Source organism: Macrotis lagotis, chromosome 5, assembly GCF_037893015.1.
Source record: "Macrotis lagotis isolate mMagLag1 chromosome 5, bilby.v1.9.chrom.fasta, whole genome shotgun sequence".
In the NCBI taxonomy this organism is placed as follows: Eukaryota; Metazoa; Chordata; class Mammalia; order Peramelemorphia; family Peramelidae; genus Macrotis; species Macrotis lagotis.
In genome coordinates this window covers 68897960-68970048 of record NC_133662.1, presented here as the reverse complement: position 1 = coordinate 68970048, position 72089 = coordinate 68897960, and the positions used below count along the sequence as shown (strand labels likewise).

Genomic DNA, 72089 nt, shown 5'->3' with positions numbered 1-72089 from the left:
AATTTTAAAAGATTCTTGACCTTCAGAATTTTAAAAACTTCTACAGTATTTTCCTCCTCCATTAACATTGTCGTTCAGTTTCATTCATATCCAACTCTTCCTGACCCCTTGTGGAGTTTTCTTGGCCAAAGATATTGAAATGGTTTTCCATTTCCTCCAACTCATTTTACAGATGAGGAAACTGAGACAAACAGTTAAGAAACTTGCCCGAGGTCACACAACTGATGTGTTTGAGGCCATATTTGAACTTTGAAAGACAAATCTTGACTCCAGGACTGGCCTCTATTGACCATGCCACCCAGTTGTCTATATGTACATATGTCTTTTCTGTTTCTAAAGAAACGGTAGAATTGCCACAGGAGTTGTGATGGGACCCACAGTAAAACTATTTTTTTTCCTTCAGTGGAAACTAGTTTTATGATTGGGTTCGAGTTTGCTGATTCCATGCACATACTGAATGGAGTTCTGCCTTCCAATAGGAAGCATTCTATTGCCTACATACTCTTCAGTAACTGCTATAACTTCACCACAGCTCTGCCCATCTTTGTATATCTGGCTATCACTGTTTCCATCTTCTATGCCAGTAGAGATATAGGAAATTCTTTAAGTCTGTAAGACTGTGTTATACTTGCAGAACTACTCAGTTTCTGAAATCTTTGAATTTTAATTCAGAAATTGAATAATGTGAATCATCATCAAGAAATAATTCATGAAGAATCTTTCCTTCTATAGAGATAAGATCTCTAAGCTTTGCAAGCAAGCTTTATTAGAATGACCAGGAAGATGATCTGATTCCAGTATTCTCCTTAGATAATTTCATCCTAAAATTATGCATTCAGCAATTGAATATCCGAGCTTAATCCTGAAGCCTGAAAATAGTTAGGGATGCATTTTATGTTGCTTTTCATGATTTTCTTAAATAAGCTAACTTTTAAATCAAATGTATATTTATATTAGATTGCTTGTATCCTTATAATAAATGAGTCTGCATCTTTTTCATTCCAGGAACTGGTATAATGAAGGTGAAGAAAATATCCATGCTTACTTTGCAGGTATTGGGCCAGTCAGAAAAGAAATTCTCTATTTCCTTTCTTCATGATCAACAGGAAATTAAATATATTTCAATCCTTACTGCAGTACAAAATGCTTTGAACAGTTGGTGCTTAAATTGAGCATGAACTGAAAAATTTTTTTTCACTTGATTACATTGTATTTATTTGAACTGGGGTTATTTATTTTGGATTGTTGCCTCAATTTTTCTCGAGATTATAATAGATGTGATTCACCCATCAAAGCAAAAAATATCTGAAAGCCATCTTTGCAAGACTCTAAAACTCATTACTTAGCATATTTTAAAAGTAGGATTTGAAAAATGAACACATGTATTAAAACATTAATTTTTAAACAGTATCCTAGTATGTTAGTTGAATTTTTCAGGAAACAGATGACCACAACAAAAACTGAAGAACAGTCTTTTAGTGCAAAGTGTGAAATAGTTTGTATCAGGAAACTGTGGAACAGAGAATAACTAATATCAATAGTGACAAAAAACATGAGAATTATATATTTATTTTTTTCACACACTTTATCTACTAAAAATATTTGAGTGAGGTAACAAATTACTGTACATTGTCCCTTAACAGTACTGTCCTTAATTTTAAACACTTTAGTTGGGATGTAAGAAAGGTTAAGTTATGGTTTATAAACATAATGTTTCAGTATACTATGAAAAATTAACCCTTCTTGGTCCATAAGTCCCTACAAACTCTGCAAATGACCTCCTTCTAGGGTTACAAACTCCATTCCTGTCTTCTTGAACAAATAAGCTCAGGCCTCTAATAATAACTAAAACCGACCTTTTAAAACTTCATTTTCTTTAATCATCATCAACAACCCTTCTTGTTACTCTTCTAACTCAAAGAACTGTGGACGAAGAAGATGGTGAGGGTAATAACAATTTGAAGGTGAGACATCTTTGAATTGAAGCATCTTTAAAAAACATCAATAATGGCAAAAAAAACCCCATCAGAAGAGAATAAGGAATTTTTTTTAGGAATAGGGAAAAAGGGAGTAGAATACCAAGATGAGAAAAGGCAGGGACTATTCTGGACTCTCTCAAATTCCCCTTCCTTTATTAAAATGATGCCTTTAAACAAATTTTGAAGCAGCAGAACTCACAAAAAGATAAAGTGAAACAATTTTCCAGCCTAAGACAATTAAGAAGATTAGCAGAAAAGGTCTGATGCATGTGGATGAGAGTGGAGCACAGACCAGGCTTGTGAACCACTGATTCAGTAGTAGCTGCCTCTGGAGCTCTAAGCCCAGAGATGGCTAGAGGGTTGAACAACTGGTCAGAAGAGGACCAGTTGTTGGAGTTTGTGTTCACATTTCCAGGGCATAAAGGTGTGCTTGTTGTCATTTGGAGATCAGAGCCCAGGACAGCAGAGTAAGAAACGCCCTCTCCTTAGTTATCATAACACCTTGGAAGAACTGAAGGCTTATAGACTCTCCCCACACTGGAAGTAGAGTCCCACTCTAGTATAGAGTTAAAAGCCAAGAAATAGGCTTGAAAAATGAATAACAGAAAAAATTTCTGACTAGTTGTTTCTTTCACATTCCATGAACTGAAAAAATCCACGTAAAATTTTTTGACCCTCTATACCAAAGAAGTTATCTGAATTTTTTCTTTTTCTTTTATGGGGTATTTACAGTACCTGTAAAATTTGGGTCAAGTATGTGGGCCTTTACTTTTCATCTGTAATTTCTGCAAAATTCACTAAAAATTTCCATTCAAAGGGGCAGCTGGGTGGCACAGTGGATAGAGCACCAGCCCTGAAGTCAGGGGCACCTGAATTCAAATCTGGCCTCAGACACTTAATAATTACCTAGCTGTGTGACCTTGGGCAAGTCACTTATCCCCACTGCCTTTCACCACCCCCCCCCTCCCCCCCCTAAAAAAATTCCCATTCAATTTATACCTTCAATATATTGAAACTAATGGGAAAAGTTGAGACAGCTGAATAGAATGTTACTATGGTGACAAAGAAGCTCAAAACATGCATCCAAAGAAAGAAATGTGAATCGATCTCAGGCCTTGGAAGGGCTCAAAAAGAATTGTAAAAATCAAGTAGGAGAAGTAGAGGAAGAATTGGGTTGTGAAGAATGAAAGGGAAGCAAGAAAATTATTAAATAAGAGTCAATGCTTGGTAAAGGAGACAAGAAAAATATTGAAGAAAATAACAATAAAAATCAAAATAAGGCCAAATGGGGAAAAGGGCACAAAATTCTAATGAGAATAAATGCCTTAAAAAGCAGAACTGACCAAATGGAAAAAGATATACAAAAATATACAGAAGAAAAAGATTCAAAAAGTATAATTGATCAAATGCAAAAGGAGATATAAGAGCTTACTGAATAAACTAATTCCTTAAAAATTAGAATTGAGCAAATGGAAGTTAATGACTTTATGAGAAATCAAGAAACAAACAAAACCAAAAAAAAATAGAACAAGATGAAATATCTCATTAGAAAAACAACTGGAAAATAGATCCAGGAGAGGCAATTTAAAAGTTATTGGACCACCCTAAGCCATGATTTAAAAAAAAAAAGGAGCTAAGACTTCATCTTTCAAGAAATTATCAAAGAAAATTGATCTGGTATTTTAGAATCAGAGGGAAAAATTGAAATCAAAAGAATTCACTGATCCACATGTGAAAGGGATCCCAAAATGAAAACTTCAGAAATATCATAGCCAAATTCCAGAGCTCCCAAGTCAAGGAGAAAATATTGAAACCATCCAGAAAGGAAAAATTCAAATACTGTGGAGCCACAATAATGCAAGATTTTTGTAATTTCTACATTAAAGGATTGGAAGGTTTGGAATATTGATATTCCAAAAGGCAAAGGAACTAGGGTTACAACTCAGCAAAACAGTATAATTCTTCAGGGGGAAAAAATGGAAATTCAATGAAATAGAAGACTTTCAAGGATTCCTCATGGAAAGACAAGAGCTAAATAGAAATCTTACTTTAAAATATACAACTCAAGAGAAGCATAAAAAAGGTAAATAGGAAAGATAAATCATTTCTATATGGGAAAATGATACTTTTAACTTCTAAAAACTCATTATTAGAACAGTTAGGAGGAGTATACATAGAAGACATGGTTGTGAATTGAATATGATGGAATGATTATAGAAACAAATGAAGTGGTGAGAAAGGAATATACTGAGAGAAGGGGAAAGGAAGTGGTAGAATGGGATAAATTATTTTACAAAAAAAGAGGTGCAGTTGTACATTGGAGGGTAAGATGGAGAATGTGTGTGGGAGCAGGTGAATCTTACTCATCAGATCAGCTCAAAGAAGGAATACCCTACACACTTGGTTAAATATAGACATCTATCTTCTTACCCTATAGTTAAGTGGGAGGGGGAGGGTAATAGATGAGATGGTGGATTGGGTAGATAAAAGAAGCAAAACACTTTTGAGGATGGATGGGGTTAAAGGATAGGATAAATTGGGCAGGAAAGGGAGGGTGAAATAAGGTGGAAGAAAATACATAGTAAAATTTTATAATAAATTTTTTTAATAAAGACTTCATTTTTTAAACCACATAGCTAAGGGAGTCAAATTTGTAAAAATAAGAGCCATTCCTCAACTGATAAATGGTCAAGGGATTTGAACAATTTTCAGACAAAGTAATCAAAGAAAATTATTTTAGAGTGGATGTGGAAAATTGAGACACTAATGCATTATTGCTGATGTTGTATACTGATCCAACCATTATGTAGGGCAATTTGGAAGCATGCCCAAAGGGCAATAAAACTATACTATTATTTTGTCTCAACCCTTCACATACCTTTTTTAAAAAAACTCAGGAGTAAATGACTCTGTTTGTGTTAGACTAGTAATTCTATTATCAGGACTTTTCAACATTATTGGTACCACTAGAGAGGGATATTAAGAAATTTTAAATGAGTCTAAAAGGCTTAGTGGTCTATTAGAAGCTACAGTCTGTCATTTATATTTTACTTTTTCCATTTCAACATAAGTAGCTAAATTATCCTTTTTAGTTTGGAGTCCTTTAATTAGACTGCTTTTTTTGTGATGGTAAATACTTGATACATAGATAAATCTTGACACTGCTGTACTTTATTTTCTTGGCTTAATATTCTTATTATTGCTGTGATAGAACCAACTCGAATCCGGAGTCCAAGGCCAAAATATGTTCAATTTAAAGTGGGAATGGTGATAATGCACAAACAACTTGGCTTTTCAGGAGTAATTATTGGTTGGGATGTAGAAGCCAGAGGTCCAGAAGAATGGCTAAAACAGAAATATCCTCCTGAGAAACAGGTTAGAAAATATTCAATTTTTTTTAAAAAAAAGATTAATATAGATAATTCACTTGGATTCTGAGGTATTTTATTTTGGTTTTTTTGTTTTTTTAGTTTTTACAGGGCAATGGGGTTAAGTGGCTTGCCCAAGGCCACACAGCTAGGTAATTATTAAGTGTCTGAGGTCACATTTGAACTCAGGTACTCCTGACTCCGGGGCCAATGCTCTATCCACTGTGCAACCTAGCTGCCCCCAGAGGTATTTTATTATCCAGGTATGTAGCAATTAGTCAAAAATGAGTTTAGTTTTAAAGATTTAAATATGCAATAAAACGTAGACCATTTTATTAGAGACTCATAGTTTATTAGATCTAGAAGAGACTTTTAATAATCTTGTCTAACCTCTATATTCTACAAATGAGAAGTTAAAGATCAAGAGGTGGTTGGTTAATAAATTGGAAGATCTGGGTTTTGAACTCAGGTTTTCTGACTCCCAAATCCATGATTTTCCACCATTGGTTTTTTTAATTAAAATTATTTATGAAACTATATAGGAGAGAGGCTTTGTAATATGTTTTAAACACTACCAACAAATTTGCCTTGGTAACATCTGAAACAGGTTATTTCTATATCCTAGATAGTCACAGATTCACATTCTTTATCTTGACAATGAATGAATGAAAAGCAATGACAGGTGATTTATATGTTTTTAAGAAATGTAAAGATTGAGTAATTGTTTTTATTACTTTTATATCTTAAAGAAACTATTCAAAGAATAAAACTATAGTTTTATGGATTTTTTTATTATTTATTTATTTTGCAAGGCAAATGGGGTTAAGTGGCTTGCCCAAGGCCACACAGCTAGGTAATTATTAAGTGTCTGAGACCAGATTTGAACCCAGGTACTCCTGACTCCAAGGCCGGTGCTTTATCCATTATGGCCACCTAGTGACAATTGTTAAAGTTCAATTGTTTTGTATCCAACTCTTTGTGACCCAATTTGGGGTTTTCTTGGCAAAGATTCTGGAGTGATTTGTCATTTCCTTGTTCAGCTCCAATTACAAATGAGGAAATTGAGGTAAATAGAGTTAAGTGACTCATTGTGCCACCTAGCTACCCCCTGATAAATAATTAAGCCTTATTAGACCCTAAATGATCCAAAGTAAGGTTGGAATTTTTATTTCTCAGTGCTTCACCATGGGTTCACTTTCCTGACTTCTAGCACATCTACCCAAGTGAAGTGCGTCTCAGATTAAGAAATATAAACTTTTTTGTTATAGCTATTATCTTTGTGTTCTTAAAGTCATTTAATTTTGCTGTAGAAGTATACTACAAGCTAAGCCTTACTAAATCAGAAGCAACCTGGTATGGGAAACTCATATAATTTGTATAGTAGCAAATATTCATGTGTTATTTGAATTTTTAAAATTATTTTTTGTTTAGGCATTTTTCTAAAATTAGCAACATATTTTCATACTGATTTCATACTTAATACTTATTATTCCTTTTCTCTCTTTGTAGTATTTAAGAAAGTCTCCTCATTATCGAATTCTAGTCAGCAAGTCTAACAGAATTGGAATATCTACAGCCTATATTCCAGAGGAGAACCTAAAAGTTATTACAGGATTTGAGGTAAAGTATCTTAAATTATTTCTATATTTCTCTAGGGCTTATTTATTGGGAAGTTAAAGCAAGCATTGGTATATATATATATATATATATATATATATATATATATATGACTCAAGTCACTCAGCATGGAGTATTAAGTTTCAGTAATAATAACTGCATATTACTACGTACTATTGCTTCATGCTATATGTGTTAAATCTCTCATTTTAAGAACTTTTCTGAAAAGAGGAATGATAGTGGTGTATGATGCTTTCTGAAAAATGAAAACAACAAAATCTCTAGAAGTTTACGCTTCAGAGCTTCACCTTGCAACACAATCTGGTTTGCTCAGCTATAATTCTTTTGAGCACCATGAAGTCTCTAGAACTATTATCTAATGGGGCTCCATCAGTGATACATATCCTGAGTTCAGTTGTTATATCACATCTGACATCCTTAAATGAGGATGACATAGTTCTATTTTTGTTCATCTTTAATTTCTTCTTTGTCTCTTGTGGAAAAAAATGTTTTCTAAAATTGTGCTTATGAACTAACATGGAAAATGATTTTTAGGTGTTTCATCCAGACTTGAAAATCTACTTCAGCAAGTATGATGGAGCCAAATACATTATGCAGCCATGGCTAAAACAAATCTATCCTCATGATTAAATCTGTTTTAATCAATAACTGAATTTTTTCCTTTTATAAGTGTTACAGCTTATTTTTCTGAAATAAATGAACATTTTTAAAACATGACATCACCCTAAGTATTATCTTCTTAAAATGGTCAATTCTTATTCATGTTAATGAAGCAAAGAAGTTTCTTGCATAATTAAATCTCATGAGATAAGCATAAAGAGCTACCATTTCTATAGTGTTTTAAGGTTTGCAAAGCATTTTACATGTACAATCTATTTTGATCCTCATAATAACCTTGTGAGATAGGTGCTATTATCATTTCCATTACATAGCTGAGGAACTTCTGAGACCAGATTTGAATTCCAGTCTTCATATTCCCAAATCCAGTATCCTACTCATGAATGGGGGCTCGTAGTATCTCTGGACCAGAAATACCTGAAAGCAAGGAATAATTAAAAAAATAAAAGAGGTAGGCAATATGCACCCCCCCTTCATATATTCAGATAATCAGTATTGTCCTGTAACTCTTAAAACAAGCTCATGGAATATTGCCACATCCTGTGCTAAGCAAGGACAGTCTCTGACATCAAGGGAGTAACCTTCAATTGTGGTGGGGGAGGGAACACTGGGTGTGCATGTGCGTGCACATACACACACACACACAAACACACACAAACACACCCGCTTTCTGCCCCTTTCCCCCCTATGGATTGATGATCAAGGATGGATGCTGGTTCAGAATGTTAAAGTAGGAGAGGTGAAAGAAGCAACCAAGAAGTAGAAGAAATGTGCAGCTCCCAGGAACAGAGGCATTGGATTACTTTGGATTGGATTACAGTTCCATAATTGGGGGAGGTGGAGAAATATCTCTTATTTTTTTAATCCTTGTCATTTTATAATTTCTCATTCATTCATGAATATATAAGTATGTATGCATTTATATGCTGTAGCCAAGATGAATTGGCCCTAAGGACAAGGGTGTAAAGTGAAGAATAGATAAGGCTTTCCTAAATAATGGATCAAAATGATAGGGTAACCAAAGTAAATGACTCTTGGAACAGTGATTTTCAAAGTATCCTGCTTAGGATATTTTCATATCTAACATTATTCATGTTTATAGTATCAATGTTTTTATTTCTGGCAAAAGTTACATTGTGTTTTTCCTACATCCTTCAGGGTCATCCCTTCTTAGGGCAGCATTATCATTAATCATATTAATTTGGGGCCACTAGGTGGAGCACCTGCCCTGGAGTCAAAAGTATCTAAATTGAAATCCCGTCTCAGACATTTAATAATTACCTAGCTGTGTGGCCTTGGGGAAGTCACTTAACCCCATTTGCTTTGCAAAAAAACCTAAAACAAAAAAAAAACACATTAATTCAAATGAGGAACTTTTATGTGTATGGCAATTGGATAGGGAAACTGATCAGAAAGCTCTTTTATTGTATTCTTTCCCCTCAACTTTCTAAACTTTCTAGCTTTTTTTTTTTTTTTTTTTTTTTTTAGTTTTTGCAAGGCGATGGGGTTAAGTGGCTTGCCCAAGGCCACATGGCTAGGTAATTATTAAGAATTATTAAGTGTCTGAGGCCAGATTTGAACTCAGGTACTCCTGACTCCAAGGCCAGTGCTCTATCCACTGTGCCACCTAGCTGCCCCCACTTTCTAGCCTTCTTCCTTATTCTTATGGAAAATTTTACTATCCTGCCTCTAGGCTTCCCTAATTTTTGTCCTTTTTTGGTTAGTTACTTAATGCAGCTGTTTGCAGACCCAAATCCCTAGTCCCAGACATTTTTCTTGCAATCATTACTTTTTTTTCATTTAATACCCATAGTATTGAAAAAGGAGAGCAGAGTAAGAATCTGGGTATTCAACATCTAATTTGGACTCTGAAGGTTCAAGCAAAAAATCTCCTGGGGGGGGGCTTAGTGTTTTTTTTTATAAGAAAAGTGACTGAATTGGCCTAGATGGTTTTCCATGGAGAAAAGAAGGCCCATAGAACTAAATAAGGGCCAATGTTGTCCTGATTTTCAAAAGAGAGAACAGAACAAAATCTGAAAACCATAGATTCACAAAACTCAATTCCTTTCTGTTGTTCACTTAAATCATTTCTTGACTTTTTTTCTGATGCCATATGGGGTCCTCTTGGCAAGATATGGAGCGGTTTGCCATTTCTTTCTCTAGCCTTAAATTCCAAGGAAAAGTCTAAAACATTTCCTCAAATAAATGGTTAAAAATCATGAACAAGTCAGAGAATTCTGTAGATACAGTAGTAACACTCTTAAGTACCTCATACAATTTTTGAGAAGATGGAGAGATGAAGATTGTGTTTCCTACATCCTTCACGGTCATCCCTTCTTAGGGCAGCATTATCAACAGTGTCAGTAAAAGGATTTGGAATTGGTAGATGACCAAAATCGGATTTCAGTGTAAACTTGACAGGAAGTCTTCAGTGGAATGCTTTAAGGATTTCTGCTTGGACCTATGGTGTTTAATATATTCATCAAATTTGCTGATGACACAAAACCAGGAGATATATTAGGTGATAAATTCAAAATCCAAAAAGATCTTAATCTAAAATATTGGGTTGAATCAAGTAAGATGAAACTCAGGAGGGATAAATATGAAAAGTCTTATATTTGGTTTCAAAAACTTTTAACTTCACAGATATCAAGATTCTACAGCAACTGGTCTCAGAAAGATCTGGGGTATATAAGTACACTTCATGCTTAACATGAGTTAGCAGTGTAATGAAGCAGTTAAAATGCTAATTCAGTCTCTGTCTGCATTAAGAAATGCAGTTTCCCAGAATAAGGTGACAGTCCTCCTATACCATTGCTAAGAAGAATATTAATAAGCTGGAGAGTCAATAACCATGTATATATGCCTGGCATATTAAGATCTGGGAATACAAGAGCAGGCATAAAATTGTTCTTAGTCTCAAATATTAATGGGACAGAAAATAATAATGTCCCATATTAATGGGACAAAAACCATCTAAGAAACAGTACCTACAAGAAATATACAGAGTTGTCATAAAGAATTTGAACAAGGAAGGAATTAGGAACTAAGAACAGTAAAGATCTCCTGAAGGAGGTAGGTTTTAAGATAAACCTTGAAAAAAGCCCAAGAGGCTGAGGTGAGAGAGGCAGAACATTGAACAAATAGGGGATAGCCAGTAAAAGATGGAGCAGGATTCAGAACATTTTCTGATAGAGTATTAAGAATACATGATCCACTATATGCTGTACTTCTTCATTCCTTCCGTGTGTTACCATCTGTATGTACTTGTAGTAGAATGGAAGGATAGCTTGGCAATTAAATAGATTGAGGTAGAAAGGACATTAATATGTATAATGAAATTTCCTAGTGTAAGAACAGGAGCTGAATTAGAAAGACAGTAAGCTAGGCATTGCTTTTATTGAGAAAGAATAATATTTTGGTGGTCTATAGATGACAGCTATTAAGAGCTGAATGGGGTATTAAATTTGGATAGTATGAACCTTAAAAGAGGAAAGTGAAGTGAATCTGGAAGTGGTAATGGGAAGCAAAAAGCATTTGGACTCCTCCTGAATATACAAGTTGGGGTGGATGAGACAAAGTGTAACCAGTCCTGGTATCAAAGGAAGCAATTTGGGAAGGAGCTGTCTCTGTGAGGGAGGGGAAAATGGAAGGAAGGTTTGAGATGAACAGAAATGTGTTAATTATAGGGAAGGTAAATTTCTTAGGGCATTTTGAAAGAGACAGGTAAATGTGGAGTGGGATCTTGGGACTGGAGTTGGGTTGAGGTGGTCATGCATAAAGGAGTGTTGAATTAAGGTTGGTGAATGGTGTTTGAAGATGACATTTAGAATGCTGAAGGGCCTTGAGTACATGCCATATAAGAATCATTGGAAAGAACTGTTTAAAAGAAGAGACATGGGGCTAGGGCATGATATTATTTGAAGGGCTGACATCTGGAGATTAGATTTGTTCTTTTTAGCCCCGGCAGGAAAAACTAGAAGCAATGGATGGAAGTTACACAGTGACAAATTTAGATTTGATGTTAGGAAAAACTTCCTAACAAAATGAGCTGTTAAGAAGGGGAAACAGATTACTTCTAAAAGTGTTATCTCTTTCTGGTGATCTTCAAGCAATGACTGATTGCTTGTCAGATATTCTTTTGGGCTATGAATCGGACTAAATGGGCCTTCCAAGCAGGGATGAGCTGATACTTAAAAACTGGCTATCTGAAAAAAAAAAGTATGAATGTCATCCTTTTAAGTTTAATAAGCATTAACATTTTCTCCATCACATTGAGTCATCAACTTCTGATTTACAGCATTTGCTGATTTCCAAGGTGTAAATGCTCAAATTAAATGCTGAAAATTTCACAATTGGCTCTCATTAGCCTGTTTCTAGCTGACTTCAGGGGCATGAGCTCTGTACTGCGCCCAACTCCAAAATTATGTGATTTTTGTGATCTCTATTATCCTTTCTAGCTCTAAATTTTGTTTTCTAAAAAAGAGAGCAAAATAATGAAATGTGCATGCTTATTAAGCATTTAAAATGTGGAAAGCATCATAACTAGACATTTTTGCAGTTAGAGAAAAGAATGTTGGAGAGGAGAGACAGATCCTGAAATAATGGTAGGAGGAAGGTTGGGAAGAGCACACACCTCTAGTTCATTTGGTAATTTCTGACTCAAGTGTTTATTTAGTTATAATTATCTGTTTAAGGTGCTGTACTAGCCTTAAAGAGTACATTGTTGGGGGGGGGAGGATATAAATATGTAAAGAGATAAGGTACATTCATAATACTTCTGGTAATCTGAAGGAGAGATGGGAAAATAGGAAAGGCTTCCCATAGAAGGTAGTAATATGAGCTGAGACTTTAAAAAAAAACAGGAGAGAGAAAACTCAGGAAGATGGGGCTGGTCAGTAAAATCAAAAACTGCAGAGTTTAAGAATGAAGCCTGAGAAAAGGGTTTTGGATTTAGCAAGAGATCCTAAATAACCTAGAGTTTTAGTCATCAACAAAGTCTTAAACTAGATTCAGAGTATGAAAGGCTTTTGGTAGGTGTGAGGATATGACAAGGAGAAATATAGAAATATATATACACAGCTTATATTTTAACTAGGTACTAGCTAGGCCATACAAAAAAAGCCCATCTAAGATGGCAGACTTGCCATTCCCCTGAACTAACCACCATTCTTGGCAAGCCTTTAGTAATCATATTTCCATGTTGATGGTGGTTAAGGCTCAGCCTCAGATTACTGCGGGGGTCCAGCCTCCATGGATCAGGCAGTGTGATTGCCTTGAGTCTTCTTGCTGTAACTGTGTCAAACAGCTTACAGACCCTGGCTCCTAACAGGTTACAAGACTTGAATTCTTCAGAAAAGAAGGCAGTTGTTAACAGGAGTTTAGCCACTAATTCAGGTAGAACTGGAACACAACTGAATGGCCTGGCTTATGTGACTATTGATTCTCACCAGCGTACCCACTTTAACACAAAGATTTAGAACTGGGGTGAGGGGGAATAGGATGGAAAGAAACACAGCTGCAGTTAACTGTGGGAAAAATATTGCAGCAATTTCTCTGATGGACTTATATAAAGAATGCTATCCATCCCAAAGACAGAGCTGATGGTGCTGAATATAGACATACTTTTTTTTCTCACTATTTTTTTGAGGTTTCCCTTTCTGTGTGTGTAGCGGGGGTTATGTTTACTTTTACAACATGACTACTGTAGTAAATTCTTTCATGGCTTTAAACCTTTACCTACAAGTAACTTACTTTTTCAGTGCAGAGTGGGGTGGAAGGAAAGGAGAGAATTTGGAACTCAAGGTTTTGGAAGTAAATGTTGAAATTTGCTTTTATATGTAGCTGGAGGAAAAAATTTTGAAAATAAAATAAAATTAAAAAAGGTTTAAGATTGAGTTATCATAATTGCAGGGTTTGGCTGCTAGTATCAGGGAGAGCTGCAATTGTCTCAAACATTTTCTTTGTCAGTCTGATTAGTAGGGTGGGGTGTTCAATCTTTTTGTGTTTGACAAATCAATGCAAGTTCAATAAGGAGGAAACACTCTCAGAAATTTCTTGGACCCACCCCTTCAAGGTTAGACTGTTCAGAATGTACTACTCTTGGATATAGTTCCAATTGACAAGCCACCTCTTTTTTATTCCACCATTTGTTAATGGTCACCCAGGTCAGCAGGTCTTTTTTGTTCCCTCAAGAGGATTGATGAAACTTGGGGAAATAATGTGAATTCTCCATAATTGGCAAGTTTCCTTTTCCTGGATGATTTGAAAAGGTCTGGTGTTTTAGGGAGGGACTTTGGTTTTTCATCATAGGAAGGGAAATTTGTTATTTTTTATAAGCATGGTAACGAAGTTAACTTGGACAAGTTTGGCTTATTTAGTTGTGATTCTGACCTTGGCTGAAACTGAGAAGTCTTCATCCAAAGTACATGGAGAAAGATTGTATTAGGAGACAACTTTTAAGGATCAAAATTTGGTGCTACTAAGAGAAAGGTAGGTTTTATAGCTGGTGAGCCTGGGAACACTGGATGGGTTTGTTAAATTATGACTGCGTCCCAACATTAACTTAGATATTTAAGACATTTCTGATAACAATTACCCTTGCATAGGTTACATGTAAAAGACAATGGCTGTGATGGGAACCAGTAAAAAGGCTGGACAAATCACCTATTCAGTGGACATCATGTTCCTTGCCATCATAATTATTTTATTCTGGAAGACTTTAAAGAATTGCTCCTGACATTGTCTTCTATGATTGTTTATATTGTTTTATTTCAAAAAATTTAAGTTTGGTCTCTAGTTTTTAGAGCAGCTTTTTAAGATTATTTTAATGGTGAATAAAAGTCCTCCAGAAAATTATTGCAACCTTGTCACTACAACAGGTGGGATTTAGTGGGAGTTTAGGATGGTTTCTGGGGCTCATGTCACTGGTGATTTCACATCATATCCTCTACCTTGTTTTACCTTTGTCTGGTGCTTTGCGGGACCCAGTGATTGGTGGGAGACAGATTTAAGAAGTGTTTTCTGGAGTTTGAACTGCAGATAAAATGCTTCCTCCAATTACAGATTTTGGAATAGGATTTTTTAAAATATCATTTTCATTCTAATATGATGTATTTTTGAATTTTAAATATTAAAATGATTTCAATTTAATTTTTTATGGTGTAAGTGATAAACATGGTTTTCTCTAGGAGAAAACTATTGCCTAGAAAACTAGGCAGATTTTGAAGTCTACTCAAACCAGTTGAAAACTTGTGGATAGTGGGGTGAGGCAGCTATAGTTTTCTAGTCCTCCTTGTCCTTCCCTGTGTGCAGGCATATATTTCACATTCATGACCATGGCTTGAAAGGGTTAAAACCAAAGTGACCTGAGGAGATCCTTGTGTTATTGTTGATGTTTCTTGGGTTCGGTTCTGCCCAGTGATGAATCGCAAATAAGACTCAGGAATGCAGGTTTTGAAAAGAAAATAGAGATTTTTTTAAAGGAAGTTACAGCATATTAAGAAAGTAATAGAAAATTTAAAAGACCAACATGTATTGCTGATTGAATTGACCAGGCCAACTGGCCAAGGTTCAATAGGAGACGGGAAGGTTAAAAAAAAAAAAAGGTCAATGCCCTCCCTCCTCCTTATATTCTCTACCAGAGTCCACGGGAGGGAGTGGTGGCCTGGGAATGATCCAAGTCCCTCCTTGGAGATTTTGCCTTTTGGGGAAGGGTCTCTTTTGGGTGGTCTTCCAGGGCCTGTGCTCCCTGGCTGCCCCACTAAAAAACAATGCAGTCCAAATCCTGTTAAAGGTCAGGCCCTCAGGTGTAGAAGGAGAAAGGAAGATTCCCTTTACAATGCAAACAAAGGATTTACAAAGTTTGTCTCCTACTGATATCATCACTCCCAAGCCCAGGCTTCTCTGCATCACTAGTTTCTAACTTTACATCTTGGTAAAAAGTAGTAGTATTGTGGCCCTCTTGGAGTCTGGACCTGGTGCCATGACAGGCCAAAGTTTCTACTAGTTATTGTTTTACTAGTTACAGTTCTGCACTATAAAAAGTGCTGAGGGAGATTCAAGAATAAGGCATAGTCTTTACCCTGAAATAATTTGCAATACAGTAAGCTTTTTCCTTTTTCATTTAAATATATTTACTTTATTTTATATCTAAAATCATCTTATAATTTATATAAACTTCAAATGATCTTGTTTTGTTTTTTCTTTTATTTTATCCTAGCTCAGTCTTTAGTCTGGTTGTCTGTTTTAGGGTTCCTCAAATGTGGTATCTATCATTCCCTCAATGCTGAATATTTTATTTTAGCTATTTTTAGTCAAAAGGATCACTTTTGTAATGGGAACCAATCAAGAATTCTGGACAACTGCTGATTGTCTATTTGACCTTTCCATTCTTTAGTTTCCTTCTCTCTTTGATTAATAAAGATTTTCCAAGTGACTGAGCCACAAGCTGACATACTTGAGCTGTTTTTGTTGCTACTTCTGGGCATCATGATTCTTTTATCCCAGAAGACTTGCAATGATCATTTGCTTAGGATATTGCATCATTCCCTCTCTATAACTAAAGCTAAGGCTGTGCCTCTTCCAGGTATATGTTCCCTTACTCCAATCTTCAAGTATGATGCCAACATTACCTTCTACTTACTTTAATAGTTACTGTATTAGCCTAACTTTAGCTGACATTAAAAAAAATTATAAACTCCTTGAAGCAGTATTATATATGCCTTTAACATGAAACTTAAACCCAAAAGTATTTGCTGGTGTTCCACATTTTCAAGTTTTACAAAATTTCATCAATAAATTAATTTTGAAAAATGGAAGTTACATAAAAAATAACTGATATCCAGTTATTTTTAACATCACTTAATATTTCACAAAGTATTTAGTTTTGGCAGTTTTGGTTGTAATACAGAAGCTGAAACCAAATATAAATGTAAAACTCCAGTCATGTGATGAAGCAAGGCAGATTAATTTATATTATTACACTCTCAATTTATGTTTAATGCATCCACTGCATATGGTGTTAGACTAAAAAGTGATATATTACAATAAAAGGAGAATGTGGCAAAAATGGGAACTGAAAGCAAAAACTGAAAATAAGGAACACAAAGATTTTACGTATGCTTTGGGGTTCCATTTTTTTAGCTGACAATGGACAGCTAAAATCTGGTATTCTATTAATCAGTATAAAGAAAAACTTTATTAAATTTATACAAATTTAATCATGGTTTTGGGTGATTACATAAAAAGCTATAAAAATGAAAAATGCTTGGTTGTGAAGAATTTTAAATCACTTTTTTCTTCTTTTCCTTTTTCTTAACCTCAAAGTTTAAAAATACCTTGGAAGAAGCATATATAGTTGCACTTTGGATTTTCTGTTGTATACTTAGTGGACCAGCTAGGTCAGATAATTGCTGATTGTCTATTTGACCTTCCCACTCTTTTGTTTCCTCTTCTTTGATTAATAAAGGTTTTCCAAGTGACTGACCAACAAGATGACATACTTCTTGAGCTTTTCGCCATGCATTCTCAACAGCAGAGAGGCAGACTTGACGTCTTGGGAATAAAAAACAAAATAATATTAATCACTATTAACAAGGCACGTAACAAAAAATTTTATTTTAACAATTTGCTTAACTCACCTAAGATTCTCAATTGCTCCTGGTGTATGATAAAACTGAGGAGGACTGATAATAACTGAACTATCTAGCTTTTCAACAAGAAAGTTACAAATATCCTGCATTTTTCCAAATTCAGTGAATGTAATGCAGATCTGTAAATAAAAACATTTAAAATTAATTTTTTTGTGAACTGTACTTGTATCAGATTCTTCTGAGTGTATAGAGGAAAAATAAAGCACTGAAGACATCAGCTTGGAGTAGAAAACAGTACAAAAGAAAAGCCTAATATGCCAAATAATAACTTAGTAACCAACTTGCTTTTATTAAGCTTTGATATGCCGAGTTCTATGTGTGCTAAGTTTAAGGGATACAAAGAAAGGCAAAAATTACTCCCTGATCTCAGTGACCCTTTCAAACAAATAATTATGCATATAAAAAAAGATATAATCAGGATAAATTGGTGGGGGGGGGAGTAGTCTCAATGGGAAGGCACTAAGCAGTACACTCTATACTTTTATTATGAATGGGGAAAGGCTCATAGAAGATGGGACCTGAAGAAACAGAGCTCGGGGTTTGTCTGTGTCTGTGTGTCTGTGTGTCTGTGTGTGTGTGTGTGTGTGTGTGTGTGTGTGTGTGTGTGTGTGTGTGTGTGTGACAGAGAATGAGAGTGAGAGATTCGAGTTTTCTTGGAGTTGGATCGGGGCTGGGAGATTCTTGATCAGTTGATAAGGCTTACACAAGGGTGGTGCCAGTATCAGAGAAAATTTTGAGCACAGTGAAGATATTACGAAGTAAAAATGACAAACCTTGACAAACGAGGCGGTAGGAAGTAAATGAAAGGAGATGAGGATGATTACCTATATTGTAAGTCTCAGTGACTGGGAGAATGATGGAGCCTGTGATAGTAACAGGAAAGAATGGGAGGTGGTTTTGGGGGGGGAAATGAGTAGTTAAATTTTGGACTTGATGGGTGTTTTAAGTTGTTCATGGGTCATTCAGTGTGAAAACTCTACTAGGCATTTGGAGATGGGAAAAAAAGGGTTGTCCATCTAAGTGTCATCTGCAAAACACAATAACTGAAACCCATGAGAGCTGATGAAATTACTTTTAAGTGAAATGATAAAGAGGGAAAAGAGAATGGGATCCAGGAAAAAGCCACACACCATGAATTTCTATTTATATTCTTTTTTTGATAATGCCATCCAAAACTTGATTACTTCTAGGCATATGCTTCTTAAAATTAAACCATTACCTCTCTTCAGAGCTTCGGGTTCCATATTTCCAATATAGTGTAAATTTCTGCACAGGCATCTCATATTTCTAAAGCCTACTTATCCCCTTTGGGTGTCATATTAGCACCTGAAATTTAACATATACTAAGGTGGATCAATCCCACTTCCCTCAAAAAATTTCCCTCCCCTATAACAATAATATCTGTTGATGGTACAATCAACTTATCATTCCCTCAGGCTCATCACCTTGGAGTTATCTTTCAATATTCACTCTCCTTCGCCCTTTATAGCCAATCAGTTGCTGAGTCCTATTGATTTTTATTTAAGAAATCTTTCATATCTCTCCTTTTTTACTTCAACTACTTCAGGCTCCACTACTTCAAATATGGACTATAATGAGCCTTCTTCCCAGACTTGCTTAAATCTTTCCCTATTCCAATTTGCTCATTTTAAGGTTTTAACATTTTTAAAATGCCAATTGCCAGGAACTGATGCAAACAGTTTATTTAGTAGTCCTGAGGTACGTTTCCAGTTTTTCACAACCTTTCCAGATCCCTAATAGTGACTCAGCAATCATACCTTAATACTTTTTAGATTTTTTTTTTGCAAGGCAAATGGGGTTAAGTGGCTTGCCCAAGGCCACACAGCTAGGTAATTATTAAGTGTCTGAGGCCAGGATTTGAACTCAGGTACTCTTGACTCCAGGGCCGGTTCCCTATCCACTGCACCACCTAGTTGCCCCCTTAAAACTTTTTAATAACTGGGGTGGAGTTTGTTCAAACATTTTGATTTGAAATCATTGAAGAAAGCTAAGTGCTCACTGAAATGTTTCACCTATTTGGGATTGCAACTTTTTATTAGCTATTTTGTCCTAGTCTCTCCCAGCCTAAAGACCATTTTCCTTGAAAGAATAATCGGGAGGGGTGGCTAGGTGGCGCAGTGGATGAAGCACTGGCCCTGGAGTCAGGAGTACCTGGGTTCAAATGCATTCTCAGACACTTAATAATTACCTAGCTGTGTGGCCTTGGGCAAGCCACTTAACCCCGTTTGCCTTGCAAAAAAACTAAAAAAAACAAAACAAAACAAAAAGAGTAATCAGGAGCAAAAATGTAAAATTTTGGCCATCTTTTTCAGAGTCAGAATAAACAGTGGTCCTATCTAATTCTTGATTTTTCTCCTTCCCTATTGTAGCTAAAAAAAAGGGCTCTATATCATTTATTAATAGTCTCAACTTATTAGTTTTAACACCTGATACTTTTTTTGGGGGGGTAGACAATGGGGGTTAAAGTGACTTGTCCAGGATTTACAACTAGTAAGTAACAAGTGTTTGAGGTCAAATTCAACTCAGGTCCTTCCTGACTCGGGTCCAGTGCCCTACCCACTCTGTTACCTAGCTGTCCATACATCTGATACTTTTTAAAGGGCTATTATCATTCATTCTGTATTCACCTTTAGTTACCTGCCCTTCCATCTTCTATACATAGCTTCTTCAATTTTGAGCTGGTTGAAGAATTCCTGGTGTAACCTATTCACCTTTGTTTCCTCATTAGGACTATAGTTTTGTTGTTTTTATTTTTAAGAGTTTTATTTGAGAACTTCCCATTCCTTCTGGACTGATTTCCCCTATAGAATTTGCCATGTGAATACTATTTGAAATCTTGGGTGAAGATCAGTCGGTTTCCTTTTTCATTATTACAAATTCTTTTTTTCTTTTTTTTTTTAGGTTTTTGCAAGGCAAACGGGGTTAAATGGCTTGCCCAAGGCCACACAGCTAGGTAATGATTAAGTGTCTGAGTCCAGATTTGAACCCAGGTACTCCTGACTCCAGGGCCGGTGCTCTATCCACTATGCCACCTAGCCGCCCCTCATTATTACAAATTCTAAGACTTGTCACAAACTTCAAAATTTTCCAACCAGTTCCTCTCTTTGTTGGTCAAATTCAAAGCCTTTCCTTTTAATTACTTTGGATTTAATTTGTATACATTTTATATTTCCTTATTTGAGAATGTTATTTCCCTTAACTAGAATGTAAGTAACTTGAAGCTAAGTGATTAATTTTTGTCATTGTGTGGTACTCTCTCATTACCTAGCAAGGTACCTGGTATACAGAAGGCACTTAAAATGCTTATTTAATCCATTCAGATCTAGAATTTTGTGCTGTTTTCTCCCTCTTATAAAGAAATTAGTTTTTATTAAAAGCCATATTAAAAATGTATCTGCAACTCTGCTTTGACAGAGTTCTAACATATCCAAATAACCCAAGTTCTCCCATAACTACAATATTTTATCTTTATGCCAAGCTGGTGATCTATTTCTCCTCCTGTCTAGATGATCTATTTTTTTTGTTTTTTAGGTTTTTGCAAGGCAATGGGGTTAAATGGCTTGCCCAAGGTCACACAGCTAGGTAATTATTAAGTGTCTGAGGCCGGATTTGAACTTAAGCACTTCTGACTCCAGGGCTAGTGCTCTTCCACTGCGCCACCTAGTTGCCCTAGATGATTTATTTTCCTGGGGTGACTTCTTAATTCCTTTGCTCCTTGCTCCAAGTACCCTTTTGAAATTTTTTTATTATTTTTCAACATTCATCCATATGTACGTGTATATTTTTAAGTTACAAAATCTCCTTCCACTCTCTCTTCCCAACCCTGCAATGCTCCTTCCCCCCAGTGTTGAACTGTTAGGTTATCATTGTACATACATGTTTTTGATAAACATGTTTACAGATTAGTCATTTTCAGTATGAGGTTCCTGAATTTTCTTAAGAGTATATCTTCAAAGGGGTGGCAAGGTGGCACAGTGGATAGAGCACCCGCCCTGGAGTCAGGAGTACCTGGGTTCAAATCTGGTCTCAGACACTTAATCATTACCTAGCTGTGTGGCCTTGGGCAAGCCACTTAACCCCATTTGCCTTGCATAAACCTTAAAAAAAAAAAGAATATATCTTCATTATACTACTTTTGAACTATAGTCCATTCATAAATTTCATTCCTCAAAGTGGGAATTTAAGAAAAATTCCTCCTTGCATTTGGATCTCTATTTATCTGGTACCTCTGCTTTATGTATTTGCATATAGATTTCTGAAGCATGAATTTTAACCACAATAACAAATCTTGTTATACTTGTCATTCTCTAGGTGGACTTGGCAAATAAATATGGATCATTTTCACCCCTCCCCCCCATCCATTCTTTAATTGCTTTTGGGATCTTTTCAGGAATCTCTTCTGGTTTAGGAATGTTTTTTTTTCCTCTCAAAAAGTAGCATCTCAATATGGCAAGGAAACTTATTTAAAGGTTGATTCAGTCATAAGCTCTAAGTGTGCTTGTGCATTTTGGGATACTTGATCTGGATATACTCAAAGATAATACAATCTACATCTAAAACTTTGGGATTACTCACTGAGATTTTGAGCCTGTGCAGCAAGAATGCATTTTTCTGGGCTAATGGCCCTGTGTTGAGCCCCACTGTTTAGCCTGGGTATACCTGAAAAATCTAGCATTTCATTTATAGAAAAGAACATGTTTTTTTATGTGACCTTTTTCATGTAGTTGCTATCTTTTCAGATATGTACACCCTTGATAGTTTGGACAGTTTCAACGGGTATTCCTGAAGTGGACTTCAAGATTTTAATCTCTTAAATTTTATGATTTTGTATAATTAGGAGGAATAGAGAATATACCTAGGGAATACAGAAAGGGGACTTTTTTCAGTTCTTTCAAAACACTTCATTTTCTCTGACAATCTGATGTATTCCTCTCACCTTTTTTTTTTAATACAGAAACCAACTTGAACATTGTGCATAATAGTTATTAACTATTGGGGGAAAAAAACAACACCTAAACATCATGCACCTTTCTTCAGGGTCCATCTCATAATTGCTAAAAACAGTGGCAAGAAGGGCTATTTTGCTGGAGAATATGAAATAATCTTATGACAAACCCCAGGTGAGGATGAATCCCTAATTTTAATTCTTTGCTCTTTATTAAACCAGTATACCACATGAATACTGTATTATTTATTCTTATAGTTAACTTAAAAATATGGTTTACTTTGGCAGCCTCTATTTTTTAGTCTGACATTTAGACTTCTTTTAATCCTTCATGAAACTTTCTTTGACCACTAGTAATCTGCTGAACTTAATGGAATTTTCTCAGTTTTTATATTTCTTACCCTCCCAGAATTATTTGACATTGGCAAGACTTACTTTTCTTCTATTTTTTTTTCCCTTTTGTAGAATTTAAACTCCTTGGGTACAAGAAGTATATTTCTAACTCCAAGCATAGCATCTGACCCATAGTAGGCATTTAATAAATATTTATAGCATTAAGTTGAATTCTGTGGAACTGCATTCATGGTTTTCCTTCTATTTAACCATTTTATTGTTCCCTTCATCAACAGATATACTCAAGTTCTAATACTTGGTGCTTTATATTAATTTCCTTTGAATAAGTTTACATTTTTATTAAGTGTCTGAGACCGGATTTGAACCCAGGTACTCCTGACTCCAGGGCCGGTGCTTTATCCACTGTGCCACCTAGCCGCCCCTCCTTAACATTTTTAATCTCATAATTATGTATGTCTATTGGGGGGGGAACCCGCAAATCTCATAATTTTGCTAACATAGACTAGCTGAGTACTCCTACTTACCCCACTACTGCATTGTGGGAATATACTGATTTCAAATTTGTGCAAAGTTTAACACCTCACAAAATTTTCCCCAGAGCCAGAAAGTTGATAGTGTTTTGGACATTCAAAGAACTCTTTGCATTATAGTAAGTTCAGGGGGCAATAAAGCAAGTTCAGAGAAAACACACTAATTACTAAAAAAGTTGAAAGGGATTTTTTTTATCTATTGCAATAAGAATCATGAGTTAACTAGCAGACATCTTATGTAATATAAATAATAAATTTTTTGCTTTTTCTCCCCCCAAAGAGTAACATATTGGAAAAAGATGAATGTTAAGGTGAGATGTTAGGCATTTCTCAAATATAAAATGTCTAACAATTATTTACAATTTAAAAAATTCCAGTCTCAGCTTTGAGAAATTTTCAAATCTGATTCGATTATCTCTTATTTTATTGTTCTGGTAATTTAAAACGTTCTTTTTTACTAATTCCTCCTGAAATGTTGGGTTAACTAAAAGTCCGTTTCTGTTAATATTAGCCTCAAGTGACCAAAACCTGACTCATGGAATGATAGTGTTAAGGGAACACTTCTAATTCACCTGATAAGACACCGATAAGTGGAAGAAAGAAATATAACAGTTTTAAAACCTCCCTAAAATATTTTTTTATAGAAAAATTTTCCTGATGCCAGCCTTCTTAAAAGGTAGTGCCCTTCCTCTCAATTAGCCCACTGTGATTTCTTTAAAATGTAGTTTTGTAGTTTTGTAGGTGTAAGATTTTTTCAAACTAAATGTTTAACTTGTAACCTGACTTAGTTTACCTAGAGAGCTTGTTTGGTTTGTTTACTGAGGGAATATAAGATCATGATTTTGCTTAATTGTTCAAATTTTCTGACATTGAAAGAAGTGTGGGATTATGAATCTTTTTTAATACCATAAAAGAATACATGAGATTTCAAAATATAAAAGAATTATTTCTCAATCATCAATAAGTTTTTTGATTATAAGAAGTCTTATAAAAATCTTACTCATTATTCAAAGGTTATTTTTTAAATTTTTAAATATTTTTTAATCCTCTGAATCCTGGTTTTAACATAATAAAAAACCTTGTATAATTTCTGTGTTGTGGTAGATAAATTTTAGCAGTAGTTCAGTTACCTACTATCTGAATTCAAAAAGATGTTTTCTCATAACAAAGACATTTCCCTTCTCTTTACTATCCTTGATCCCAAAAATACATTTGTAAGGCTTCTAATTAGGAGCAAGTCTTTGATTATCCAAGTCGTAATGCTATTATAATAGACAGTATTTATAAGAACGTATATATTTAAATTTTAAAATATTTACTATAATTATAGTTATGGCCAGTTATCTTATTTGGTTAGGGTTTCATGGTGTCAAGATCTCAAGTTTAATCCTGAGTGATTAAATTATCACATATTGCATGGGACAAGTTGGCACAGAACATAATTTCTTCTGCAAAGGAATTAAAGTATTTAGAGGAAGGGAATAACAGCTAAGTTGTTAAGAGATGTGTATTTAAACAGTTATAAATGCAAGCTTAATTGGTTTTGTTAAAAATAACTAAAAATATTTCCAGCATCTGTCCTAGATAGGAATATCCCATTGCTACTTTGACCTTTTCTGTAATGGTAGCCTAAAGTTGTCAGTGGCAACCCCAATGCATACTTTTGCTTTAAGGCGCCCAGCTGGCTACACAAATGGCATTTAAAACCCCAAATTCTGGTAATTTAAAAATTTCTTTTTACTAATTTTTATTATTTGGGGCAAAGGGTCATTCCTCCTAAGCTATTTCAGTATAATTGGAGTCATTTAAAAACTCTAAATGGTCGATTTATATGCTATAATACCTTGTAGTTTTTCTATTCTTTGGTTATCAACTATATCCTAGTCCTGGGTCAACTATGTAGCAAATGTGTGCTACTCTCAGATCACAACAAAATACCTTAATTAAAAAAAATCTTAATCTCATATATAGCAGGAACAGATTGAAAGAGGTCATCGGATTCTCTTTGAGACTCTGTAGATGAATGCCTACCCAATCTAAGTCTATCCATTTGAGAATGTTATCTTATTTTTAAGACTTTTTAGTTATACAGATACCACTAGGATGCATTTGGGATCATTATTTTTAAAATATAATCTTAATAAGTGAAGGAAGCTGAACTGGGTGGTGAGGATAAAAACTTTTTTTTTTTTTTTAGTTTTTTGCAAGGCAAATGGGGTTAAGTGGCTTGCCCAAGGCCACACAGCTAGGTAATGATTAAGTGTCTGAGACCAGATTTGAACCCAGGTACTCCTGACTCCAGGGCCAGTGCTTTATCCACTGTGCCACCTAGCCGCCCCCGGATAAAAACTTTTAAAATAATTTGATTACAAACAAAATCACACCTACACCCCCATACTTTTTCCAAATTCACTAAAGTTGCTTTAAAGATTCATGATGTTGGGTGGCGGGAGGGAAGCAAGAATGGGTGAAAAATTGTAAAACTCAAAATAAATAAAATATTCCTTAAAAAAAAGGACACACATACACACAAAAGATTCATGATGTTCTTGGTTCCTATGTGAGAAGGGAGAGGCATGTAAAATCCTCAAGGTGGTTTGCAAAAAAGAGAATAGTTTTTCTCTTTAAATTTATCAGGAGACCAAAAGAATTAGTATACTACTAAAAGATAGTTCATTCCCTTAAAACTAGTAGAACTAGTAAAACTAGGCCCAAGAGAAACTGCTTTCTATTTGCACGAAACATGAACCTTTTTCATAATTGATTTTGCCTAGAAATTTGCAATGATTTAACTTAATGAAGTTGGTGACTAAGAAACCAAGTCTGAAGTTAAAAAAAATTGTTCAGAAATCCAAACATTGATCTTTATAAAGATATACCCCACATATTCTGAATTTGACAACTGTGGCTATCAAAATTCTAATCAATCTTAAAAACTGACAAGTTCTTTTAAAAAAAATTCACTAAATTTTCCTCCACTATCACTATGGTCAAAGCTGCTATATATTGTAAGCGTAAGAAAAACTTTTAAAATTGATTCGGTTGCTTGAGGAAAGCTTTTTTTGTTTTTGTTTTTGCATCCCCCTTAGTATGGTTTAAAGGCAGTAGAAGTGGTTACTTTGGAAATACAAAGGGTTGCTGGCAGCAGGGCTCCCAACAGAGTGTGTGGGGGGGTATGTTGCTGTTTCTGCTCTTTTTTCTTCAAATTCAGGCCCCTTTCTAAAACCAAAGGAAGTATGAAGTTCAGCAATATGTATATCACAAACATTTATATTTTAAAAAGTTCAAAGGCATCCTTTTTGAACTTTCTATGCCAAGGTTTTAATCCTTTTTTTGTTTTATGGAACTGTTTAGCAATTTGGTGAAACCTATGGACCCTTTCTCAGAATAATATTGTGAAATGTATAAAATAAAGTACATATGATTATAAGTAAAAGCAATAATATTGAAATAGCTATTAAAATATTAAAACAAAAGTAACAAAACCAAGTTCACACACCCCAGGTTGAAAACCCTTGTTCTATGTCTTGTATAAGTTGTTGTTTTCCTATAAATTTGGAAGACTTGGAAGTTTAAAAACTTTACAAGGCAGCAAATAATTTAATCGTGGACAGATGGAAAGAAAAATCAGTTTTTAAAGATAGGCACATAGGCCGATGTAAGTTTCATTTCCTTTTTCCCCACACCTCAAAAAAAATGTTTACAAATTCATTCATTTTATCCTCTTTTAAGTTTTTCACTTAAGTTGCAGAGTTAAGATAGTGTATTTTCTTGCCAAGGCTATCTCCTCTACTTGTGCTTTGATTTCTTCCTTTCCCTTCTATCTTTTTAAAACTTGCCCAATCATTTATTGCCTGCCTCTTGTTCTATTGATACTCTTTCCCTGTTTCCTGGAGAGTACGTTTCTTACAAAAATGTTCAGCTCTCTACTAGCTTTAAAACAAACATTTCCCTTGACCCCATTATTCTCTCAAGCTATTCTCTCATTGTTAAACTTTTAAATAAAAATTTCAAAATTATCCTTTACTGACCATTTTTAGGTCTTCCATCCTTTTTAACCTTTAGGCAGAATACTTAACCATTTGCAAGATATCTTAAAGGATGGTTTAGGACTTGACTGGAGAGAGGAAGGTTTCAGGAAATTTTATAGAGAGAATTTATGCTTTGAGTAGGGAATGAATACAAGAATGATGTGAATGAAGTCTTGGAGGACTGAAAAAGCATGAGGGATAGTGAAGAGATTGACCTGATTGGACCAGAATATTCATATAGGGAAGCACCAAGAAAAACTAGAAAGTTTCAGTTACATTATGAAGGGCCTAATGAAAATTTAAATTTCTTCATGCTGAAAAATCATCAAATTAGTCTCTACTTTCTAGTGGCATAATGAAGTAAAGGCTGGGGAAGACAGTTAAGGTGCTATGTGAAGAATGAACTGGAAGGAGAAAGTCTAGGCAGGAAAACTGTTTAGGAGACCATTGATGATTTTAATGGCATAAAGTGGGATCAGAAAGGAAGGATCTTGACTTTAGAATTAGAAAGGTCTTTGGATGTTATCTAATATAACTTCCTAATTTTTGCCTATGAAGAAATGAGGCCCAGGAGAGTTATGTGACTTGCTGGAAGGTCTCACAGATATTAAGCAATCTACATCTTCAGAATCAAAAGTACAATGCTCTTTTGGCAGAGTAAAAATGCACTAGTTCTTGTAAGTCAGAGGACCTGAATTCAAATCCTGCCTATAAAGCTAATCTCCTTAGGTACTAGTTTCCTTCTTTGAAAAATCAAAGGACTAGAATTAGATGGCTTATGAGGTCCCTTCTAGCTCTAAGTCTAGGATCTTAGACTTTGCTTTTTAATATAAACCAAGAGATCATTCATATTCATGAGTACCATGAAAAATCTTTGTGGTTTCAAAAATAGGTATAGGAACAACACAATATTTGAAATAACTGTCTTAGAGTGTGCACTTAGAGTGTGCAAATACTTAGATGCCAAGAGATAGTTCTCACATGAGAATTATATTAGCCCTCAGTAATTCAAACTAATATCATGCTTTGCAAATTTTAAACTATCTGTATTCTGAAAATTTTGATTACACTCCTGAACTTGGTCTTAATTCACTTACCCTTCCAGGGTTCAATAACTTCCTACATAAAATAAGAGTGCCTGCACCCTACGTGCCTGTAGGATATGCACATTGTTTTCTCAAGCTCTCTTTTAGCTCTAAAACTTTGATTTCTTGCCTGCAAGAGTCTGGGCAGCAAGTTTCCTGTGCCCAGAGGGGGGAAGCACAGACACTATGCTAGCTTGTACATCAAGTTAAAATTACTCTCAGAGGATTAGAAGCTGTCACTGGTATTGTGTTTTAATTATGACTAGAAAATGATTTTTGTTCTTAAAGCCTTGGACACATAAATGCATTAATGGGTCCTAAAAAATGGAAAAATTTCTGGGAAAAATGGGAAGTTGTGAATCTAACTTAAAGTCCTGAAAAAGTTTTCATTCTATTCTTCTTTTTACAAAAGTTATTTCTCTTAAGGGATTCCTAACTTACCATGGGACAATGAAATTATATTGTGAAATAAAAACATATCAAAGGGTCCTCCAATCTTTCATAAACGACATGCGTTCTACCATTTCTATGGATGAAATAAATTTCTTTCATGGTGCTTTTAGCTGCCTAGGAGAAAATACTGCAATCAACTGCTTCTTTCCAATCTCCTCCAATCTTTTTGATTTCATGTCAAAAACTTTTCCCTCCAATAAACTCATTAAATTTCCTTTAAATTCCTAAATAAACCAAATCATAAATGATTTAGAGAAAAAATCTTTTCTCAATATCATGCATAACTTTGTTCCTTTATAAATTAGGTTTGAGGATAAAAATAAATGACAAATTGCCCCCACAAAGTCATGCTGTTTTCAATTATCTGATGTGATAAATACATACCTCTGCTTCCATGTGATAAGCATTTTCTATTCTACTAAAATCCTTTGTCACAGTTATATTTTCTGCCTGAAACAGAAAGTAAAACAGTATATTTCTTAAAGCCAATAAAAGGTCAACACTGGTTTAAATATATCTCTAAAATCTTATGAAGGGCAATGGAAGACTATGAACAATATTTTATGCAACACTAAGAAAGAGCAGAATAGCAAAATTAAAGAAAACCATGCCTTAAAGCAGGAGTTGTCCAACTTTTAGCTTTTCTGGGTCTCACTGTCCAACAAAAATTTCTCAAGGGCCTTAAAGGCTCTCCTTTAACAAGATGTCTCCAATACAAATGTTAAAATAATACTATAGGCACTTTGAAAAGGGAACAGGACTATAATAACTCTCTGATAAATTTTTTAGGGACAAAAAGATTTATTTAAGTATTGCTGTGGTTAGTAGAAACTAAGGGAGAGAGAGATTAGCAGCAGTTAGTAGAAACTAAGGGAAGAGAGAGATTAGCAGCAGCAATAGTAGCTGCCATGAGAAGATGAGCAGTAAGGAAAGCTTTAGGATCATGAGAAGTTACCTGGGGGGATCACACTTACCAAGAGCAGACTGGCCTCCTAAAGGAAGACAAGCCTAACTCTTTCAATATCAATATCAATATCAATAATTCATAACAAATGAGGCAGAATACAAAGGTGTTGTCACTCTTATAGAAGACATCCACACACAAATTGAAGAAGTCCCTCTGGATGATGTGGTCTATCAGTATGATTTGAATTACACTGTGCTTATTGCATTAATTAAAACACTGCAGAAACTCCTACATGAGACCCATAATTTCTCAAGACAGCTTGACCTAACCCTAGGAAAAAATGAGGGAATATATGCAAAATGGAGGGACAATCCACAGAGCTTGTGCAAAGGTATATATAGCTTGGACAGTGAACTGGATCCAGAATCAATAGCATGAGGAGCTTGGGCTGGATTTCCTCTGGGGACTCTGTATAATTCTTTTAATATTCCCAAGTTTTTCCCTGGAAATAAAGGCCTAAATATCAATGCTCTTTCAGTGGCAATATCTGACTATAAGTCGTGGACCATTAAAATCTGAAGAATGAAATAGTCTCTAAATAACTAAGTTAAAGATTTGTGCTTGATGGATGTGAGCAGGTTGCAACATATTACTAACAAGTATGTAAACAAAATAGTGTAAACATGACTAATATGGAAGTATATTTAACACAGCTGTACATGTATAACCCATATAAGTTTATTCACTGCCAAGGGGAAGGAGGAATTAAAGGAGAAAAATGAGGAACTTAAAATCTTACAAAAAATTAATGTTGGAAACTATTTTTATAGTAATTGGAAAAATATTGGAAAATCACATTAAAAATAGTGTAAAAGGATATGATCAGAAAAAAGGTTTGAATAGGAAAAAATATGGGCTAGTTGTGTGGAATGGGAAAACTTACGGTCACTCAATGTCAGGAAAACCATTGTAGTTAGGTGGATTCTGTGAGGAATTTATATGAAGATATTGCCAGAAATATTTAATACAGGATAGGAAGGTTAGAATGGGTGGTCGTGATCAACATTATTAGAAGGAATACCCATATCAATGAGATTCCTTGTATTATACTTGCAAACTGTTTTGAAAAAGGTTGAAATTCTTAATCAGTATCTTCAAACTTGCTGTTACTGAAGTGAGAATATATGGAAACTAGAAGTGATCTGGAGGGGTCAATGTTCTTTGAACATCCCTCTCTTGCTCTGGAGGCAGGGGAAAGATGCTCTCAGATAAGAGTGAATTTGATATTCAAAATCAAGAAGACTATCTTTGGGGCTATACACATTTTGATTATTAACATGCTGGGTTATGCTACTATACTTCAGCAGAGTTTGGTAACAGCAACAACAACAAATAATAGCTAACATTTACATAGCCTTTAAGATTTGCAAAGCCCATGGGGTGGCTAGGTGGTGGTGGCAGCACAGTGGATAAAGCACCAGTGGATAAAGCACCGGCCCTGGAGTCAGGAGCACCTGAGTTCAAATCCGGTCTCAAGACACTTAATAATTACCTAGCTGTGTGGCTTGGGCAAGCCACTTAACCCTATTTGCCTTGCAAAAACCTTTAAAAAAAAAGAAATAAAAAGATTTGCAAAGCCCTTTACATTATATCTCATTTGATCTTTATATCAACCCAGTGACATAGTTGGCTAGATTCTTTCCATTTTACATATGAGGAAACAGGCTGAGAGAAGTTAAATGATTTGTCCAGGATCACATAGCTATTAAGTGCCTGAAGGAAGATTAGGACTCAGTTTATCTTCTACCTGAAACCTTTTGCATCCCCCTTCTAGTTCTAATATGTACTCTTTTAATTACTTATTATTCAAATAGCTTGTTGATACATATTTATTTGCATGTAGTCTCCTCAATTAGATTATGAACTTGAGGGTATGAACTGTCTTCTGCCTCTGGATATTCCAATTGTTTTTATGTGGCAGCTAGGTGGTGCAATGGAGAAAGTGCAAAGCTTAGAGTCAGGGAAATCTGAGTCCTAATTCAGCCAATTACAATGTGGTAGGTGAATGACTGCATTAACTGTAATGTTTTTAAATAATAGTGGCTGAGGCAATCACATTTTTCTTCATCTCAAAAAGAAGCAAATATAATTCTTCAGGCATCATCAATTATAATTAATACACCATTGAACTTAATCAAAGAATAGTTAAGATTACAAGAACAAATTAGGTCAACTCAGATTGCTATTAATTAATTAATCAATTATTTTATTTAGGGTTTTTTTTTTGCAAGGCAAATGGGGTTAAGTGGCTTGCCCAAGGCCACACAGCTAGGTAATTATTAAGTGTCTGAGGGCGGATTTGAACCCAGGTACTCTTGACTCCAGGGCCATTGCTTTATCCACTGCGCCACCTAGCTGCCCGACTCAGATTATTATTACCTTAGACTAAACTGCTAATTAGTTTATAGATTTTTTAAAATTTTATTTTAAAGCAATGGGGTTATGTGACTTGCCTAAGGTCACACAGCTAGGTTAATTATTAAGTATCTGAGGCTGAATCTGAATTCAGGTCATACTGACTCCAGAGCCAGTGATCTATTCACTGTGCCACCTAGCTACCCCCTATTTTTTTTTATAGATTTTTAAAAATTTTATTTTATGCTAATGTATTTAGATAACAATTTCATGGAACTATCTACAATCTCTTATAATTATGAATGAGTGAAAAGACATTGAATAAACACTATGACCAAGCACTGTGCTGAGGGACAGTCTTTGCTCTCAAGGAACTCACATATTAGCTACAGGGGATTTCACATTAAAGACATTTTAGCTGCAGAACAAATGGGAAGACCCAGGCCAAATGGTAGTGCCTGGAGATTAAGAACTGCCACTGGAATGTTTTTCTATCTGCCTGGGTCCAGATCTTAGGCCACCCATGTTTACTGTATTTCATATATGTAAATATGAAATAAATATATTACTAGCTAAATGCACCTGGATAGTCACAGGATCTATGTTCTCTTTTATTAAATTAGCAACATCTACAAAAGGATAATATTTAGTTGCTCTTTATATTTGTAAAATATACTGTGATCTCTCTCCAGTTTTTATCATATTAGTATCCTTGATAGGAAAACATTTATTGTACCTTGATGGAAAAGTTGTAAATGAGGGACTAAAATACACAAAATGAAAAAAAAATATGGCAAGGGCTTCTCATCTAATTTTTGGAAGGGGATCTCTTTGGAAAACAGATAATAGCAAATAGCTATTATGAAGATAAAAAATTTTAAGGATTAAAAATCAAAAATTCAACTGATAAAGGAGATCCTTGAGAATAGCAAATCTGAGATGTATTATTTTACATTTTTTAAACTGAAAATAACCTAAAGCAATTTTAATTGCTTTTCAAATTTGGTACAGTACTAGATTTTTTTTTTTTTTTTTTTTAGGCTTTTGCAAGGCAAACGGGGCTTGCCCAAGGCCACATAGCTAGGTAATTATTAAGTGTCTGAGATGGGATTTGAACCCAGGTACTCCTGACTCCAGGGCCAGTGCTTTATCCACTGTGCACCTAGCCACCCTTAGATTTTGTTTTTAATGATACTTTAATGCTGTATTGAAATGGTACTGTTTTTAGAATTCTGTAGTTTTGCTTGTTCCTTCTCACGTTCTAGTGTTCTCCCTACTTTAGTGGCCTGCACCAGCATCTATTAGGCGTTAAAAATTTAAACATACCACATACAAGCACACTTTTCTTTAGAAAGTAAAAAAGCACAAGGCTACATAGGATAAAGCTTACTTTTGCTACTATAGCAACCACTGTACTTCTGTCACTTATTTTTGAAGGTTACTTGACTAGTGTGAGAGTTATTTTTTATGTAAAAGCTTAAAGTTAACCATTAAAGAAACTTTTAGCTTCTTTAAATTGTCATTTTAAACTGGCTTTTGATCAGTATAGCTAAGGAGAAGTGATAAAAGAAGTTTATCTTTAACAGACTGTGAAAATTATTTACATCTTAAATAATTTTTGTTCAATGAACAAACACTTTAATATAATGGTATGTATAAAATGTGGCACAAATAATATAATGTTATGTATAAAAATTGATCTTATTTGAAAAAATTCAGTTCTTAAAGGCTTTATATATTTAAGAACACTGCCATCTTGTGGTTTTGGGGCCTATTCTAAATTTTTATAGAGAAAATGCTATCTAGATTTTCACCTATTTGATTAAACTGTGTGCCTTAATATATGTTGGGGTGGAAATCTAGCATTTAAAAAAATTTCAGAGGAAGACTACTGGAAATAATTTTTAATATTCATGACCCATTTACTAAGTTCTTTGGTTCATATGTCCTACTTAAAGCATTTTTTCCTTCTTTTTTATGGCTGCAAATTTTCAAGGAGTTAGCCATTTAATTTTTAATCAGAATAAGCTTTAAGAAGATCAAAGTAGAGTTTTTTAACTTCAGTTCTTGAGTCTGCTGTTCATTTAATTTTCTCCTAGAAAAGCTATCATTTTAATCATGAGAGCCCCAGGAACAAATTTGTCTTTAGCACCTTAAGATAAGCTTTACTTTTGATGTCTGCCCACATGGCATATATTAAACTTTTTTTTTCCAATCTGCCTTCTAGTTTTTTAGGTAGACAATGGGGACTACATAGTATAATAATAATACTGGTAAATAATCTGGAACTATAATCCTACATTAAAACTAAATAGCTACATTATCAGCAAATATTCACTGAGATCCTACTATGCACAGGTACTGTGAAACAAACTAGGGAATACAAAGTATACAATATTTAGTCTTTGACTTACAAAGATTTATCATCTACAGAAAGAAATATATACATTAAAAAGATCAATAAAACTGCAAGGTATCATGTTCTAAATGTCAAATGTTGGTACAAACAGTAGTGTACATTATATTTTGTGCTGAGATTACAGTTCTATTGCTAATAAATAAAGCAGCAAAAAAATTCTGAAGCTGGTCTATGGAAAAGGTGGTGATGATGATAACGATGATGCTTGTCCTTCATTCTCAAAGAAGACTATGACATCAAGGGATGTGATGCCCAGACAAGCATACAGATTGGATTTGAATGGGGGTGTGGGAAATGTGCTAAGTCACCAGTCTCTTTGAAGGTCCAGTGGCCAAATAGACTGGAGATGGCCCTGAATTCGAGAGACAATCAGGGTTAAATGACCTGCCCAAGGTCATATAGCTAGTAAGCGTCAAGTGTCTGAGGTCACATTTGAACTCAGGTTCTCCTGACTGGTGCTCTATCCATTGTACCACAAAGCTGCTAGACTAGTTATCAGAAGAGCTGGGTTCTATTCCCTAATTGAACTTCCACCTCTCTCTCTCTCTCTCTCTCTCTCTCTCTTCACTATAGATTGGAAAAGTCATTTCACTTCTTGGAACCTTTTTGTTTGTATACAAAGACATTTTTTACTTTCTCCTTCATAGACTTATTTTAGTAGTATTACTATTAGTACCATGAAAGTAATCAAATAAATATATGCAAAATATTTTGTATCTGCAAAGCATTACATAAATTATTTTACTAGAGAATGCTGTTTTTTATCATATACAATAAAATTAAAATGCTTATATGACAAATATTAAGCATCATATCAGCAAACAATTAAAAGACAATCAAATCATGTAACCTTTGTAAATATAGAGTAAATTCTTAACCAAAGAAGTAATTAGGAAATAAAGAAAACAAATACTTTTGATTATGTTAAATTGAATAGATTATGCAGAAAAGAAATAAATGCTGCTTAGCTAAGGAGGTATTCAGTCTCTGCTGATAACTGATATTGGAAGAAGTAACAGAAATAAATAAAAAAAGGTCATTCTCTAATAGGAAAATGGTCAAAAGATGTGGACAAATAATTTTCAAAGGAATTGAAAACTTTTTAACAACCAAATAAAAGAAGGTTCCATAGAGACATACAAATCAAAACTCCTCTGAGGTTTCACCTAATAATTCAGCAAATTAGAAAAGAAGTCAAAAAATAGAAATGGTTAATAATGGTGGGAGGTGGCTAATAGAAAAAAATGCTATACAAATATTATTCTCATTTGATCCTTACAACAACCTTGAAAAGTAGGTACTGTTATCTTCATTTTACAGTTGAGGAAACTAAAGCAAACAGAGGTTAAATGGCTTGCCCAGGGTTACAAAGTTAGTGTCTAAGGTTACATTCCAGGCCTCATACTCTTACCCACTGTGCCACCTAGTTAATCCTAAAATTGGAAGGATTGAGGAAAGACAGGTATACTAATGTACTTTTGGGAGAGCTGTGAATTTATTCAGCCAAGCTGGAAGTTTTAGAACTATAAGAAAGTGACTAAAATGTTCATAACCTTTAATCTAGAGATCCCTCTACTGACATATACCTACCTTGACTCTCTCCTCTTCTACTCAAAAGCAGATCAAAAGAAAGACTTGTAAAAAGAAAAGGGGTAATTTCCTAGACATCAAAATATTTATAGTAACAGTTGGTATGAGTATAAAAGTAGCAACAAAATGAAATATAGCAAAGAACTGGTAAAGTGGATGCTTATCAAATGGAAATGGCTAAACAAGATAAGTATATGAATGTAATGGATTATTACTATGGTACTTTATTAGTGCATAAATAAGAATCAGTAGGATTATATTGTAGGAGAATTATATCTACTTATGGAAATGTAAATGACGTAAAACCCAAAAGATTTCAATAAAAAGTTATTTAAAAAATAAATCAGTAAGTGATTGTAATCAATTCCTAAGTTGTTGTTAAGTGAGAATGGTCATTTATGCCCTCCAACTGCTATGAGAAGTGATGATGCTCTTAGAACCCTAGAGCCCTTGCTATAAGGCCACAAGAAATTACAACCATCAGATTCTTCTTCCCTACCCTTTCCTTGCCGTCACTACCACCTAAGTCCCAATAAATATCAAATAAAATTTTCCCAGTACCAACCAAATAAAACCAAATTTATAACTGTTATTGCTGCTGATGAAAGTGTTTGCTCCCCAAGAATCATTAGTATGGATGCTATTAGAATTCCTTCTTTAAGTACTGAAGGAAATGTGTTTGATTCAATTAAAAAAATACATTTAATCTGAGCTGGTATCCCAACTTCTTAGTCTTTCCCCTTTATAATGCACATTTCACCTAGCTGCCAAATTTATCTTTCTAAAGCACCAGGCTGATCATGTTACTTTTTTGCCTAAGAATCATCAATGGTTTTATCCTATTGCCTTCAGGACAAAATACAAATTCATAAAATCATTTAAAACATATGATGCTTCTTATCTTTCCAGATTTAGCATTATTTCCCTTACATGTTTTAAGATCCAGCGAAACTGTCCTAACTAGCCTTTCTTGCCATACCTAGCCTTTCCCAAATTTCACAACTTTCTCTAACTTCATGTCTTTTCACAGGTATGCCTGAAACTCAGTCCCCCTCCTTATGTCCATATCTCTTAGGATCCCTAGCTTTTTTCTCCCTACTTGCTAGTGTTTACTCTCTACTTAAATTATCTTTTATTTACTTAACTCTTTTTAGATTATATGCCCTGGAGAATGAAAAAGCTTTTTGGAGAGTATATGTACACACATAAAAATGTATGTACATATTTTTGTATTTATGTTGTTGTTCAAGTTGTTTTTGACTCTTCATGACCCCATTTGGGGTTTTCTTTTTTCTTTATTTACTATTTTATTCCTTCCCTCCAATTACACATTAAAACAATTTTTTGCATTCATTTTTGTAAAATTTTGAGTTCCAAATTCTCTCCCTCCCCTCACAGTGAGAAGGGAAGCAATTTGATATAGGTTATACATAGGCAATCATACAAAATATATTTCCAGCTTAGTCATATTGTGAAAGAAAGCAGCAAAAACCAAGAAAAAAAAGAAAGAAAAAGTATGCTTTGATCTGCATTCAGATTCCAGCAGTTCGTTCTCTGGAGATGGATAGTATTTTTTATCCTAAGTCCTTCAGAAGTGACTTGTATCATTGTGTTGTTGAGAATAGCTAAGTCATTCACAGTTAATTGTACGATATTGCTGTTTCTCTATACAATGTTCTCCCAGGTCTGCTCATTTCACTTTGAATTAGTTCCTACAAGTCTTTCTGAAATATGCCTGTTCATCATTTCTTACTGAATAGCATTTCATTATATTTCTATATCACAACTTGTTCAGTTATTTCTCAATTGATGGACATCCTTCAAATGTCAATATTTTGCCACTATGAAAACAACTGCTTTATTTTCACATATGTAGGTCCCTTTTCCCTTTTATATGATCTCTGAGATAGACCTAGTAGTGGTATTGCAGGACCAAAGGGTATGCACAGTTTAGATGTCCTTTGGCTATGGTTTTAAATTAGTCTCCAGAATGGTTGGATCAATTCATAACTCTACCAACAGTGTATTAGTGTCCCAATTTTCCCACATCCTCTCCAACATTGTTCATTTCACTTTTCTGTCATATTAATTTGATAGATATGTGTAATTCAAACTAATAAGTATTTCTCTAATCAAAAATCATTTAGAGCACTTCATATGTCATCTGAAAAGTACCTGTTTTGACCATCAATTGGGAAATGGTTCATATTTTTAATGGTTCAATTCTCTATATATTTGAGAATTGAGGCATTTTATCAATCACTTGCTCTGAAGATTGTTTCTCAGATTTTTGCTTCCCTTCTAATTTTGGTTGCACATTTAACAAAATTATTTTACCTTTTGTAATGCTATCTCGTTTGATCACGAACTGGTAACTTACTGAATTTCTCTAAAAATCTAGATGCCATACCACTCGGTCCCTTTAAACAGGTCTATTTTTGTTTTTGCTTTGTATGAGATCAGGATTGCTTTCCCTGCTTTTTTTTTTAACCAGTTGAAGCATAATTGTTCCAGCCCCTTACTTCTAGTCCATGTATGTCTTTCTGCTTCAAGTGTTTCCTCTTGTAAATAACATAAGATTCTGGGTTTTGATTCACTTTGCTATCTGCTTCTGTTTTATGGGAGAGTTCATTCTATTCACATTCAGAGTTATGGTTACTGTGTATTTTCTTTAATCCTATTTTTCATCCTGTTTATACTCTCTCCCCTTTCACTCTTTCCCTCCTCCAGTGTTTTGCTTCTGTCTGCTGCCTCCTCAGTCTGCCCTATTTTCTGTCAGTCCCCTTCACCCTTTTGATCTCCTCCTCTCCTAATTTCCTGTTGAGAAAGATAGACTTCTATATTCAATTGACTGGGTATATTCTTCCCTCTTAAGAGTCAATATTGATGAAAGTAATGTTCAAATGATGAGCATCACTCACCCTTTCCCTTTTTCCCCCCTCCCCTATAATAGGCTTTTTGCCCTCTTCACGTTAATTTGCTGCATCCTTCCTGCTGTACCTGGTATACTTTTTTGTCATTCCCTCAAAATCACCTTATACCCATTATCCTCTATATATATATTCCTTCTAGCTACACTATCAGTGGTATAATTTTTTAAGAATTACATATATGATCTTTCCATAGAGGGATATAAACAGTTTTGCTGTTTTGAATCCCTTATGTTTTCTTTTCCCTTTTTATCTGTTTATGCTTCTCTTTGGTCTTGATATTGGAGATCGAATTACATTTTAGTTTCATTCTGTGGTTCTCCATATGAAAGCTGGAAATCCTTCCATTTCATTTAATGACCAATTCCTCCCTTTAATTCTCTGTGTAATTTTACTAGGCTATATGATTTTCTTGGGTGTAGTCCCAGCTCCTTTGCCTTCTGGTATGTTTTATATATATTCAATGACCTCTGATCTTTTAATGTTACAGCTGCTAAATACAGATTGTGGCTACTCAATATTTGAATTTTTTTTTTTCTGGCCAACTACAAGACCTGATAGTTCTGAAATTTGGCTATGTTTCTTGAAATTTTTATTTGGGGATCTCTTTCCTGAAGTAATTAGTGCATTCTTTCAATGTCTATTTTGCTCTCTGGTTCCGATATCAGGATCCAGGATTTTCTTGAAAAATGCTGTCCAAGTCCTCCTGCTAATTATGGCTTTCAGGAAGTCCAATGATTCTGACATTGTCTCTCCTTGTTTTTCTGGGTCAATTGTTTTTCCCACGAGGTAGTTTTCATTCTTTTGAATTTGTTGGATTGATTCTTGGTGTCACAGAGTCATTAGTAACTACTTGTCCAATTCTAACTTTTAAGGAGGTTGTTTTTCTCCATTAGTTTTTGTATTTTTTTTTCTATTTGACTATTTGTACTTTTTAAGGAGTTTTCTTTTCCAAGCTGTTGAATCTTTTTCCATAATTTTCTTCCATTACTCATTCCCCCCCCCCCCCAATTTTCCCCCTACCTTTCTTGTGATTTTTAAGTTCTTTTTTGAGGTCTTCCATGAGTTCTGGGCTTGAGATCACTGCTCATTCTTTGGACGGTTTTGCTCCTAAGTGTTTTGACATCGTTGTCATCTTCTGACTTTGTGTCTTGATCTTTGTCATCATAATTAATTTTCTATGATCAGATTATTTTGTTTAATCTTCTTTTTGTTTACTTATTTGGTCTTTTTTCTTTTGAATTTGAGCTCTGCTCCCAGGATGGAAGGGACACTGACTCAGACTTCTTGTGGCAGGGGCTGAAGGACCTGGCTGTTTTCTTGATGCTGCTGCCCTGCAGCCCATGGGGGACCCTGATGTATGGTACTGTACTGAGAGGATATGCTGAAGGCTCTAAGAATCTGGCAGCTTATTTGGTGCTGAGTCGGGGTCCTACTGCACATATCTGGTGCTAAGTCCAATGGGATGTTTCTCTATTTCCTTGGGGGCTACACTGTTACACCTGGCAGTCTGACCATTGGAGGGAACCCTGAGCTAATGGCTGCTTGCTGCTTATTGCTTATGTGCACTTTCAGGGTTGTTTGCCTGGGGCTTTGCTTAAGTACTAGTTTGCCTGTTTGCTCAGGACTACTCTGAAGCAGTTGTTCTTGGAGTTGGAAACCCTGCCTGTTCCCCTGATTTTGTGAAGGCATTTGCCTGCTCCACTGTGGCTCAGGATATCCTGTTTGTTTGTTGAGGTGGAGTTCGCTGTTGGCTTGCTGGGATGTTTCCTGAGTTCCCCTTTTACCAGACCAAGACAGACCTTTCTTGTTGATCTTACAAGTTTCTTGGGTTAAAAGATTGTTTCACTTGTCTCTTTTCTAGTTCTATTATTCTAGAATTAGTTTGAAGGTGCTATTTTGTGATAGTTGGGAGGTAGACATGGGAAAGTTATGGAGATTTAATGCTCATTTCACCATCATGGCTCTTGGAAGTCTGTTTTGCCCTCCTCAGCATTTTTTTTTTTTAGGTTTTTTGCTAGGCAGTGGAGTTAAGTGGCTTGCCCAAGGTCACACAGCTAGGTAATTACTAAGTGTCTAAGGCCGGATATGAAGTCAGGTACTCCTGACTCCAGGGCCGGTGCTCTATCCACTGCGCCACCTAGCCGCCCCTCTCCTCAGCATCTCTAATAGCATGAATATGCTATCATAATCATATACAATATTGTTATTCCCCAACTGAGGGATATCATCTCGGTTTCAATTCTTTGCCATCATTAAATTTTTTTGTACATATATACTCTTCTTTTTTTAATCTCTTTAGGATACAGATCTAGTTGTTGTTTAACCATTGTTCTCGAAGGGAACTATGACATCAGAGAATGTGATACCATGACATGCCAGTGAATTGGACTTGAGGGACAAATGTATGAAGTTATCAGCTTCATTTTCTCCTCTGGAGTTATCTATCCCTTGGTAAAAAAGGTATGCATGGTTTTATAGCCATTTGGGAGAGCTCATGTGGGGTTTTCTTGACAAAGATATTGGAGTGCTTTGCCATTTTCTTCTCCAGCTAATTTTATAGATGAGGAAACTGAGACAGACAGGATAAATTCACTTGCTCAGGAAGAAAAGACTTCCTGACTACCCACTGTACCATCTAGCTGTGTGAGTATGTGGTGATGGGGTGAGAACTTTTTTTCATTTTTGTAACAACTGAGTCAGTACAATGCTTTGCATAAACCAGGCACATATTATATGGCTGCAGAAAGAATGAATGAATTGAATACTTATTATGTTCATTCAACTTACTAAGCTGGTGAGTCTGAGTAAACAAAAAAATGATAAGAGTTCCCTCCCCAGCATCAAAAAAGTTTACAACCTATTTAAGAGAAATAAATAATGAAATAATACACAAAAAGGGGGATATTATGAGGCTCCTAAGAAAGAACTATGGAGTCTGAATGCAGAACAAAATATACTATTCTCACTTTTTATTTTGTTTTTTTCTCTTTTGTCTGATTCTTCTTTCATAACATGATTAATATAGAAATATGCTCACCCTACTGTACATGTAGAACCTATATTATTAGATTGTTTGCTGTCTTGGGGCCGGAGAAAAATTTGGAACTCAAATCTTGCAAAAATCAAAGTTGAAATAGTCTTTATATGTCATTGGAAAAAAAAACACCCAAGTATTATTTAAGTAAAAAAAAAAGGAAAAAAGAATACACACACACACACACACACACACACACACACAAAATAGATGTGAACAGTCAGGAAATCTTTTTCAGCCTATCATCAGAAGAGTATTTTATTTCCTTCCTCTGTAAGCAAAAGAATATCTTGATTAGTAAGAGATAGCACAGTACAGTCTGGGGTCAAATTTTAGTTCTTATTCTTATTATCTAAGTAACCTACAAAGAAGGGGTAAGTCAATTCAACCTCTCTGGACTCAATTTCCTCATCTGTAGGAAAGAGCAAATTGGGCTAGATGATCCCTGGTGCCCCTCTTCCAGTTCTAGATTTCTGATTCTAAATGAACCTTTTCAGATCTCAGGTATTAATAAAATGAGAGGCTTGGACCTTATATATTTTAAGGTCTTTTCCAGTTTTTAAAATAATGATTCTAGTTAGTTAAAACTCCCATGTCTACTACTTAGAAGTTGTAGGTCTTAGCTACAAGTTTCCAGTCTCCTGTTGTCCTATGGGCTGTGGTTTTCTTTAACATATAGACTTTTATGCCTCTATGTTAGGAGATAATTAAACTGTTTAGTAGAAAAAAAAAAAAACTAAATTTGGAATCAGGAAACCTAAGTTCTAGTTTCAGTCCTGCTATTAGCTGTAAAACTGAACAATTTTTACTGATACCAGTTTCCTCATCTGCTAATATGACAGGATTAGACTAAATGGTCTCAATTCCTGTTCAGTTCTAAATTCTATAATCTGGTTAAAAATCTATTAGTTTTGTATACTAATGATGAACTCAAATACAATTGCAGTGAGCAACTTATATTTATTATTATAATATTTTTTACTAAATGAGCAGAGTTATGCAAAAATGCATTATTTTGAACCAAAGACTTTGGCACTTCTGGCTTTTAAGGATTATTTAAACTATCTATACCATGATGATGCCCCAGCAGTCAAATACTAGTTATTTAGAACTGGAAGAGGGAGAGAAAGGCAGGAAGATGTTTCAAAGGTATCAAGTTTTTTTTTGACTTAAAACAAATTAATAATGATATTTTGGGACTCCTCTCTTATATCTCTTCCTGAATGCCATGACAGCTGGAATCTGCCAGAGTCCTAACTAAAAAATTTTTTTTAACCTGAAGGCAAATTGATAGTAAGTACTATAACAATCTTTAAAAGGGCATATATGAAGGTCAACAGAATTCTCCCTGTCCAAACTGATAAGGACCTTAGTACTGTTAAACATACTGTAATACTCTGCCTTTTCATTCAACTCCAGTACACTTTAGCAGAGGGAACAGCCTTACTTAGAGAATGTGAAATGATAATATGTTGTACACACCTGTGTTTACAATGTAGATGCCCTATACTTTTGGCACATGTGCTTTTAAATGTCATGTGTAAAAATAATTCCAATATAAATGACTAAAGTTTAAAAGTGCCCTATGACTTTGAAAAACCTTGTATAATCCATTCCAAAGTATAATTTAAATGACTTTTTGGATAACCTACTGCTTTGAATTATCCACTTGACTGCTTTTCTTCATTAGCACAGATAATTGGAAGATTACTATTTCATTTTACTTTCCCTGAAAATTGAATTTCAATACAATTAAAGCAGGTTAAACCAAGTGACTTTTATATCCTAGAAGATAACTTCTCATGAACTCAAATACATATTTATGCAAATGTTGTATATACAGTGAATATAAATAACATTTGAAACAAATTGTAAAAGTATATACCTGTCAACTTCTTTTTAAGAAGTTACTTTCTTGGCTATTTTGTAGGTTATTTTAAATGGTACTTAATCTAAATACAACGAGATGAAACATTTTAAAAATTCATCATTAATTTACTTTTCTATATTTATCTTTTGTATGAATGTATAAAGTACAAATAAAATGGACTTCAAAATTCAAGCTTTTGTTCATGATTTAAGTAAAGCTTTTATAAACCTCTGGCAAATATTCATTGAAAATGAAATATGAATAAGAACTGATGGCAGAAAGCATTTATGAACTAGAAATCTATCTTATCTACTGACTAGGAATTCTTTTTTTTTTCTTTTTGTTTGATGGACCTCTCCAGCGGTTTGGTGAAACCTATGAAAATCTCTGAATAATGTTAAATGAATAAAATATAAAAAAATCTGTCTCTGCCTATTTATCAAGTTCCTAGTAGAAAGAACTCAAGTTAAGACCTCTAGCTATATGTAGGATCCCAGATGTGGAGTGGGAAGTAACTCCCTCTGGAGTTTCTAAGATTAATTAGGATAGAGGAGAAAACTGAGGTCCAGTGGAGGTTAAATGTTTAAGATATAAGATAACAAAGGTAGAGAAAAGAAGGGATTGCTCTTTTCAATGCCCTATATTGCATGGCTGTACTTCTGTGGATAGAAGTTAATTACTATATACTACTGGGAAAAAATAAGTGGTGGTGGAGTATCTGGACAGTAAGACAGCACTTGTCTTTATTTTTAAATCTTTATTTTTAGGACTTGTCTTAAAAACAATACATAAGCAGATTTTGTATAGATTACTGGAAACAATCCAAGAGAAACTTGAAAATTGATACCTTTGATTCTCACAACCAGGAAGCATTATTTTTATTTTTTATTTCTAAAGGAAGGCAGGTGTCAGGACCCATCATTTCAGTCCTCTTAGGTAAGGCTGCTCCCTCTGCCCAGGTAGACTGAAGCAGAATGGAAAGGCAAAGACTTTCCCAATCAGCCCACAACTCCACATTTCAATGCTCACTTCCCTGGGTATGTGTATTGGAAATTTAAAAAATTAAAAAAAAAACCACAAAGTTTTAAAATGAATTGAATTGAATGAATTGAATGATTTCTCTCTCATCCATCCCATTCAACTGAGATCAATGGATGCCATGGAAACAATGGAGCATCTGGATTTGTCTTTATTTTTAAATCTTTATTTTTAGGACTTGCAGATTTTGTGTCGATTACTGTAAACAATCCAAGAGAAACCTCAAAACTGATACCTTTGATTCTCACAACCAGGAAGCATTATTTTTATTTTTTATTTCTAAAGGAAGGCAGGTGTCAGGACCCATCATTTCAGTCCTCTTAGGTAAGGCTGATCCCTCTGACTGAAGCAGAATGGAAAGGCAAAGACTTTTCCAATCAGCCAGCAACTTCTCCACATTTCAATGCTCACTTCCCTGGGTATGTGTATTGGAAATTAAAAAACAAAACAAAACAAAGTTTTAAAATGAATCGAATGATTTCTCTCTCATCCATCCCATTCAACTGAGATCAATGGATGCCATGGAAACAGTGGAGCATCTGGACTTGTCTTTATTTTTAAATCTTTATTTTTAGGACTTGCAGATTTCGTGTCGATTACTGTAAACAATCCAAGAGAAACCTGAAAATTGATACCTTTGATTCTCACGACCAGGAAACATTATTTTTATTTTTTTATTTACAGACTAACAGACTGCCTTCTGTGGGGGCGGGGGGGTAAATTAAAAAAAATAAAAGTGGATCGAACAAAAAGAGTTTGCCTTTACATTCAGCAGGAACTCTTAAGGAAAAACCCACCGATTTTGGGGGAGAAACGCGTTTCGCTGTCTAAGCTAGGGGTTTCACTTTGCGCACTCTGGGGAGGCGTGGCGGCTGTCTCCTCCCGCCCCTTGCCCCTTGCCCCTTGCCCCTTGCCCCTCGCTCACCTGGGCGCCCGGCTTCTGCAGGTTCTGCGTGATGTAGTCCAGGCGGCGGCCCACGCTGTTCTTGGCCTCGGCGGCCGAGGTTTTGGTGCTGCTGATCTTGACCGTCACCGAGGCCCGGTCGGGGCCGCAGGACATCTCGGCCGCGCCGCTCACGTGCACCTCGCGGGCGGGATTCTGGGCCGAGGCCAGGGCCGACGCGCACTGGGGCAGCTGGGTGTTGAGGTTCGGCGGCGCCTCCCCGCCGGGGCCCGGGAAGCCATCCCGGCCCCTCTCGCTTAGCGGCGCCAGCTCGGCGAACACCCGGGACTGGCTTGTGGCGGGCCAAGGCATGGAAACCGACCTCAGTTCCCCATGGCAACCGCGCGCTACGGTGTCCTGGGAGGGAAACGGGGAGGAAACGGACTGGCGGCGCGTTTCCCGGGAGCCCTCGGGCTCGCGCAGGGAATGCCGGGAAGTCCTTTCTCTCTTGTGCGGGGCCAGGGCGGGCGACCGCTTCCCGTGGCGCTTTCGCTGCATCTCAGGCAGTCGCGGGCCGGCTGGGCCCCGGGCGAACCGCTTCCTTTCGTCTTGGAAGCCCGACTCCTCCGGGCCTCCCCCGGGCTGCGGGGTGAGCATCTTCTGTGGCGTGCCGATGGCGTACCCGCGGCACATTGTGATGACTTTGGGCCCGACTAGGAGGACAATGGGTTGGGGCGGGGTTTGGAGCCCCAGAACCTTTCCCTCGTTTCCTCCCTCCCGGCCCCCCGCGCCCTTATCTTCCCCCTAGAAAAGGGGTCGCATTGGAGACCCCTTCCAGCCCCCGGGACGGACTCACGTTTTAAAATGTAATCTGTGCTATTCACGCTTGTCTAGCGTGGCAAAAAAAAAAACCCCAAAAAGTCAAACACTGGCTAGAATTATATCCCGCTCCACCCCTGCTTCCGGCTCTCAGTCTGTGACCCTGTGAACCCTCTTGCTTGAATTGTTGTAATCCCCTTCTTTTCCAATCCATCCTCTACAGACTTGCCAAAATGATCATGGGGACCAAAATGCAATCAGAGCCTTAGCGGCTCCCCAATAACTCAACGATAATATCAATACAAATGTCAATCTGACATGTAAAGCTGCTGGTTCTCGCTAATTTTTCCAGGCTGATTTTTACATCTTTTCCAATCTAGCCTACTTGCTGCTCCCCCTTATACTTATTTGAGTTCTGACTCATTTATCTCTTTACTCTCACTTCTGACTTTTTGGAATCTAACTTCCCTTCAAGAGTTAGCTCAAGTATCAGGTTTTTTTTTTTTTAAGGTTTTTGCAAGGCAAACGGGGTTAAGTGTCTTGTCCAAGGCCACACAGCTAGGTAATTATTAAGTGTCTGAGACCAGATTTGAACCCAGGTACTCCTGACTCCAGGGCGGGTGCTTTATCTACTGCCCCAACTAGCCACCCCTCAAGTCCTGGCTCTTACAAAAAGTCTTTCCTTATTCAGTTGCTAGTGTCTGACTTCCCAAATTGACTTCGTATTTATTTTATGTACTTATTTCCCCTCTCCATAAAAGTTGCTACAAAAAGAGATAATTATCACATTTAAACCTTTAACCATTCTTTCATTTAAAACCTTACAGCAATCCTTACAGGTAGATACTAGAGGAAAGGCTTTGAGAAATGTAAGTGATATGCTTGGTAACATAGCTATGTGAAGGAACTAGAGTTGAACAGTATTTCCTGTGGCCAAATCTGGTCCTTTATCTGCTATTCTATGCAGTTCTTTGAAGGCAGGGACTTTGTATGTCTGTACTACTTGACATAGTAGGTATTATACAAGCAAAATCTTAAATTGTATTGAGTTGGTGGTGGAACTTGGAAGTCAGATTAGGGGTCGGTAGTTCAACATATTTCTAAGACAATATCTGTCATTTATGTTTTTATGTTTTTGCAAGGCAAATGGGGTTAAGTGGCTTGCCCAAGGCCACACAGCTAGGTAATTATTGAATGTAAGACAATGTTTAAAGAGCTTAAATAATGCCTAAAGGTCCCATATTACTTCCTCAGACATAGTTGTTAATCAACTAATCAGTTTTTAAGGGTCAGCTATAATGGTAGGTAGGTTTATGAAGAAAAAAATAATCATTATCTCTGATCAGTATTTATTCAATCCATATATTCAGACCCTTAATATGTTATGAATTCATAGTTTTAAATATGAGTCAACCTGGTCACAAATGACCAAAGAGTCACAGACTTTAAGCAAAAATATCAGATTGCTCACATAGGTCATCACAACCACAATTAACTCTGAAATACCAAAATAAAAACCAAAGAGCTAATAGTGATCATAAGCAAAAAGCTTTCTTTATCCCTTTGAGGGAGGGAAATTAGACAAATGTGCCGGGCCCTTCTTGAATAGGGGACCCACTTTGGTATGGAAAAATCTCAATATTTTTACTAGTGGCTATGTAGTGAACTGTAGACATGAAGTGAGGGGTAACAGCTACAATGAGACAAGTTTGATTAATAGTAGGGCTTCGTGAAATGGAAGAGGAATACTGCAAGTCCATGTCCAAAGTTGGAGAACACTTGGTGTTGGTGTGAAACAATTCTGGGATTTTGCTGTGGCTTTTCATCTAGAGGGTGTCCCCAAAGGATTATTGTTATGTCAAACTCAGTAAACAACTGACTCGCTGGATTTTAGCTCTGGAAAACATGTTGTCTCCTAATAGGGAAGTAAAAAGAGGGGTGGTCCTGGCATAGGGATCTTGACCTTAGTATAATCAAAATTCAAAAGAATAGAAAAATGAGAGAAGGATTTTCTTTCTACCTACTTCAGGCTTATGGATTAAAAGAAAACAGGGAACACAAAATTACTGCTTGGATGATTCTAGCCCTTCTTTGATCCTCTTTCCAGGATGAGGGATGTCCAGTGCAAAGACATAAAATGGATGATTGAGGGTTATATTGGAAGAAGTGAGAAAAATTCAGTTTGGGTGAATTATAAACTGTGAGAGGAAAGAAATGTCCACTGAGGCTTTAAATACAGTTTATGGCCAGGTTTTGAAGGGCTCTTGTTCATAGTCCAGTAGTCTATACACTTTTCTACATTCTCATTCTTCTTTCACACATACCACTAGAGTTGATGTGTAATAGATTATTAGATTCGGTGATGATATCACTAATCAATGGCTACTTTGATTAGTTTTTTTTTTTGAGACCTTCCAGCCTATATAGAAAAAATTTTCCTAGATATCTTTTGAAAAGGTCAGAAATCAGCAAGGTGGATTTCATTTGGTTGCTCCTTGGGTACACCTTGCATCCTTTGCATCGAGAAATTGCAGTATGTGATTATGATGGAATATGTTGTGCTATAAAATATGATGAGCAGGATGCTCTTAGAAGAACCTGTACTTATATGAGTTGATGCAAAATTGTATACAAAGTAACATCAGTATTGTAAAATAATCAGCTATGAATGTGTTAGCTAATCTCCGCAATATAATAATCCAAGGCAACTCTTAAAGACTTATAATGAAAAATGCTATCCATTCCCAAATAAAGCTTTGATGGTGAAACATACTTTTTTAAGCTTTATTTTTCTTGTTTATTTCACAAAATGCCTAATATGGAAATATTTTGTATGATTATACATGTGTAACTTCTATGGAAATTGCCTTCTCAATGAGGGGTTATAGGATAGAGGAAGGGACAGAATTAGGAATTCAAAATTTTAAAAATGAATGTTAAAAATGATTTTACATGTAACTAGGGAAAAATAAAGATAAAATACTAAATAAAAAAAAGACATATTGACAAAATAAGCCCTCTTTTTTTTTCTTTTAAGGTTTTTGCAAGGCAAGTAGGGTTAAGTGGCTTGCTCAAGGCCACACAGCTAGGCAATTATTAAGTGTTTGAGACCACATTTGAACCCAGGTACTCCTGACTCCAGGGCCGGTGCTTTATCCACTGTGTCACCTGTTGGGAGCCAGGGTCTCTAAGCTGTTTGACACAGTCGCAGCAAGAAGACTCAAGGCAGTCACACTGTCTGATGGAACAACATTTCCTTCTTCAATATATAGGGATTTCATGCATACCAATATTTATAGGTTTATTATTGATTGCAATATTTACTCACCCTAATACTGGAATGACTATAAAGGAAGGATTTCAGAAAAATTCCTTGACTAAAACAGATTGTAAACTCTGTCCAAATTTAACAGGACTACCTCTCCCTAAAGCATACAAAAGGCTTCAACATTATGAAATCTCTGGAAAACCCAACACTGGGAATTCCAGGGAGATGCCAGAATATATACAGGGAAAACAGATACAAGATGGGTCAGATAGAATTCCAGGGAAATTAATAGTTTTGCCCCCCCTTATCATACACAGGAATATATGAAAAAGATGGTGAGAAAATAGTACAGGTGACCGATATGTGAACTCTAACAGCCTTAGTTAAATGGGAAAGAATAAAAAAGTCACAGAAACTGTGGCTTCTACCAACAAGACCTGAAAGAAAAATCGGTTATTGTAAGAGTTAATGGATGGGTGGACAAGCATAAAGACCCTCACTATAGATTGTTAAGGAAGTGTATCTAAAAACATTACACAAGAAATATAAAAAACTTTCCATTAAAAGAATTGCTTAATAACTTTAAATGAATTAACAATTATACAATGTAGTAATAAGGTAACAGACAGGTTAAGGTCATCATGGTCTGAGTAGGGATAAGAAATCAATTAACTATATGATTATTACTTAAACTTGTAATCACATGATTAAAACTTGTAACCATATGTACTATATGATTGGTGATGAAAATTGTACACTCTTGTAACCAAGGAAATGATCTCAGCTTGCTTGCTTGCTTGAAACATACATGATTCTGAAACTATAAAAATAAATCTAAGCAGCTGACAGTCAGTCAACCTGCTCCTGCCTTTACCCACTTGTTGACTCAACTCATTTCGCCGACTATCCTTTCTGTCAGGTTCCAAGGACCCCATGGAGGCTGGACCCCCGCAACCACCTTAGATGCCCCGAGCCCTCTTCTTTAGAGGGAGTCTTTGTGAACAATTTCTAATACTGTCCCTAGCTGTTGTGATAGGAATTTTGGAATGATTGAATATTTCTGGAACCTTAGACAGAGTGTGGTTTCATATTTTAATGGTTGATGATTACCTAAATGTCTTAAATCTCTTTTCAGTTTGGAAAAATAGGTAAAGGAGGAGTCCAACCAAGTTCTTTTTATGGTACAAATATGGTGCTGAAACCAGGAAAAGCAAAACAGATAAAGAAAATTATAGAACAACTTCTTTGATGAATATTGATGCAAAATTTTTAGATTAAGTACTAGCAAGGAGATTACAGTAATATATCACAAACATACATTATGACCAAGTGGAATTTATACTAAGAATATAGGGCTGGCTGAGTACTAGGAAAATCAAAAACTAACAAAAATCATATGGTTATCTCTATAGATAAAGAAAAAGCTTTTGGAAAAGTACAACACATTCCTATTAAAAACACTATAATACATTGGAATCTTTGAAACTTTCCTTAAATTGATATATAGTATTTTTCTCAAACCATCACAAATCATTATTTGTATTGGGGATAAGTCAGAAGTCTCAGAAAATTCAGAGGTGAAGCAAGGATGCCCTTTATCACCACTATTGTTCAATGTTGTCCTAGAAATGCTAGCTGTAGCAATAACAGAAGAAAAAGAAACTGAAGGAATTAAAATAGGCAATGAGGAAACAAAACAAAACAAGGACAACAAAAACCAAAAACCAAAAGACTGGAAAACAGTTTAGCAAAAATATGAATCAGACCACCTACCAAGAAAAAGTTAAAATGGGTATATGACTTAGAATAAAAGGTGATATAAGCAAATTAGAGTAACATGTTATATTTTACCTTTTAGATCTGTGGTTCAAGGAAAAATTTATGACTAAACAAGATAGTGAAACTATGGGATGCAAATTAAAAGGCTTTGCTCCAGTAAAACCAATTCAGTCCAAATTAGGAGGAAAGCAGGAAATGGGAATTTTTTTTTAAAGTTTCTCTAATAAAGGCCTCAATTCTCAATAGATAACCAAATCAAATTCATAAGAATATGAGTTATTCTTAAATTGATAAATGGTTAAAGGACATGAACTGACAGTTTTCTGAAGAACAAATCAAGGTTATCTATAGTCATATAAAAAATAATCTGGGGGCAGCTAGGTGGTACAGTGGATAGAGTACCAGCCCTGAGTTCAAATCCGGCCTCAGACACAATAATTACCTAGTTGTGTGGCCTTGGGCAAGCCCCTTAACCCCATTTGCCTTCCAAAATCCTAAAAAAAAAAATAATCTGAATCATTATTGATTAGAAAAATGCAAATTAAATGGTACTTTCACATCTATTGGAATGGCTCTAACTGAAAAAGGAAAATGACAAATATTGGAAAGAATGTGGAAAAAATGGAACACTAATGTGTTATTGGTGTTGTGAACTGATTTAGCCATTCTCAAACAATGTGGAACTATGTCCAAGGGGCTATAAAATTGTGCATTCCCTTTGACCCAATAATCCCACTACTAGATATATGTCCCAAAGAGACGTATTTTTTTTTTGTGGTGGCATAGAATTGGAAATTGAGGAGATGCCCATTAATTTCAAATTGCTTACTTTTTCAATGCAGGGAAGGAGAAGAAGAGAGAATTTGAACTCAAAAATTTTAAATTCTAAAAGTAATTTTACTTGTAATTGATAAAAATATAAATTTAAAATAATCTCTTTTTAATAAGAAGACTTATTTCTATACTATTAGAATTAGAAGCCCCTTTCAGGTTTTATATCCCTTCATGCTCTATTTTTAAAAATTTTTGGTCTTAATTTTGTTTAAATGCTTGTTAAAAACTAAGGTTAATATAACTAATACAATTAGTAAACATACAATTATGCAATGGCATATAATAATAAAAAACTAAAATAAATATGCAAATACAAATAATATATGGTATTCCATAATAATACCTGATTATTACAATATGACAAAACAGTCTGTCACTGAATTCAATTTCAAATTAAGTATCTGTAATTCATATTACCTTACTATTATTAACTCTGAGCAGATGTGATTAACAATGTAATAATATTATAAGGCAACATTCATAATAAAATAATATAACTACAAACATAATGCATTTATAATCCTATATATTGACTTCAATCTCAAGGATTGATCTCAAGGAAAGAAAATATCAAGAGAAAATAATCACCATCTAAACTAAAAATGAACAATTCTAGTTAAAACATTTTAAGAAGCAGAAGAAAAAATTCAGCTAAAAACCCTATCCTTTTCTTCAAAAACATGAAAATATGTAAAAATTCTCTAGGATGAGCATCTTCACCTATGAAAAAGTCCATGAAGTAAGTTTGTAGGAATGGCAGAAATCCAATGTGATATTTGTATTGACTTATATCTGTGTACATTGATAAAAATTCAGTTTTTGGGTTTGAATAAGCTTAGAATCTGATATATATATATATATATATATATATATATATATATATATATATATATATATATATGTATATATATGATTTTGCCACCAGAAGGTGCTCCACTCAAGTTATTTCTCTAGTTCTATCTTGATTGATCGATATTTTTTTGTCCTTTGGACTGACATCAGGGAAGTGGTGCTATGAAATGCAAGTGAGTTGGATTTCAATGAAAGGGTGAAGTGAAAAGTCACTAGGCTCACTTTCTCCTCTAGAACCATCTAGTGGCCAGATATAGATTAAGGCCACTGGAGATGGCCCTAGATGCAATAGTCCTTGGTCTTTTAAAGTTAGGTCTTTCCCAGGTCACAATTTGACTGACACAATGCCCAACTAGTGATTAAGGTTAGGTAAGGTAGAAAAGAGAAAAAGAGGCCTAGAATGACCACTCTCTTAAAAAATTAGGTGAAGAGGGTAAGATGCTCAGGGTTTCCCTTTGACTAAAGAGGTAAGGGGAAAAAAAGCAAAAAAGTGTCTTTTACATAGTACAAAAGAAGAAAATAAATCAATCTTGAAGAGTTAGATACTTAGGGTTTCTGGGAAAAACAGAAACAATTTCTATTTACATTCATTCTGAACCAATCAAGACTCAAAGAATGACCAAAAGAACTTAGCCTTCAACCCATTATTGGTCAATTGAGGAGAGCTAGAGAAATTTGGGAGGAGGGAGAGAAAGAGGGAAAGAGGGAGGGAGGAAGAGAAAGGGTGGAGAGAGAGAGAGAGAGAGAGAGAGAGAGAGAGTATATTTTTAATGCAAAGGTGACATATCTATCACATATTGGAAGTTTTAACTAGTTCTCTTTCATTTTTGAATCATTTCCAATTTTAATGAAATACTTGAAAAATTATGATCCCAGATGGAAGCAAATAAATGGAAAAATGTGTTCTTAGAAAATCCTATTAGCTCTGTGACTTAAAAACTGAATATGCTATAAGGAATTGGATAGTTTAGTATTATTCACAGCATTTATGGAGTATAGATTTGTATAAAATCTTATTGCCATAGATATCCCCAGATATTCCTCTAAGAAACAAAAAATCTATTTTATTTCATTTACTTATTTGTCTTGTCATTCTTTGAGAAGACTCCTTTTTTTTCAGTTTGAAAAGCACACTTTTATTTGTGAAAGTGACTAAAATATCCAATAGTTTCTATTTTAAAGCAAAAACAAAACCTTCCTTCCTTTCACATTTTTCTTTCTTGTAGAATTGTTAGTACAAGAAAAAAAAGTCAGGCTTGGCTCTTACGTTGTGTTCTAGGCAAATGAAGAATAAGCTTTGTATCTGCAAACCAATCAGGCCCAACAGAAGCTGAATATGGCTTCCCCAGACTCAATTAGGACAAGCTTTTTGTGCTGCTTAAATGTAGGAAGTAAGGTTTAGAAAACCAAGAGAAAAATCTAGGATTCTGGGAGCATTGGAGTTGTCCTGATGGAGTCATAAGAAGGGGTCTCTGCCTGAGCACAAGTGTCCATCTCTCCTGCCCTGGCCTACCCCATTATCTGGGCAAAGTGTTATCAGTTCATCAATGCCTTATCTTTCAGGGAAGGTCTATGTTCCTCCTACTGCCCCCCCCCCCCAGCTACTTCTATCCTACACAGGTGGTGCACAAGGAATGCACTATCCTTCAGAATGTCTTTGGATGGAAGCCTTGTCCATACAGGCAGAACCAGGGTAGTTTTCTGAATGGGGCCCAGCTTACTATTATTTAAAAGTCAACTGAGGAAAGGAAAGCAGAGGTGGCAGATGCAACAGCTAGCCACCTACAGAAAGGAATACCACCCTACCAGAAAGCAGCAATGAGATCCTCATAAAATAAACAATTCTACAATGCAAAAAAGAATCACAAATCTAATCTATTTATAAATCATGTATTTAATATTGGATCATATAGCCAAGTTCACCTACATGTTTATGTATCTGCTAATTCAATCCTCACACCCTCCCTCCCCCAAATGGAAAGATTAATGCAAATGTAATTTTCAAGGGATATTTCCAAAGTAAAAGAAAGAATACTAGAAACTTCTTCCCTTTGATTTTTAGTACAGAAAAATAAGTAAACCACTTGGGGTCTTCAGGGTCCCACACTGAATGAAAATAAAATTTCTAGGCCAAATCAGACTTTAAGGGTATATTAGTCTATATATACACAGAAACAATTAAGGGTTGCATTTTACATTAAACCAAGCTTTTGATAATACTTGCATGATTAGGTATACTTTGAATGGTGCCTTCATAAATATTGATGGTATGATAGGGCTATCTTTAGCCTAATAAAATGAGAAAAAATAGACTTGTGGAAAACAACTGAAAAGAGACCCAAGTGAGGGTCAGGGCATCTTCTTGTGGAGGAAAGGCAAACAATTCGCATCTAAAAATAAAAGGACCCTCTCCTCCTTCCTTGCCCTAAACAGAAATCCAAACTCTTACAGTGCTGTATGGACAGCAGAGGAGCCAAGATTACAAGGTGGGGAGTCAGTCTCACAGAAGCATTTCCAAAATGCATGCCCTCATCTCCACATAGGGTCTAATTTGTTTTATTTCTCCCACAATACCATGGGAGAGAACACCTGATAACATTTCTGCAGCCCTCACACGCAGGCAGTTCCAGTCTCTGCTCAGGTTCTTACTGTTATTGGTGGTCCCACATTTGATTTTGCCATCTTTTAAAAAGCACATCAGAATTTAAAAAAAAAAACCAAAAAACCCCAATAGGTATGAACCCATTTCAAATTTTACATAGTTACAAGAGGAATATTCACCTCTCTCTGATTAAACCAATTTTCCACTCTGACTGGATAAGAAATCTTTAATACAAGTCTCTTCTTCCTCACCCTGAAATCTATTCCAGTTCAAAGGAAAGTCAAAATGATTAGTAAAGAAAATAATTTTAAGCACTACCTTTCCTTTCTCCTTTAAATGATTTTAAAGTTTTGGAAAATGCTTTTATGGTTCTTAAGTTTGTGATTCAGGAGTAGTATAACATTATGTGATAGACTAATGGCCAACCAATCACTGTAAAATGCTCCAGTTGCATTGGGGGCAGAGGAGGGAGGGGATTATCTTCCAAGCACCCCAGTTTTCTTCACCAGAAGGTCAGAGGTACGGTTGGTTTGTATTATTGCGAGGTCCATTAAGTGATCTGGGTTGTTTTTCCATCAGTGAAGGGCTTTAATTGTTAAAAGGGCATTTATGCTTGACCTCCAAATTTGGCTGACAATTTGCTGATGGGATTCATAACTTTTGGGTTGCTCTGATATTTTGACATGTTCGCAGGGTTCTGTGCCACATCCTGGAATGCCACCATCACTTCTGGGTCCTGCATGGCTGCAAGCACTTCCAGATCACTAAGAATCTCGTTGAGGCCGGGCATCCCTGCCATCCCAGGCATGGCACCCCCATGCCAGGCATGCCCCCAAAGTTCCCAGGCATACCTCCGGAAAAACCTGGAAAACCGCCAAATTGGGGTCCTGAAGTTCGCCGGGCTTCTTCCTCCCTTTGGGCTCGTTCATGCTCTTCCCTAGCCTTCTTCACCCTTTCTAGCCTTTTCTTTGATCTCTCGTTCCTCACGTCTTCTCTCATATTTTCGCCGATGATCAGCAATCTTCTGAGCCCTTGGCTGAACTTCCTTCAGCATAGCACTGGCATCTTCATCATAGTCCAGTTTACAAGCCATGGCACGACCCCGAGCTGACTCCTCCCAGTGGCCAAGGAGTCTGTGGGCTTTCCCTCGCCACTTGTAGGGCTGGGCGGAGTCTGGATTTATTTCAATCGCTCTGTCACAATCTCTTATAGCGGCATTGGGCTTTTGCAGTTTTATATAGATACTGGCTCTCTTAGCATGTAAAATGGCCAAACGGGGATTCAGTTTGACGGCCTCTGTGAGTAACTGAATGGCGGACTTCAGGTCACCACTATTGAGGGCGTCAACGGCTGCCACTTTCTTTTCTTTCGCTTGATCCATCATCTCATCCGTAATCGCGGCAGTCTCATCTCCCATTTCCTGCGGGGCATCTGTATCTGCTTCAATCACTCCTTCTTTATCAATCTCCACGTCACTTTCCTTACTCTGTAGCTCTTCTACTTTGGGGGGTTCCTTTGGTTTCTTACTTTCAGTCTTTTCCTCCTTGATTTTTTCCTTCCGATTTCACTTTTCGTGGAACAGGTGGAATTTTACCACCCATACTCTCCACCCAGTCCCGGAGGAAGCGCAGCTCCTCCGTGTGCCGGAGGCCCGGGTCCTGCTGGCAGAGCCTGATGAAGGCCTGGAGCTCGCTGAGCTTGCGGCTGTCCATGGCGGACAGGGCCGGGGCCGGGGCCGGGGCCGGGGCCGGGGCCGGGGCCGGGGCCGGGGCCGGGGCCGGGGCCGGGGCCGGGGCCGGGGCCGGGGCCGGGGCCGGGGCCGGGGCCGGGGCCGGGGCGGCGGGCTCGGCAGCAGCGGCGGCGGCGGGCGGCTTCTCGCGCGGGCGCGCGCCGGACGAGAAGACTCCTAAAAGATCATTTTGTAATGAAAAATGAATAGGACAAAATGGATGAGTGGGAAACAGAGCAGGATTATATACTCTTATCTCCACTCCCCCAAATGTAACATTACTTTGAAAATCTCCAAAAGATATTGCAAATAATTGAGAAGTTTGGAAGCAAATGTAAACAAAAAAGGAAGCTTTATTTAAAAGAAGTCATACACCATAGCAAAACTTAAGGGATACAGCCAAAGCAGTTCTTGGGAAATTGTATATCTTTATTCATGTAAGTATTTAGAGATTAAGTGACTTGCCCAAGACCACACAGCTAGGTAATTATAAAGTGTCTTAAACTCAGGTCCCCATGACTCTAGGGCTGGTGCTCTACTCATTGTGCCACGTAGCTTCCCCTTAATGTCATTTTCACTGATAAAATCATATATACTCCTAATTCTGAACCATTTAACAATTCCAAGGACTTTGGTGGCAAGAAGTTTTTTTCTGGATCTCTAGTAGCTGTGGTTGCTGAGGAGACATAGGCTTTAGCACCCATAGAAGCAGTTACCATATAGTTACCATATAACTTTCACAGATTATGGCTGTGGGGTCAAGGCTGGAAGCAGGACCATTGACCTGGGAGTACAGTCATTCCTAGGGCTCTTGGATTTACATGTTTAATAATAGCAGTTGGTCAGGAGTTAGTTTGGGTGTTGGCAAGGATCCTTTTTCTAAAGGATTTGCTTCTCTCAATGATAGCTGTACTGGGGACAGAGGGTTGGTGTGCAGAAAGGCTTTGTTTCTCTCAGAGTCTTGAATTCAGGGTCCCAGATTGACTATATTTGCATGTGGTAACAGAGTGGTAGTGGAGTTAATGGTAATGATTTATTCACTTGGCACATGTACCTTTCTCCTTCAGATAAGATGATTTTTGTTGTATTCTATGTGAATATTTCCCATAAAAAAGGGAACCTGAGACTAATTGCTTTTAACTACTAGTCTATATTAAGCCCCCTCACCGATTTCACTAAAAGAAGTCTTATAACTGAAACAAATAAACACATTAACTATGTCTGAGAATGCATAGGTCATACTGACTGCACTTTTGGTTCAATCCCTCACTGCCAAAAAGGTGGAAGGTATCAGTTTTTTGAGGTCAATATTGTTCATTGTTCTGACCAGAGTTTTGAGATCTTTCAAAGTTGTTTTCTTTCACATTATTATGTGCACTGTATAAATTGTTATCTTGGTTTTGCAAATTTCTTGGTATCAGTTTATCTATGTCTTCCCAAGTTTCTCTGAATCCATCATATTAATCATTTCTCATGACAAATTAAAATTCCAGATGGATTAGTGCATAGAGTGTTGGACTTGGAGACAGGAAGAACAGAGTTCAGCTTTGGCCTCAAATACTTATTAGTTGTGGGACCTGGACAAGTTACTTAACTTCTGTTTGCTTCAGTTTTCTCAACTATAGAATGGGAATAATGGTACTTATGTCTTTAGGATTAAACAAGATATATTTATAAATATTTGTAAAGCACTTAGCTTGGAAATTGAAGTGTCTGGCATACTTCAATAAACACTCAATAAGCACTCCTCTCCTTTCCTTTCTCTCTAACTTTCCCTTCTATTTTCCTTTTCCTTTTCCTTTTCTTTCCCCTTTCTTCTCTCTCTCTCTCTCTCTCTCTCTCTCTCTCTCTCTCTCTCTCTCTCTCTCTCTCTCTCTCTCCTTCCCTTTGTTTTTTCATTCCTTCCTTTCTAATTGATGAGTGCCTATTTTGTTTCTATTTTTTATGCTTCAACAAAAATAGAACCATAAATATGGATCCATTATTCCTGCCCTTGACAGGGTTAATAAAAAAAATCAATAAAAGAGCTGGTCTGAAAGGGTGAGTGTGCAGATTTCTTGAGTACAGCTCCGATTTATTTTTCAGGATGGTTGAACCAATTCATAGGACCACCAATCAAGTATTAATGTACCTGCCCTTCCATAATGACTATTGTACACTTCTGTCATCTTTTTCCAATCTCACCAGTAAAGTAAAGCTGTTTTAATGAACATTTCTCTTATTGTTAGTGATTTGTAACATCTTTTTATTTAGAACTATCTATTCATATCTTTTTTTTAAGGTTTTTGCAAGGCAATGGGGTTAAGTGGCTGCCCAAGGCCACACAACTAGGTAATTATTAAGTGTCTGAGCCTGGATTCTATCCACCGTGCCACCTAGCCACCCCTATCCATATCTTGATGAATCCTTGGGGAATGCCTTTTTCTTATATAGTTGTTTGAATTCTTTATATATTTAAGTGATATTTTACTGCATTAGCAAATAATTTTGATGATGATTAAGTTACTCTGTAGTATTTTATCAATTCATTAGAAATGATGCAGTCATTTCAGATAAAATTCTCCTTATAAAACATGTGCGCTAGGTTCTTATCTAGGATTTGAAAAGATTGCATAAAGTAAGTCATCAGCAGAAAGAAACATAATGAGTTTATAATAAGCTCATTTACTTTTGATCAAAATTTGTAAATTGAAGTACTCTTATTTTATTTTCTGCAAATCAATACCAGACTTTTAAGAAATCTTGGTTGGAATTTATAAGTAGCTCAATTGTGCTCTGAATCCTCCAAAAGTCAGGTCAGCATAATTTTAAAAAAAGATGAATTTTTAATGGGTACTGATTTTTCAGAGTATTACCACAGTGAGCTGAAGATGTTCAAATTGAATATTGTTATTTGGGCTATCTGAAGAAGGGGGGTTTCAGCTTTGTCAGACTGTTCCTTCAATCACTTTTACCATCTGTTGGAGATAATTAGGGTTTTTGTTGAAGGAAAAGCCTGCAGCTATTTTAGCCTCTCACTGGGCCTAAGTTTTAGCTTTCTGGTGAAATATCATCTTTTTAAAAATTTAAATTTTAAAAATTATTAAGCATTTTTATTCCTCTCCCTCCCCCCAAAAAAACCAAAGAGAAAAAAGCCTTTGTATCAAATAGACATAGTTAAGAAAAATAAATTTTTATATTGGCCATGTGTATCTCCTTCTGTATATATTTAATCTTATCACTCCTCTATCAGGATGGCATTCTTCATTATCTGTTGCCTGGAATTATAGTTGATTATTGTTTTTATCAAAATTCTTCAGTTTTCAAAACTATTTATCATGCTGTTCTTATATTGTTTATTCTTCTAAAGTTCTGTTTACTTTACTCTTTTTTTTTCCCACTTTACTCTGTATAAGTTCATGTAAGTCTTTTTTGTTTGTTCTTTTTTTGTCTTTTTTTTAGGTTTTTGCAAGGCAATGGGGTTAAGTGGCTTGCCCAAGGCCACACAGCTAGGTAATTATTAAGTGTCTGAGGTTGGATTTGAACTCAGGTACTCCTGACTCCAGGGCCAGTGCTCTATCCACTGTGGCACCTAGCTGCTCCCAAGTTCATGTAAGTCTTTATGTCTTTCTCTGAAGCAATTTTTCAAAATTTCTTTCAGGACAATCTCTTACACTCCATTTATATAGCATAGTTTGTTAATTCCTCAAATGATGGGTAGACTAGGAGCCATCTTTAGGTCTACTTACTTTTTTATTCATCATCCAAGGGGGATGTGTGTGTGTGTGTGTGTGTGTGTGTGTGTGTGTGTGTGAGTCACTGGGTCTACTAAACCTCTCTCTTGCATTGTAGAGTGCATAGCCCTCTCCCTCAGCTCAGGCAAAGGTTATAAAGTTCCTTCTTATATTCAGACTATTCTAGAAGTTAGAAGATTCTCTGGTTAACATCATATCTTTTCCTCCTCCAACTTCCCTTTTTCTTTCTCCCTCTCCCCTTCATTCTGCATTAGTATTTTCTCAAAGGAAAGAATAGTATTTTCAGTCCCAGTAGAAAATGGCTCTACTCAGAGTGTCATTCCTTGTAAGTCAGGTGAGGTGAGGAATTAGCATGACCTGCCAAACCACTGTTCTCAGTTCTGTAATAATTATTCTGAACATGGTAACAATAAAAACAAAGTCTGGCATCTATTCATAATACTTTAGGGTTTGCAACACACAGTATGTATTATTTCATTTGGTCCTCCAAATAACCATGTATAACTCATGATATTATTGATCTCACTTAGAGGCTGTCCATGGTTATATGCTCATTATATGTGAGGGGGGTAGGATTCCAGAGCTCTTTTGAGTCTAAGTTCAGTGCTCTTTCTACTACACTCATCCCTGTACTTTTACAAAGAATGAAATAATTCTCATTCATAAGAAACAGAAATCAGCTTCACCTGCTCTCTTCTAATTTGTGCTTCCTTTGGGTTCCCTGAAACATGAAGATCCCAGGAGAAGCTCAAGGGATTTCAGAATGTGTCATCTGTACCCTCTTCTGCCCCATCTGCATTACCCATTCATTGCAAATAATTACCATTTTATGCAGTTTACATGATAATCTTTTCTGCAAAGCCAGGGATTCTAAAGTTGACATACTTCTGAACTTATGTAAGAGAATATGTGGTGCACATATTGCAGAAGAATACTGCACCCAGTCAGACATCCAAATTCTCTAAGGTCTTTTGCTAAGCTGCAACAACCTTAGACAAAGCACTCCCTCTCAATGGGTTTTTAGTTTTCTCATTTATATAATGAGGGGATTAGATGCTCTTTAGGTCTCAACACAAATTTCTGGGTTTTAAATGATAAACTTGGAAGAGTTTCTCTTTGACCCTGTCAGGTTCTAGTATAATTTCTATTTTTTTGATGTAATGGATGTATGTCTATCCCCTCATTTAATCCTCACAACAACCCTGGGAGGTAGGTACTAATTATTTTCCCCATTTTATAGGAGAGGAAATGGAGGCAAGCAGAAATTGACTTGCCTAAACTCATGCAACTAGCAAGTGTCTGAGGCAGAATTTGAACTCAAATATTCCTGACTCTAGTCTTGACACTCTATCCTGACTCCTCCCCCTAAAAAATAATGGAGTCTACAGAAACTAGTGACTCCATGAGACAGCAAGAGTCAGTTAAACAAAACTGCCCTGATATCATGCAATTGGAGGGCAAAGTAGTTATTGAAAGAGTACATCAATCCCCACCAGAAAAAGATCCTAAAATGAAAATACCAAGGAATGTTGTGGCCAAACTGCAGAACTATCAGATAAAAGAGAAAATCCTGCAAGCAGCCAGAAAGAAACAATTTAAATATCAAGGAGCCACAGCAAGGATCATGCAGGACCTGGTTGCATCAACTTTAAGGGATCGAAGGGCCTGGAACGAGATATTTGGAAGAGCATGGGAGCTTGGAATGCAGCCAAGAATCTACTTTCCTGCAAAGCTGAGCCTTCTCTTCCAGGGAAAAAGATGGACATTTAACGAAATGGAAGAATTCCAAAAATTTCTGATGAAAAGACCAGAGCTAAACAGAAAATTTGGACATCAAACAGGAGGTTCAAGAGACACATTAAAAGGTAAAAAAAAAAAAGGGGGGGTTGTGGTAAAAGAAAAAAATGCAATACAGTAAGTTGAAATTGGCTAAACCCCAGAGAGAATACACCTAGCCAGAAATGATGAACATTCATGACCTATCCATGAGACTACTATCCAATGGGATGTAACTGGCTTTAACCCCACTTGGGAGAAAGACTCTAATAACTCTCAGGAATTTTGACTCTTTTCGACAAAATGTACAGAACTAGAAGGGACAGACACTCAGAATTTTCTATGACTTAGACAGAAGGATCTAAAAAAAAAACACTACCGCCCTAAAAAGGGGGACAGGAAAGAGACGGGAGGAGGGAGGGGATCGAATGGGGTAAATCTCATTACACTAAGAGGTACAAAAAACCTATGGTAATAGTGGGGAAGAAGGGAGCAGAGGAGAAACACCTGAATCTTCTTTTCATCAGATTTGGCTTAAAGTCAACCTACACATACTCAGTTAACTTATAAAACATCTAACTTTTCAAGTATTAAAAGGGGGGATGGAGAAAGGGAAGGGGAGTGGGGGAAATAAGGGGAAATAACAAAAGGAAGGGAAGGGAAAAGGGAAAAAAGGGAAAGGGGAAAGGGGAAAGAAAGGGGAGGATGTGATATAGGAGGGCAAAAACACTGAAGGGGGTGGTTTTCAGAAACAAAAGACTGGGGAATATGGATAAAAGGGGAGGAAAGGGGGAAAATACAAACAGAAGGAAGATAGCACAGAGGGCAATAAAGAATTAGTAATCATAACCTTGAATGTGAATGGGATGAACTCTCCCTTAAAACATAAGCAAATAGCAGAGTGGATTAAAAACCAGAATCCTACAATATGCTGCTTACAAGAAACTCATTTGAAGCAGAGAGATACATATAGAGTAAAGGTAAAAGGTTGGAGCAAAATATATTCTGCTTCAGCTGAAGTAAAAAAAGCAGGAGTAGCAATCCTTATCTCAGACAAAGCAGCAGCAAAAATAGATAGCATTAAAAGAGATAAGGAACGAAACTTTATCCTCCTAAAAGGTACCATAGACAATAAAGTCATTTCAATATTGAATATATATGGACCCAGTGGGACAGAACCCAAATTCTTAGAGGAGAAGCTGAAAGAATTACAGGAAGACATAGACAACAAAACTCTACTAGTGGGAGACCTCAACCTCCCACTATCAGATCTAGATAAATCGAATCATAAAACAAACAAGAAAGAAATTAGGTAGGTAAATAGATTGTTAGAAAAAATAGATATGGTAGACTTATGGAGGAAACTGAATGGGGATAGGAAGGAATATACCTTTTTCTATGCAGTACATGGAACTTATACAAAAATTGACAATGTACTAGGACATAAAAACCTAATGATCAACTGCAGAAAGGCAGAAATAGTGAATACATCTTTCTCAGATCACAATGCAATAAAAGTCATATGCAATACAGGGCCAAGGAGATATAGACCCAGAACAAATTGGAAACTGAATAACCTCATTTTAAAAAATGAGTGGACCAAAAAACAAATTATAGAAAGAATTAACCATTTTATCCTAGATAATGATAATAATGAAACAACATACCAAAACCTATGGGATTCATTCAAAGCAACTCTCAGGGGATATATTATAGCTCTAAATGCTTATATGAATAAATTGGAGAAAGAGGAAATCAATGAACTAAACATGCAACTAAAAAAATTAGAGAAAGAACAAATCAAAAATCCCCAATTAAGTACCAAATTAGAAATTCTAAAAATTAAAGGAGAAATTAATAAAATTGAAAGCAAAAAAACTATTGAATTAATAAATAAAACCAAAAGTTGGTATTATGAAAAAACCAACAAAATTGATAAACCTCTGGTCAATTTGATTAAAAAAAAGAAAGAAGAAAACCAAATTGCTAGTATCATAAATGAAAGAGGTGAACTCACCACCAATGAGGAGGAAATTAAAGTAATAATTCGAAACTATTTTGCCCAACTCTATGCCAATAAATTTGATAATCTAAGTGAAATGGATGAATATTTACAAAAATATAAGTTGCCCAGGTTAAATGAAAAAGAGATTAAATACCTAAACAACCCTATCTCAGAAAAAGAAATTCAGCAAGCCATTACTGAACTCCCTAAAAAAAAATCTCCAGGGCGTGATGGATTCACAAGTGAATTCTACCAAACATTTAAGGAACAATTGGTTCCAATCCTATATAAACTCTTTGGAAAAATAGGGAAAGATGGAACTCTGCCTAACTCTTTCTATGAAACCAATATGGTACTGTTACCTAAACCAGGAAGAGTTAAAACAGAGGAAGAAAATTATAGACCTATCTCCCTGATGAATATAGATGCAAAAATCGTAACTAAAATCTTAGCAAAACGATTACAACAAGTCATCACTAGGATAATACATTATGATCAAGTAGGATTTATTCCAGGAATGCAGGGTTGGTTCAATATTAGGAAAACTGTTAGTATACTTAATTATATCAACAATAAACTTATCAGGAATCATATGATCATATCAATAGATGCTGAAAAAGCTTTTGACAAAATACAACATCCATTCCTACTAAAAACACTAAAGACTGTAGGAATAAATGGACTGTTCCTTAAAATCATTAGCAGTATCTATCTGAAACCATCAACAAGCATTATATTCAATGGGGAGAGGCTAGAGCCATTCCCAATAAGATCAGGGGTGAAACAAGGGTGCCCATTATCACCACTACTATTTAATATTGTATTAGAAATGTTAGCAGCAGCAATTAGAGAAGATAAAGAAATTAAAGGAATTAGAATTGGGAAGGAAGAGACAAAACTCTCACTCTTTGCAGATGACATGATGGTTTACCTAGAGAATCCCAAGAAATCATCTAAAAAAACTACTGGAAACAATTAGCAATTTTAGGAAAATTGCAGGTTATAAAATAAACCCTCATAAATCCTCAACTTTTCTATATATGTCTAGCAAGAAACAGCAGGAAGAGCTAGAAAGAGAAATCCCATTCAAAGCAACCTCAGACAATATAAAATATTTGGGAGTCTATTTGCCAAGACAGACTCACAATCTTTTTGAAAACAATTATAAAACATTATTCACACAAATTAAATCAGATTTAAATAACTGGGCAAATATCAACTGCTCATGGATATACCTAATATACCTAGCTAATATAATAAAAATGACAATTCTACCAAAACTAAACTATCTGTTTAGTGCCCTACCAATCAAAATTCCAAAAAATTACTTTAACGAGTTAGAAAAAATTGTAAGTATATTCAAATGGAGAAATAAAAAGTCAAGAATTGCCAGGAGCTTAATGAAAAAAAGTGCAAAAGAAGGTGGCTTAGCCCTACCCGATCTAAAATTATATTATAAAGCATCAGTCATCAAAACTGTTTGGTATTGGCTAAGAAATAGAGTGGTGGACCAGTGGAATAGACTAGGTGTAAAAACAGGAGATGATTATAGTAAGCTGCTGTTTGACAAACCCAAAGAATCTGGCCATTGGGATAAAAATTCCCTCTTTGATAAAAATTGCTGGGAAAATTGGAAGTTAGTATGGAAGAAACTTAGATTAGACCAACACCTCACATCCTTTACCAAGATAAGATCCAAATGGTTACAGGATATAGACATAAAAAACAATACTATAAGCAAATTAGAACATCAAGGACTAGTCTACCTGTCAGATCTATAGAAAGGGGAGCAGTTTATGACTAAGGAAGAGTTGGGGAACATCACCAAAATCCAATTAGATGATTTCGATTACATTAAATTAAAAAGTTTTTGCACAGATAAAACCAATGTAACCAAGATCAAAAGAAATGTAGTAAATTGGGAAACAGTCTTTACAACTAATGATTCTGACAAAGGACTCATTTCTAAAATATACAGAGAACTGAGTCATATTTTTAAAACAAAAAGCCACTCCCCAATTGACAAATGGTCAAAGGATATGCAAAGGCAATTTACAGATGAGGAGATCAAAATAATCTATAGCCATATGAAAAAATGCTCTAAATCATTAATTATTAGAGAAATGCAAATTAAAGCTTCTCTGAGGTATCACCTCACACCTCTCAGATTGGCCAGTATGACCAAGAAGGATAATGATCAATGTTGGAAGGGATGTGGGAAATCTGGGACACTATTACACTGTTGGTGGAGCTGTGAACTCATCCAACCCTTCTGGAGAGCTATTTGGAACTCTGCCCAAAGGGCAACAAAAATGTGCATACCCTTTGACCCAGCAATACCACTGCTGGGTCTATACCCTGAAGAGATGAGGAAAAAGGGTAAAAACATTACTTGTACGAAAATATTTATAGCAGCCCTGTTTGTGGTGGCAAAGAATTGGAAATCCAGTAAATGTCCTTCAATTGGGGAATGGCTTAGCAAACTGTGGTATATGTATGTCATGGAACACTATTGTTCTATTAGAAACCAGGAGGGACAGGATTTCAGGGAAACCTGGAGGGATTTGCATGAACTGATGCTGAGTGAGATGAGCAGAACCAGAAAAACACGGTACACCCTAACAGCAACATGGGAGTGATGTTCAACCTTGAAGGACTTGCTCATTCCATCAGTGCAACAAGTGGGAACAATTTTGGGCTGTCTGCAAAGGACAGCCAGATAAGGAGCTGTGGAGTTTGAACATAGTGCAAGGACTATTCCCTTTAATTTAGAAAAAAAATCCAGATAGCTTATTTTCTGATCTTGTTACCTCTTAGACTTCTCTTCTCTTTAAGGATATGATTTCTCTCTCATCACACCCAATTTGGATCAAGGTACAACATGGAAACAAAGTAAAGACTGACAGAGTGCTCTCTGTGGGGGGGAGGGGGGAGGGAAGCAAGATTGGGGGAAAATGTAAAACTCAAATCATATCTTTAATAAAAATAAATTTAAATTAAAAAAAAGAAAGAAAGAAAAGTGCAAATATTGACCAAAAAAAAAATCATAGAACTCTATCTTGTGTAAACATCCCTGACAATCTTTAAAGGAATAGGAAATAGGAATAGGAAAATTTAACAGATTAATAATACTCATAGAATAGGTGTTCATAGCCCCATGTGACTTTAATTGATGGTGAAATAATTATGATTTGCAATCTACAACAAGACTTTTAATAGGATTGAGGAACTGAGCTTGTCAGATAAGTTCTTAAGGAACTCTGTAGGAGCTCAGCTTGGTAAAATTGGGGAAGCCGAGGAAGTTATCTGGAGTCAAATTCTTTTTGGCCTACACAAGGTCTCATATATACTTTGTAACTTAATATGATTCATAAGAGCAAAACTAATCAAATATATACATGTGTACATGATTTAAAGTAAACAATTGATAATTGATTAATATTTTACAATATATAATATACACAAAGATATTTGTCTATATATCCATATATGTACACATTTTCATGTGTCTATGTATTGTCTATATACATATTTTCATGTGTTTATGTATATAAACAAATATATATATATATATATATAGATAGATAGATAATAGTTTTGTTTCTCATAATTTTTTAAGTCTTAAGTGCCATCATTCCTGACTTTGAAGAATGTAAATTAATTAACATTGTTTGCCATTCTTATATAGCTTTATTAACAAGTCATTCTTAGGATCTTTAGTAGTATGCAACTATTCCTCTTCTTCAGGGGAATCTGAGTTAGTATTCATATTTAGAATGTCAAAGTAGAGAATAAGATATATATACTTTCAAAGACTTTTTGATTTGTCACTCGAAAGTGAACAATTTAAGGCCATTCCTGAATTGCCTGGAAAGAATGATATCCTTATTAATTGTCTAGTATAAGTATGAATTGTTTTCTCCAGTCTTCTCTATATTAACAGATAGAATACTTTAATTATGAAAATCAATAGAATTACAATTCTCCATAAAACTTTAAGAGCTTCATCTCCAGTTGTTGCTCCTCTCCCAAATTTTATTTTTTGTATTAGTAGAAAATCAACTTACAATCAGTCATTGGACTTGGAAACTGTTAAGGAGTTTCAACAAAATGTTTCTTTTTTAGACATTTTGAACAGACTTTTTATCTCTGCCAACGCAATTATTTAAAAAAAATTCACAGCCAAGAAGAATAATAACAAAATAATGTTGCACTATAAAAAGAAATGAAATTTTGGAAACCTTATTTATAAAGGTTATAGTAATATCACCATTAAGGAAAGGAGGCCCCTTTCTAATTTTTCATGGGGCATAGGAATTCCTGGCCTAATTTTGATCTATAAGACAAGGGCTTTTCCTACTGCCCCTCCAAATTGATTTGGTATGTGATTGGTTGGTTATCTGACTCCTCCAGAAATTATTTTTAATCATTCTATGGTCCTAATAGGAAAGAAATCTAGGAGCATAGTGGTATGAAGGTAGAAAAGAGAAAGTCCAAAACCTCTAAATTCTGTAGCAAAATCTACACCTGAGCAGAGATTTCTTTTGTCTCTCTTTTCCCACACTTTGGTATTATTTCATACTGATTGAAGCTTTCTTTTATTTTCTCTTCTCAAACCTGTCAGGAAATTATCTCATTCATTTTTGAATGATAACTTAATAGATAACAACACTTGGAATCATGGGTAAGACCCTTCATTTCTCCCTTCTTAGCTACCCTAGGTAAATCAGGAAACACTCTAGTCCAATATTCTCTTCCTCATCAACCTCATCAATTCTTCTCAAAGATCCCAAAATATAAATTTGGGTTTTTGTAAGGCAAACAGGGTTAAGTGGCTTGCCCAAGGCCACACAGCTAGGTAATTACTAAGTGTCTGAGACCAGATTTGAACCCAGGTACTCCTGACTCCAGGGCCAGTGCTTTATCCACTGTGCCAACTAGCTGCCCCTACCAAAATATAAATTTGAAAACAGAGTTAGGTGATTACACTTTTACTCCCAGTCAATTTCCATCATATAATCTGAGCTTCAAACCTCCTTTGCATGAGATTCTTCTCAGTAATGGAGAGTGATTACTTAGTTTCCCACTTGTTTTTCTCTGATCCAACATTTTTAAAGATCTGTCCTATATTCTAGTAATGTAGAATGAAATAAAAGATGTATGCATTTTTTGGGGAGGGGATTTTTAATTTAATGTTTTGAGATGAAATAGTGAAATGCCCACATGAAGAACAGAGTTGGTGAGAATTTTTAGAAAAGAGAGATCCTGGTTTTCTTGCTTCAGGATTTGAGAGAGAAGTCACACTATCCATATTCTCTTCAGTTCCATGAAGAGAAAGAGAGAGAAGGACTTTGGGAAGAAGCAAAAATAATATTTATCTATCCTTCACTTGGGCATGGAACATTGAGCAATCTTTTTCAATGAGTGGAGCCCCATATAAAATGGGCTTTGAGACTTGGGTTACAGGAGCGAGCATCTTTAACTCATTTCAGAGTTGGATTTTTTTCCTATGAAAAAGTAAAGGCAAGACAAAGAAACACTTATTAAATGATTATTATGTGTCAATCATTCATTTTACTGGGTCCTGGAGATACAAATAGAAGCAAAGAGAAAGATAGTTTCTGCCCTGGGGGTCTTAAGACAACACACAGAAGGGAATTGAAAAGCAGAGGGACAGAATTTAATTCTTAACCACATGGATGTTGAAATCTGGAAAACTGGAAGCATAGCTGGGAGGAAATGAAGATTGTCCAGTGTATAGTCCAGTGTAGGCCCCTCTTCAAAATGCAGACCCTGGGAGGAGCTCACCAAAGGAAAAATGGGACTGATATGGTAGATGGATGTTCCAAATTGAGAAGGCCATAGAGATACATAAGATGTTCCAAGGTAAGTAGGTTTCAATGCTGAGTGAAGTTTCAAGACAGCTAGATCTGGTATTGAAGTCTAGAAAGTCAAAAGCACAGCTGGGAGAGTAAAATTCAGCCATTCTGCAACTCTCTTCAAAATAGAGAACCCAGGAGAAACTCACCAATGGGAGAAAGGAAAATCTAGGAAATCATTTTCAGAGCTGCTATGTTATCTCAACTTGGGAAGCTTCTGCATATTTATTTCAAACTGTGCATAGTTTTATGGGCATGTAGCATTCCATTCTTGTCTTCAACCTGCTATTAAGGACAATCTATAATATATCTTTTGGATATTTAAGATTTATGTGGTATCTTCCTTTTTCTTCTCTGGTATAGATCCTGGATTGTCACATAATCACTCATTTAGAGAGATATTTATAGCTAAATAGAGGATTTGAGGATTTATGATGGTATTTTATATCCTACAACTTTGCTAAAATTGCTAATTGTTTCCAGTAGTTTTTTGGATGCTTTCTTGGGATTCTCTAGGTAGACCATCATGTCATCTGCAAAGAGTGAGAGTTTTGTCTCTTCCTTCCCAATTCTAATTCCTTCAATTTCTTTTTCTTCTCTAATTGCTGAAGCTAACATTTCTAATTTGATATTGAATAATAGTGGTGATAATGGGTACCCTTATTTCACCCCTGATCTTATTGGGAATGCCTCTAGAATATAATGCTTGTTGATGGTTTCAGATAGATACTGCTAATTATTCTAAGGAACAGTCCATTTATTCCTACACTCTCTAGTGTTTTTAGTAGGAATAGGTGCTGTATTTTGTCAAAAGCTTTTTCAGCATCTATTGATATGATCATATAATTTCTGATAGGTCTGTTGTTGATATGATTGGGTATACTAACAGTTTTCCTAATATTGAACCAACCCTGCATTCCTGGGATAAATCCTACTTGATCATAATGTATTATCTCAGTGATAACTTGTTGTAATCCTTTTGCTAAGTAAATAGAGGATTTGAAATGGGTAGGAGTAACTGATCAAGTCTTTAATTTTTTAAAAATTA

At 35.7% G+C, this 72089-nt stretch overlaps 3 protein-coding genes across 3 annotated transcripts in view; 1 reads left to right on the top strand and 2 right to left on the bottom strand.

Moving 5' to 3' along the window:
* LOC141523843 (F-box only protein 21-like) overlaps nucleotides 1-7721 on the top strand; it is an 18792-nt gene extending 11071 nt beyond the window's left edge. The window contains exons 4-7 of the mRNA XM_074237357.1: nucleotides 1006-1052; nucleotides 5191-5354; nucleotides 6857-6967; nucleotides 7520-7721. Coding sequence (XP_074093458.1) covers nucleotides 1006-1052; nucleotides 5191-5354; nucleotides 6857-6967; nucleotides 7520-7615 — 418 coding nt within the window. The 3' untranslated portion in view covers nucleotides 7616-7721. The remainder of the gene's footprint in view (nucleotides 1-1005; nucleotides 1053-5190; nucleotides 5355-6856; nucleotides 6968-7519) is intronic.
* A 7992-nt stretch (nucleotides 7722-15713) lies between these two features.
* LOC141523842 (interleukin-1 receptor-associated kinase 1-binding protein 1-like) lies at nucleotides 15714-46489 on the bottom strand. Its single transcript, XM_074237356.1, has 4 exons — nucleotides 45807-46489; nucleotides 29060-29125; nucleotides 17245-17375; nucleotides 15714-17158 (listed from the first exon to the last, which is right to left on the bottom strand). Exons 1-4 carry the CDS (start codon nucleotides 46455-46457, stop codon nucleotides 16888-16890), a joined length of 1119 nt encoding a protein of 372 aa, XP_074093457.1. The 5' UTR covers nucleotides 46458-46489; the 3' UTR covers nucleotides 15714-16887.
* Nucleotides 46490-55234: 8745 nt separating this feature from the next.
* On the bottom strand, nucleotides 55235-57654 carry LOC141523840 (hsc70-interacting protein-like). The gene is given in 4 exon segments (XM_074237355.1): nucleotides 55235-56737; nucleotides 56740-56881; nucleotides 56883-57473; nucleotides 57475-57654. Coding segments are annotated over 4 exon segments (1101 nt in total). The 5' UTR covers nucleotides 57631-57654; the 3' UTR covers nucleotides 55235-56525.
* Nucleotides 57655-72089: the final 14435 nt, after the last annotated feature.

What these genes read in the sequence shown, in the direction of transcription:
- LOC141523842 (XM_074237356.1), bottom strand. Translation starts at nt 46,457, where the DNA reads ATGTGCCGCGGGTACGCCATCGGCACGCCACAGAAGATGCTCACCCCG. An exon ending in TGCAGAAGCCGGGCGCCCAG is followed by an intron (nt 29,126 to 45,806) that starts GTGAGCGAGGGG and finishes TTTCTGTTTCAG; the next exon opens with GCAGAAAATATAACTGTGAC. An exon ending in GGAGCAATTGAGAATCTTAG is followed by an intron (nt 17,159 to 17,244) that starts GTGAGTTAAGCA and finishes TTTATTCCCAAG; the next exon opens with ACGTCAAGTCTGCCTCTCTG.